Raw genomic sequence first — 70712 nt, 5'->3', positions numbered from 1 at the left:
TCCCAGGGCTGGGGTTCAAGGACCCCACTAGGAGAAGACAGTATGTGTTTTTTGAGACAGGCTCTTAAGTAATCCAACCTGGCCTCAAATTCAACTTCCTCTTGCCTCAGCCTCCCAAGTGCTGGGATTACAGGGGTACACAACCACGCCCAACCAGCATGTGCACTTTTGCAACAAAAAATATGTGCTTGTGTGTTTGCAGACAGAAACTTTCCTAGACTGAAGTGAAAGGTTGTCATCTTTAAATGGGAGATCGTGTTCTTTCCCTCTCTTTATTAAACCATTCTATCTTTCTCAAAGATTCAATACTTAACAAGTAAGGAAAACACTTTAAACACAATACACTTTATTGACATGGGGAAGAGAGAGAACAGTCTGAGAGCCGCTACAGGCAGTCAGGTGTCAGTGCACTGTGCTGAATGTTGCCCTAGGAGGCCAGGAATGGAATGTGCGAGAACCGTGAGACTGGGTCTGCTCAACTGAGATGGTCAAATGCTTCTCTCCTGTGTGACCTCTGACACCTGGGAAGCCCTACCTACTTGAGGGAGGAGTGGGCCCCAGAGCCGCAGGCCTGGCCATTGGACTTTAGGTGGACCACTGGTGTCTTAGGAGAAGGCACTGTCCCAGAGGTCAGAGTCATTTCCTATGGATGAAATTCTGTTACAGTGAAGCTAGCTGCCTGAGCAAGTTCTTCTTTTAAAATTGATTTAATCAGAAAGTGGAGCTATAGATAGGTATGGTGGCTCACACATCTGCAATCCCAGCTAGTCAGGAGGTAGAGCTCAGAGGACAGTGGTTTAAAGCCAACCGGAGCAAAAAGTTAGCGAGACCTCATATCAACCAACAAACTGGACACGGTGGTCATGTCTGTGGCCCCAGCTATGTGGGAGGCGTAGGTAGGGGGATCTCTCTCTGAGAAGACCCACCCTCTCTCCCTCTTCGCAGGGTGTATTCCTACTTCTCTATAATCCCGCTTCTCTGAATAAGCACTGATATTGCTTTTGTTCTTGCTAAGGGAAAAAAAAAAAAAAAACAGGGGCCTGGCAAGTTTCAACTGGTACAGTGGGAAGCCCTGAGTTCAAATCTCAGAACCACAGAAAAAGTGGTGTTAAGGACAAGTTTTCTAAATCTGTACCTTCCAAACTAGCTTCCTACGATAGTGTGTTATCACTTGACCTGACCTTGTACCAGTAAGCATCCACCACTGTAACAAAATCCCTGAGATAACTAATTTTAAAAAGGTGGTTTTGGTCCATGATTAGATGGCCCCATGGCTTTGGGCCTCTGATGAAGCCACAGATCATAGGGAGGGAAGAGTCTGGGAGCAAGGGAGGGAGCTGAAGAATAGACTGGGGTCCTACGATGCCCTTCAATGGCACACCCCCTAAGTGAACTAAGGTCTTCCTGCTAAGCTCCTTCCCCTAGCGGTTCCACCATCTCCTAGTTCTCCTCCCTGGGACCCTTGAACATGTGGAGCATGGGGGGGCGCTCATCCAAACCATAGCTGAACTGTAGTAATTTTCTTCAGGCATATCTAATACCATAAACTTCTCTAGAAACTTCTCTGGCATTTGCAGACCCACTAGGTCTCAGAGCAGGAAGAGAGATGTGACTTACCCAAAACTGGCTCTCTGAAACCTTTTACTAATTCTGAACTTTGAATAGAAGCATTTTCAAATAGCCAGAAAGTTGAAACAGACAGACACACAGAAGTTGGAAGGAAAGCTTCCAGCTGTCCCAGACACTAGTACCTAAGGCTCTCCACAGCTCTCCTTATGTAGGTGGACTTGCAGAGAGCCTAGGTTTCATTTTCTTATCATTCCAGAAAAGACTTTTGTGATCAGGCTGGTTTTCTTCTTAGGGAAACCCGGTATCCACTGTGAAGCATTTGTTAGGACAAGGTCAGTGACAGTAGTAATGGCCTTGTGGCGGGGGGATCACCCTCTCCTGCTCCCTACAGACAACAAGTGCTCTGAGCCAGGGGTTGAAGGGGGCAGAGGTGCCAGGGTGCACCCAGCATTGAGCAGCCACTAGCCTCCTTCTCCCTGGTGGTGGCTGATTAAGGACAGGGAAAGCTCAGATGGGTCCAGATGGAAAGTGGTGGTAGACATCAGGGTCCCCGTGTGTCACCACAAAACCTGTGCACAAACCTGCCACCATAGAGTTTCGGGAGCATGGTACTGTGAGGAGAGAGGGGATATGGGGAGATGAGGGTACTCCATCGGTCACTGACGGAATCAACGTTGACTGTCAGGTGCACAGCACGGTCCAAAGCAGCAATGAGGGCAGCAGTGTGTGCTGTCACCGTTGTCCCTTCTCCCTGGTGTCTCCTGCCCATGTGGGATAGCCTGCCTTTGCAGGCCTCCTGTTTTCCCCAGGAAGCCAAGGTGGGACCCCGAATAGGCAGGACATGAGAGCCACAGGTCACCGTTTCTCCTTTTGCAGAGCAACCATGGGAAACTGGCTGGCACCTCTCACTCCGCTAAAGGACAGGCCAGCTTCCTGGACACCTGCTGCGGACATCAGGGTCCTTCAGCACAGGGCAGGCCCGAGGAGCCTAGCCTCTCCTTCACTCCCATGACTCACTCCTCACCCTGACCTCCCTGCCTAGCCACTGTCTGGGACCATGACCTTGGTGACCTTGAACCCTTGGCACAGTCAGGATGCAGCCAGTGGTGGAGCTAATTTTAGGGGGCAGGTGAGCCAAAGCCGCCTTCATTGCAGAAGAAAACCCAGGAGAAAGGTGTCTGCGACGGGAGGACCAGGAGGACAGCGGTGTTAGAGGAACCAGCTTGTCCATTATTTATTTGACATAATCGAAACTGAAAAATTGTCCTTCCTTATAAGAGGCAGAGAGGCTTGTATCACCCAATTTTCTCTTCCTATTCAAGAAATCAAAGGAGTTCATTCAGGAATTTCGCTTCGTAGCCAAAAGAAAAGAGTTGGCTCTCCCTGGTGAGTGGCCTGGGAAGGTACCTCCATTCCCAGGCCTGTGCTTGGCATGTCAAATCTCAGACACAATGCAGACTTTTCTGTCAGTACTTGAGGTCAGCGACATTCTGTTTCTGTTACCCAGACAGGAGGATGGATGTGGAGAAGGAAGAGTGTCCCTTTTCTCGTTTCTGACAATTCTGAAAGTGCTCTCCAGGGAAAATCTTACAAGTGCTGAATGGAATTTTTTTGCTAGGTGTTAATTTTTAATGTGTTAATTAAGTTCAAAAACGGTGTCTTTACTTCATCTGTAATTATATACTTGAGTTTTCAAAAGTTGCATCGTAGATAAGTGGGGATAGGAAGGGTTACCCATACAGGCAAAAACCAAAGCAGCATCCCTACCTCACACCAAACACAAAATTGGGTTCTAGATGGTTAATTGCAACCCTGGGAGAAATGTCATCAAATTAAACTTTAAGCCCAGATGACCTTACAGGTGAATTCTACCAAACATTTTTAAAACTAGCCATTCTTTATTATTATTATTATTATTATTATTTTGAAGGTTTGTTTTGCTTTGTTTACTGTGCTAGAGACAGAGTCCAGGGTTTTACACATGCAGAACAAGTGTGCTACCACTGAGCTTTACCCTTAACCTCACCACCATTCTTAAAATAGTATAAATTATAGCTTTTGAATATAATTCTAATGTGTCTGTCTCTGTGTGAATTGTTCTTGGTAGAAAATGTTTCTGAACAAAGAAATGATCAATGTTTGAGGTGACAGATAATGGCGTCTACCTTGATCTCATTACACGTTGTATACATGTGTAATAAATAAATATGTATAATCACTGTGTCAGTTAACAATGAGATATATGCTGGGTGTGGCAGGGTACAGCTATAATCTCAACACTCAGGAGGCTGAGACAGGAAGAAAGGAAAGAAAGGAAGGAAGGAAAGAGAGAGAGAGAGAAAGAAAGAGAGAAAGAAAAGATTGGGGAGGGAGGAAGGGGAAAAGGAGGGAGGGAGGGAGGGGAAAGGGGGAGGAAGAGAAAGAGAGAGAAGGAGGACTCCCGAGAAAACCCTTCAAGGTGTTTTAAGATGCTACTTACTTTACATTGTTTTGGGAAAATTAATTATCCTAATACACAAGTGAAAACAAGTTGTCATGATAAAATCGAGCTTTGCTATACTAGATATTAATTTTTTTCAGGTTTTTCTGTGTGAAGTAGGTTCACCCGAACCTATAAATTGAGAAAGGAGCTTTGTGAATGAGGCCTAGAATTAAATTTGAGTCATTTCACTTTCAGATGTCATGTTTCCTCAGGCCGGGCATGTTTGAGTGTGTGCATTGAATCACTGCAAAGCTTCTGAGAATTGGTGCATTTTTACTATTCCAGGACTGAGTTCTAGGGAACATTCCCGATGCAAAATCTCTGTCTTATCCTGTTTTGTGTGGCTGTAATGGAAGAGCTGACACTGAGGAATTGATAATGAGCAGATGTTGGCTCACAGCCCTGCAGGCTGGTAAGTCCAAGGTCAAGGTGTAGCCTTGGCAAGGGCCTTCTGACGGCGGCATTGTCACTTGAGGGGGAGGACTTGCCCTTTATAACTGTCCCAATAGAGAATAATCGCTTTTCTTTATTTCCTGCAAGTTTGTGTAAAATAAGTGATAGTTTGGGAGAACTTACCTGCACAGTTATCTGCGTCTCAGGTTTAATTTGACAAAGATTTTTTACCTCTGTGTCAATTTCCCTGATAATCTTAGGAATAGTCACACATTTCCTTTCTTCCTAGGATCCTTTCTGCACCTCATGCTTGTGTGGGGCAGGTGGCCATTTTGTCTGTCTCACATTTATTGGCAGAAACTTGCTCATAGCAATCAGGTTTCATTGGACCTACCAAGAGGAACTTGAATTTGAAGCCGGCTGGGGGACTGCTGCTGTGATTATCGAGGCAAGAAACAACGTAGGCATGAAGTGGTGATGGTGAAAGAGGGCAAAGCTGAAAGATAATGTGTTTCCTGACTTGGGGGAGGGTGGGAAGAGCTGTTTATGGAGGAAGAGGGTGTTATTTGGCGAAAATCACCATTCACTGTGAAGCCCCACAGCTCTGGCACCGAACTGCTTTCTACATTCTCATTTGATTATCACAAAATACCTGAGATTCAGGTGTTAGTGTCTTCATTTTACAAATAGAGGAACAGACTTGGAGAGGTGAGGGAGCTACTTGGCCATCACGTGGGGATGAACTCTTTTATATATTTATTTATTTTTGGTGGCACTGGGGTTTGAACTCAGGGCCTCATGCTTGCAAAGCAGGTACTTTACCACTTGAACCACACCTCCAGCCCAAAGAGGATAAAGTCTTGACTAGACTGGAGCCTCCTGACCTTAAGGGGCCTGTGGGTTGGCTCTGCAGATAACTGAACACCTGAGTCGGAGCCATGGGGACATAGCTGTGGGGAAAGTCTCAGGCAGAAGGAGCACCAAACAAATGTCCCATAGCAGGTCTGGGTTCAAAGAACAAAAAGGAAGCCAGTGATGCTGGAGGGGAGTCAGAGAGAGGGAGAGGGGATGGAGGCAGTGGGACAGGGAGGTCACAGTTGAGCACAGGGCCAGCTTGGTGCTGATGACAACAGGTTGGGGTGAAGGCCGTGGGGCTCGGACCACCCCCCCCCCAGGGTAGAGAGGACTGAGTGGGCTGCAGTCCTCCGCCAGGTCTTACAGCAGTGTGAAGGCCAGGCAGAGCCTGTGGCCTTGGCTCATCCACCTGGGGACTGTCCTGACCTGGCTCCTCCATGTGGCACTTGCCCCCTGTGACAGTTAGAGGTGACCGGGCCTCTCGGGTTATGAGCAAGGCGCCATCTCCTCGAGGGCCCAGCCAGTGGCTGTCCTAGAAAGTGGATCGTTCTCTGGTGACTCAGGGTAAGTGCCGAGAATTTGCCATTTTGTTCAAAACCAAAAGTTGTTTCCGCTAACATTAAGTCATATGGACTTAAAAATTGCCTTGGTTGTTAGTGCTGGTTTTCTCACTTTTATCTGCTGCCCAGATCACATATCTTCTTTTGGGGCATCGTGCAGGGTGGGTGGACACTGGACAAAGGCATCCCCAGCAAGGTTCCTCCTGTTCCATTGTCTGTCCTTTCAGGCACATCAACCTGTGAGGATAACGGACTGTAGGCCATGACCATGACTTCAGGTCAGTTCCGACTGGCTGTTTCCCTGCCCATCCCTGAAAGGAGAGGCTGGAGGGAGGCCTCCCCGGGCTCCCTTCCCACCCGGATCCCTCAGCACACACAAGTGGTGCTTAGCGCCCTCTTGTGGTGGAAGGATTTTGTTGCTGTGGTTCTTTCCAGATCTTTGACAAAAGTGCCCAAAGTTTACAAGTGTTAACAAAATAAATGCATGTCTGGGCATAGTGGTGCACACCTGTAATGCCAGCACTCATGAGACAGAGGCAGGAGGATTGCAAGTTTAAGCCCAGCCTGGGTTACATAGCAAGACCCTATTTCATAAACCAAAATAAAAGAGAGGAGAGAAGAGGGGAGGGGAGGGGAAAGAAGGGGAAGGAAGGGGAGATGAGAGAAAGGGATTATGGTATAATCCAATGAGCAGACAGTGTATCTTACAAAATAAGCATTATCAACACAGTTAAACACCTGTGAGGTGGCCCCTCCCCAATTGGTTTGAGTGGCTGCTGTGGGGTGGGAGGCATGCACCTTTGATCCCCCCTGCCTCTCCCATTTAATCCTTTTGCCTTTCCGGATTTGACCTTGTTATGGGGAGTGGGCTCCCTAGGATACAGTACCATTACGTCACCACTCGCCCAGGTATGTGCTGTTTCTTAATCGTAGGTGCAGGTGCGGGCCAGCAGGGTGTTACAAGTCTACCTCTCTGAAGTTGGAGTCATTTCTTCCTTCCTCCATGTCTACCTAGCTGCCTGCGCTGACAGTGGGGCTCTTATCAGGCATGCAGGAGGCTTGTCCATCTGCTGGGCATCCTGTTGAGTAACCAGGCCCACGCATGTGGTGCTGGCTTCCCCTGACCGCTCCTTCTGGGACATGTGTCACCGGAAGGTAAGTTGCAGATAATACTGAAGAGGGTATTGTTAACTTTCCAAACGCTCCCTTCCATGTTCCTGCGAAGATGCTTTAACAGTCTGCACCTGAAGCACTCACCTGTCCTGTGTCATACAGACAGAGGTCTCCAGGGCAGGAAGGGACCTTATTGCCTGCACATCTCACTTCACAATACAGTGGGAAAAAAAGATGGAGAGATACTTGTAAGATCACTGCATATTTGCTTCATGACTTTCCTCCCTACCACCCCTGTGAACTTGGCACATAGAAACTCATCAAACCTCTCTGTCTTGAACACAGTTTTGACAATAAATAAATAAACAAACCTAAATAATACATTGTTACCAACCAAACACAGTCTCAAAACCAATGTCAACCCCATACCAGCATCATGTGCCCAACACCAGCATCCATGAAGACAACAGCAATACCAATTAAACAACAACTGAATCCCAACACCACCACCCAACACCACCACCAACACCACCAACCCAACACCACCAACCCAACACCACCAACCCAACACCACCACCCAACACCACCAAACCAACACCACCACCCAACACCACCACCCAATACCACCACCCAACACTACCAACCCAACACCACCAACCCAACACCACCACCCAACACCACCAAACCAACACCACCACCCAACACCACCAAACCAACACCACCACCCAACACCACCACCCAATACCACCACCCAACACTACCAACCCAACACCACCAACCCAACACCACCACCCAACACCACCAAACCAACACCACCACCCAACACCACCAAACCAACACCACCACCCAACACCACCACCCAATACCACCACCCAACACTACCAACCCAACACCACCAACCCAACACCACCACCCAACACCACCAAACCAACACCACCACCCAACACTACCAACCCAATAGCAATGCCATGAACCCACACCAACATGCATGCCAATATCCACCCGTGCTATCAATACCAGTACCGACCCAATACCAGAACCATAAAGCCAGCACTAATGTTAGTATCAACACCAACACGATGATCCAGTACCAACATCTGTACCAATACCAACCCAAGGCCACCATGATTGTCAGCAGAGGGATGTCGAGGGTGGATATTCAACACAGGTGATACCAGTTCACTTACGGTGCCACAGAGCTGCTATACAGCCTGGTCAAGGAACACACGTGTCCAGGATCTATAAATATCCCGTGATTACCACCAGAGTGTCATACATGGCCGAGATTAGCCTTTGTGAGAGAAGCTGAATAATCACTGCAAAGGTGGCAGGGTTCTGACTATTTTCTGAGTCTCAAGAAAGAATAAAGAAATGGGCAAGTGAACTAAACAGAACTTTCTCAAAAGAAGAAATTCAAATGGCCAGAAAACACATGAAAAAATGCTCACCATCTCTAGCAATAAAGGAAATGCAAATTAAAACCACACTAAGATTCCATCTCACCCCTGTTAGAACAGCCATCATCAGCAACACCACCAACAACAGGTGTTGGCGAGGATGCGGGGAAAAAGGAACCCTCTTACACTGTTGGTGGGAATGTAAACTAGTACAACCACTCTGGAAAAAAATTTGGAGGCTACTTAAAAAGCTGGACATCGATCTACCATTTGATCCAGCAATACCACTCTTGGGGATATACCCAAAAGACTGTTACTCCAGAGGCACCTGCACATCCATGTTTATTGCGGCACTTTTCACAATAGCCAAGTTATGGAAACAGCCAAGATGCCCCACCACTGACGAATGGATTAAGAAAATGTGGTATCTATACACAATGGAATTTTATGCAGCCATGAAGAAGAACGAAATGTTATCATTCGCTGGTAAATGGATGGAATTGGAGAACATCATTCTGAGTGAGGTTAGCCTGGCTCAAAAGACCAAAAATCGTATGTTCTCCCTCATATGTGGACATTAGATCAAGGGCAAACACAACAAGGGGATTGGACTTTGAGCACATGATAAAAGCGAGAGCACACAGGGAGGGGTGAGGATAGGTAAGACACCTAAAAAATTAGCTAGCATTTGTTGCCCTTAACGCAGAGAAACTAAAGCAGATACCTTAAAAGCAACTGAGGCCAATAGGAAAAGGGGACCAGGAACTAGAGAAAAGGTTAGATCAAAAAGAATTAACCTAGAAGGTAACACACACGCACAGGAAATCAATGTGAGTCAATGCCCTGTATAGTTATCCTTATCTCAACCAGCAAAAACCCTTGTTCCTTCCTATTATTGCTTATACTCTCTCTACAACAAAATTAGAAGTAAGGGCAAAATAGTTTCTGCTGGGTATTGAGGGGGGGAGCGGGAGGGGGTGGAGTGGGTGGTAAGGGAGGGGGTGGGGGCAGGGGGAAGAAATGAACCAAGCCTTGTATGCACATATGAATAATAAAAGAAAAATGAAAAAAAAAAAAAAAGAAAGAAAAGTATACATAAGACCCAATTCTGGGGCTGGTGGAGTGGCTCAAGGGGTAAGAACGCCTGCCTAGCAAGTACAAGTCCCTGAGTTCAAACACCAGTACCACCAAAAAATCAGCTTCAACTCTTAACCAAATGCCTCCCTGGGTTGAATATAATTTACCTGGACTCTCACAGTTTTCTGCTCATTTCTTTAGGTAGACAGTTAGGAATGAATTAATTCCACAGCAGACAACTACCAGCAATTTTCCAAAACAACTCAGAATTTTATCTGGGAAATAAACCCTTTTTCCCCTACAGTGTTGCTTAACACAAAGTGTAAGGTGTTTGTCTCTGTTTCAAATTCGGAATACTAGGAAGCACTTATGAGGCACCACTGGATACCAGGCCTGAGTAAGCCACGGTTCTGGTCTCAAGGGCTTTATGGTAGGTGAGGAGAGTGCACACAGACACACATGCAGACAATGGGGGACCCTGAAGCAGGGTCCCAGGGCCTCAGGACACACGCAGGAGGGGCAGATTGTCCTGTTGAGGGCAGTCAGAGTCACAGGGTGAAGGAAGAGCAAGGTTTTGTCAAATGACTTCTCATCTTTCTTACTGTGTATGACTAGTAACCTGTCTTTTCCACACTGGGGACGATGGTTTATTTCACAGTGGTGTTAGTCAGGCTTTTGCATCACTGTTACCAAATACCTAAGAAAAGCAACTTAAAGGAGGAAAGATTTGTTTTGCCTTACAGTTTGAAAAGATTCAGCCCATCACGGTGGGGAGGGCATGGAGAACAGAGCAGTTCACACCAGGGTGGACAGGGAGCACAGTAAAGCCATATGGGAAAGGGCGAGGGGAAGGTACAGCCCCCAGGGACACGACCCCAGAGACCTACTTCCTCCAACCCAGCTCTTCCTGCCACAGTTCTATCACCTCCCAAATTCTATTCAAATTTTGAATCCATCAATGGATAAAACTAGTCGCTGGGTCAGAAACTTCATGATCTAATTGCAGATACACCAGAGACTTGCTGTGCTAATCTCCTAGGAATTTCTTAATCCTATCAAGGTGACAAGATTGACCATTACATGGCCAGGTGCAGTGGCTCAAACCTGTAATCCCAGCTACTCCAGAGGCAGCGATGGGGAGGATTTCAGTTTGAGGCCAGCCCTGGCAAAAAGTTCTTGAAACCCTCCAACTCGACCAATGGCTGGACAAGGTAGTGTACACCTGTCACCCCAGCTATTCCGGGAAGCACGAGCAGGAGGGTCACAGTCCAAGCCCCTGCACAAAGCAAGGCCCTCTCTCAACAATAACTAATGTAAAAAGGGCTGGAGGTGTGGCTCAGATGGCAGAGTGTGCTTACCTAGCAAGCGTGAAGAGACCCTGAGTTCAAACCCCAGTACTGCCAAAAACCCCATCACAGCACTAAACTGCCAACACCAAGAGCAGAAACTGAAATTCCATCCACTTGTCAGAGGTGCTAAGCAGAAGCAAAGTAGAAACAAGAAAGTAGCAGTGTGCTTCCCAAATGAAAGATAAAATCCCCCACCCCAAAGAAACCCAAAGCGGAAAATAACACTTAGATTGTGCCCGGCCTCCTTATCAGTCCCTCTCCCCAGTGTGACCAGCAATCATCCTCGAAGCTAGAAGTGTTCCTGGAAGCCCGAGCCAGAGAGATCTGACTCTGGGGCTCTCAGTGGGCCACACTGGGCTACTTGCCATAATTCCAAACAGCAGAGCTGAGAACGGTGAAATAAGAAAGGAAGGAACAGGAGACGAGAGTCCTAGCCCCTGCCAGAGTCACTGACAACAGCTCCAAGATTACTGGTCAGCCTGAGGGCTGGTTGACCACTACCTGGCGTGTGGCTCTGCCAGGTCCTGCTGGCACCAGGGAGATTGTTATTGCTTAAGGATACAATTTAGGTTCCCACCTTGGGATGATTTGCCTGCAAGGCTTGCTGTTCCTGGGACTTGTGATAAGCTGAAGAGAAATAACTCAAAAAGAGAGAACAGGTTAGAGGAACAAAATGGAGCCTTCCTTCCCACATAAATAAACACTATCAAGCTTAAGGCTGACTGAGTGACCAGCTCAACCCACCTGTCTTCACTAGATGATGGGGGCAGGGGAAGGGATAGGCAGAAGAAAGCCTGGTGGCATTTTAGCATCATAAGTGAAAAGATCCCTGAAATCCTAGCTACTTAGGAGGCAGAGATCAGGAGGATCATGGTTCAAAGTCAGACCAGGCAAATAGTTCATGAGACCCTCATTCAAAAAAATCCAACACAAATAAAGGGCTGGTGGAGTGGCTCAAGTGGTAGAACACCTGCCTAGAAGCACAAGGCTCTGAGTTCACACCCCAGTATTGCCAGAAAACATATATATTTATATAATACATATTTATGTGTGTGAAGAGATTGCAGAAATATTTTCTTGTCACCAGTGTGTGCCATAAACGGGGTAGGTCTCAGATACCTTCCTGATCCCATCAGTTCATTCAGCTCTTGGTTCCTGGTATTTTCCAAGGGTAGAGAAGACAGCAAAGAATCAGACAAGAGGCCTGCTCAGGGCTGCGGCCTAGTCAGAGAGGCAGACAACAAACATACACACACATACACAATGCCATGCCGGGCGGTGCTGAGGTGTCTGGTTTTGGTGTCTTCTCTCCAGATTAAAATACCACAGCCCGGCCTTTGTTAGGGTCAGACCACTCTCTGGTGTGAGAGGCTCTGTCTGTGGCTCCTTGTGCTGTTGTGGAGCTGGAGGCTGGGTGGGAGGTGAGGCGAGGATGGCACCAGGTGAGTGAGGAAGCAGCTTCTGCTGACATCTTCCCCTTCCTGCAACAGAAGCCAGCGATGTCACTGTTTCCTCCTTGGACTGCTGTCCACTAAAGGAGGCCATTTGCAGTGTGCTTTGCTAGCACCCAGTCCCCTCCCCCAGGCCTATTTTTGTTAAGTATTTTTTTGAACCAATGACCTTTGTCTTCAGAAAAAGTCTTTGATTCTTTCTAAGTAACGTAAAATCTGTGCTTAGAGTTCTATTGCATCTTTCTTGCCAATAGTGTCAATTTCCTTGTCCCAAGACCTTTTGTCCCACCCTGGAAAAACCCCAGCCCCAGGCCCAGTCTGCTAGACCTCTGATGAGCCTTCTGGGAAACTCAGTGTGTGGATCTGAAGCCTCCCCAAACCTCCTCCCAGCTGGTTCTCTTCCCAAAAGCCCCTATGCCAGCAGAGGACCCCAGAGAACCCCTGACAGGCCCCAACCCTCCATCCCTCCACCAAACCCAGGAGCCCACCTGCACCCGCACTTTCTGGCCTCCTGTGAACTAGACACTGCGTCCTCACTCCCTGCCTGAGCCCCCGTCCTCTCTGCCCCTCAGGTAGGGGCTCCCTTGATCCCATCCTGGGCTCTTGTGACCCTGGCATTCAGCCTTGCTCAATCAAGCCTCCCCACTAAGACAGAAACAAAGACCCCCTTAGCTAGGCTGGCTACACTCAGCAAATAAAAATGTAGAGCATCCATTTTTGTAAATAAATCGACGATTTTTAATAAAAGCCTGTCTCAAATATGGCACATTTACACTGAGAAGTCATTCTTTGTTTACCTGAAGTTCAAATTTACCTGGACAACCTGTACTTGTCGACGACTTTGCCCTGAGGCCCCATGTGGTCTCCTAGTTCCTGTCCCCATCTTCTTTCGTTCATAAACTTCTAGAAAGTTTGAGAAGACTTGCTGTTATTATTTTGTCACTTCCCATGGTCTCCTGGGTCCCCCACAGTCTGGCTCAAGGTCAGCTCTGTTAGGGGACACCCTATTGCTAAACTCAGTCACTGCCCTGGCCTCCTGGCGTCCTGCACTGTCCTGCCTCTGTTCTCATCTGTTGGAATCCAGGGTCCCTGCAATGTCCCTCTCTGCTGGCCCCATCCTGTCCCGCTGCTCAGCTGTCCCTCTGGCTCTGCCCATGACCTCACATGCCCTCCACTTAGGCACCTTACAGAGTCCAGAACCGTCACTGGCTGGCTTCTCCACTGTCCTCCCCACTGCTGGAGCCAGAGCCAGGGTCTTGTCCCCCAGGCCAGCCCCTGCCGACTCTCTTGTCCATTCCCCGGCTAGGCTCTTGCCTGATCATGAGGAAACTCCCTCCTTGGCTTTGGAGCCTGACTCGCTTCTCTTTAATCCACTTTTGTCACTGGGTCAGGGAGATCATTCAAATCCCTTCGGCTCCCTCACCGGCTTCCCAGTGCCCATCGGGTAAAATCCAAGCTGCTTAATGTAGCTTGGAAAAATCTATGCATCTCCCTGCTCGTGGGGCAGCTTCCTGCCTCTCTCTTCAAACCCCCACCCTCTGGCCTGGTCCCTGGCTCCTCTGGGACCCCCTCCCCAGCAGGTCTTCTCCCCACCTTGCTAGAGAGAGCTGCCCTGCCAGGCACACAGATGCCTGGAACAGCCTGGAAGCCCCAGGACGGCGACTACCATGGCCTCCTTGCCCACTGTCATCTTCCTAGCACAGTAGATCCTCAGTGCCATTCAGTCCAAAACTCCTCTTGGAGAACTGTCTGTACCCTGATGTGTACGGAACAGGTAGCCCTTGCCAGTCACCTGGATTTGAAGTCCTCGAGTGGGTCTTTTAGCTTTGGGCCTTTCTATCCTAGCGTGGGGCCTGGTACAGAGCAGATGCCCCAGTGGACGCCAGTTCAAGGCAGGGTCATCTGTACTTCGTGGTCAGCTCCTTCAATGAATTTGTCAGAATCAACCTCTTCCACGAATTTGGAAAAGACAGGTTATTTAAAAGGCTTTGATGGTTTCGTTAAAACAGTTATCTGCACCAATACCAATATAAAACAGTGTATTTATTCTTCTTATGTGGCTAAGAAGTCAATGGGGGGGGGGCAAAAGAAATCCCAAACTCTAAGTCTTTTTTTTCTCTCTTTTTTTTGAAGGGGGTAGGGTTTGAACTCCGGGCCTCATGCTTGCTAATCAGGCACTACCACTTGAGCATTTCCACCAGCCTATTTATGTTTTAGGTATTTTCAAGATAGGGTCTCATGAACTATTTGCCGGAGCTGTCTTCGAACTGAGATCCTCCTGAGTAGCTAGGATTACAGGCGTGAGCCACTGGTGCCCGGCTCTCTCTCTCACTTTTTTAAGCGTGGTTTTGCTGTGTAGTTCAAGATGGCCTCATGGTCCTCATGCCTTAGCCTCCCAACTGCTGTGGCCACAGGCACATGGCCTTTTCCACACACTGGCACTAAGTTTCCATGGTTTACAGAGCATGGCGCGGTTTTCCATTACTAGCCTTTACGATCTGATGTTGCAGTAGTAATATGAAGGTTTTTAAAATAAGCTAGCTTTTCTTTTAGTCTTTTTTTCTCTGAAGATGACAGACTTCTGTTTTATTATAGAGTGTCTTTTAAAAAGCATTGTACAGATGGCTGTGATGGTACATGCTTGCAATCTCGGCTACTCAGGATGTAAAGGCAGGAGGATCTCAAGTTCAATAGCCCTGGCAAAGGCAGTGGAGAGACCCTGTCTCAAAACAAGAAAAAAGGGCTGGGGGCTGGAGCTCAAGTGGTAGTGTGCTTGGCTAGCCAAGTGCAAAGCCCTGGGTTCAATCCCCAGCACTGCAAAAAAAAACAATCAACGGTAATGATCCCGCTCCTGCCCACCGCACACAGAGCACACTGAGCTGCTCTTGCTTCTTGCTGTGGTCTGTGGCACATTCTACCCACACATGGAAACATCTGCCCTGTGAGGGGAAGATACCCACTTGAGTAGCCAGACGCCCCTCAGTATCAGAAGTTTCCATCAGAATGACACCTCCCACTGAAAACAAAATCAGAGTGTTTCAGAAATAACCTAGGCTTGTCTTTAAGCACTTTGAAAATTATTTTCAATTTATATCCCTAATTGTGTTCATTTATTTTGATCATAGGTATTTATACACTATTAAAGTGAATTATTGGATATCCTAAATTAAGCCCCCAGAAAGGGATTGCTGTATCTCCTCTTGATTTTCTTGTTTTTTGTTGTTAACTGTCACTTAAGGGGAAAAATGACTCACATTCCAAGTTCCTGTGTTTTTTATTGATAACTTTTACACATTATACCAAGATATACTATGACGAGGTTATCACACAGTCTATGTAATGAATTGTCTCCATCAGATAAACATACTGTGGATTTTTGGGACCCCATCTCAATAGAATAAAGCTGGGCATGGTGGCACACACCTGTCATTCCAGGAACAATGTTCTGTCCAGGCCGGCCTGGGCACAAAGCAAGACCCGATCTCCAAAATAAGCAGAGCAAAAAGGGCTGAAGGTGTGGCTCAAGTGGTAGAGTGCCTGCCTAACAAGCTCAAAGTCCTGGATTCAAACTCAGTGCCACACATACACACACACACACACAGTAGGAATAACCCAATTATTACATCTCTGCACTCAACAACAAACCATTTTAAAAGCAACAACAAACAAAAGTACCTAGAAATAATCTAACAAAAGACATGATGAGACAGGTTAGAAAGACTGAGCTCTCCCTGAGCATTTAGTTGGGAGTTCAGTTGGTTAAGTACCATTAAGAGTGTTAGTTTAGGGGCTGGGGATGTAGCTCAGTGGTAGAGCACTTACCTACTTCCCCTAGGTTGATCCCTGGCACCTCAAAAAATAGTATTATTTCATTTATTTACTCCTTGATTGTTTTCCCCTTCAAATGAGTTGAATTGTTGGGAACAAGCTGTTCAACCACTTGAGTGGCAGTTGTCAGATCCCCTCTCACACCTTGTAGCAGGGAAGAGGACCAGAAAAGAAACAGACAAGTTTGTGTTCTGATGATGTAGCAGGGGATGGGATGGCAAAGCAGACAGATAAAACTTAAAGAGCTGAAACATGAAGAAGGTCACCTAGCACTGGGAAAATTAAATAGCCAATGAAGTCACATGCAGCCATATGTGGGTTGACCTTTGCTTTTTGCTTCTGTAACCTGCTTGCAAGGGTATATAAGGTGAGACTCCTTTGTCCTCAGGGCTCAGCCTTTGGACAGGAATCGCCCACTGGGTCTGTTTCGGCACAGTAAACATTGCTTCCTGCTAATCTGCCTCAGTGTCCCCTATCTCAGCTTGAGATTCCCACAACATTTCTTGGTGGCTCATCCAGGATTACAGAGATGGTGATTTGTCACCTCCCTTGTCACCAGGGTGCATCCTTCACCAATGGGAGAAGTGATCCTGCCAGGAGAAGTGATTCTCCCAGGAGCCAATGGACAGCTTGATCTGGAAAAGGGACTCATCCTCCTGGTGAGTAGGGATGAAGACCTTGTACACACAATGGAACCCAGTGAGGCACAGGAGCCAGTGAGGGGAGGGAGCACTGCTCATCAGACTGTTAAGAACCCGGATTCGAATAATAGGCCTGCCTTTAGGAAGTGGAAGAGGAGACTGGTCATCTTCCAGAGACCCCCAAGTACCCAGAATAGGGTGAAACCAGGTCTCTCAGGTTTAGGGAATGGGGCAAAAGTGTGTGAGATACCTCCAGGAATTGGGAGTTTGAGCACTTACCAGGTTTTCTCACCAGTAAGATAGACCAAGGTGAGAAAAAGCACAAGTAAAAAGAAAGCACTTTGGATAAAATGCAAAAAACATCCAGTACTGGAGTGTGTGTAGGGAGAGTGAGCTCTTCCCTGAAAATAGCCACAACTGAGGTTAAGGGATGGGGAACAAAAATTCAGTCCCAAAGAGGGAGACTCCACAAGAGAATAGATGCATTCTCCACCATTCTACTGGTTAGCCCTCTGGTTATGGTTTAAAAAAAGAATTTTTCTGATAGTGTACTCTAATTTTGTGTGTGTTAATTTGTTTACAACATTGGGCAAATTTTAATTTATTCCTGGAATTCCAGCTCATTTATGTGCATCGAAGTTGACATTTTTCTGACATGCTCAATTTATAAAATGTGTGTGTGTGTAAACATTTTCAAAATGGTTCTTAACCTGCTGTTATGAGGTTAATGTGATATTCAAGGTAACAAAAAACCAGGGTGTTTATGTTAAAGATGTCTGTAATAAACTGCTTAAACTTTTTACGTATGAATATGTAAACATCTAGAGGATGGTTCTTATTATAGAGTCAATGTAAAAAATTGTTACTCTGTTCTACTACTACTTTTAAGAAAATCAGTTTTCAAACTCATTTCAATCAGGCCTCACTAGGATACAAGCATTCAGGAGTTAACACTCTGGCTCAGACCAGAGGAGAAAAGAAAGAAAAAGAAAGAAATAAAAGAATAAAGGCTACATCCTACAACAGGACTCTTAAAATTTGGGTAGTTAAAAAAATGACCTTAGTTCCGTTCTGTCATAAATAAAATCTGGGATTCAATTCTCTCTTATAATATATTGGTCTACTTACAAATGGGCTTTCTATAAATTGTTTTTATACAAAAAATAATTTTAAGGTTGCTTTCTTTCTGTTTTTTTCATACAAATATAAGGCTCTAAGTTAAAAGGGTTTATGAATTATTTTCAACAAGTAACATATATATATATATGGTTTCTAAAAATAAAAGGTTAAAAAACTACTTTAAAAAAAGGGATAAAAACAAGCTGCCCCAGAGGAAACAAAATAAGTTGTCATAAAAAGATGGAGCTTATAAATGCTTATGTAAGTGATTGAGTTGACTAAAATCTAAGAGTTACATTAAAGGTTTTGTAAGGTCAAAATTTAATGTACTGATGTTAAACTAAAACTTAATTCTCTAAGCTCATGTCAACCAGCCTATCTTAAAAATACTGTATCATTCTTGATAACATTTACAAAAAACTGTCTTAAAAATGGTTTTTGTTTTGTCAAGTTAACTATCAGGAGTTTTGGTGTTACAGGTTAATCCATAAACTTATCAAGACAACAAGAGTTTATTAAAACACAGAGGCAAGAGACAGCTGAGCACAGGAAGTGCTGCTGCACTGATATGAGGGTTGAGACAGATTTACTTATGTAAAGCAAAGTTAAAAAAAAAAAGCCAAAGTGCACCCTTCAGATAGGATAAAGTCAAAAAAAAACTCCTCAAAAAGGAACACTACACTGGAGGTCAAGACCTCCAGTTTTTATTAGAGTGGAGATATTAGTCTTATTCCTTCCACATGTCAGGCAGAGGGAAATTTTGCCCTGGGATGGCCAGATTGGGCCTGTTATTTTAAGGGGCTCCATTGACTACAGGTTGGTGGGATCCTGCTGTATGAGCCATCTGTTAATGTCAGCAATCTGAGATGTGATCCCTTATCAACATCTGAGCCATGATTGTTGACCATTAGGTTTCCTAACTCCACACTTAGTCCCCATAAATATTTCTCTGGTGATTTTTGTCAGGGTTTTGACTACTAAGGTAACTGAGTCATAACTAAATAAAAGTTTATTTAAGAGTTGGTTTATGTAAAATTTTCTAGATGACCTCATGGTTAAACAACTGTCGTCTTGGGTGATCTTAATGCAGTCGGTACCCTATATGTGTCTGTGACTGGGCTACTTGGGGTCACTGACACTGTTCTTCCCCCCCACACACACAACGGATGAGAAAATCTAAGATTTTACTTTAAGAACAACAACTAAACTAATATGTATATATAACCTCTATAGAGCTATGATGCTATTGCTGGTTCCTTATACTAAATATGTTTATGTTTTTCAAATATATCAAGCTTCTAACATACAAAGTTTAAATAAGCATGGGTAACAAAAGTTAATGGTACTGATTTACTGTTCTGTTAGTTGCTAAATTGTCATCAGAATTTTAACCATGACTCTTAAGTTTTTGTCATTACAGTTCTGATCCTTCTGGGGCATTTGCAATCAGTCCATAAAAAATGACTCTAATAAGTGCTTATGTGTTGTCAACTAAGTTAGCTTTTTAGACATCTGCTTTTGTTAGATTGTGTTTTGTATCATCCTTGTCTAGAAGCCCACTGCCTAAGAGCCACCCCTTCTAAGCCTCTTTGTGGCTTAAATTTGGCCAAAAGGGTCTAGTTGGCACTGACTCCCACCTGATCTGCTCGTTACTACCCTGCCTGACATGGGACCAAAACCAACCAAACAAATAAAATCCAGGTAAAAACAAATCCTCACAACAAAGGGAAAAAAATGACCAATCGAGAAAGATCTTCAGTCTACGGCCACACCACCCTGAACACACCCAATCTCATCTGGTCTCAGAAGCTAAGCAGAGTCGGTCCTGGTTAGTAATTGGATGGGAGACAGACCTTCAGAGGAGACTGCTCAGAGACAAACGGTTTGGGGACAATGGGGGAATACTACCCAAATTCAAATGGAGTCACTCATGCCAGACCGCTGAAAAATAACCAAGGCCAAGAGGATTGAAGAAATTGTTCTTATACACATGTGGCCACCTGGCATTAAAGCCCTTCTAGACACAAACTCGTATGTTTTAGACAGGGTCTTCTACTTAAATAGAGACAAAATAACTATTTTTACTGGTTCTAAACATGTCCTTTGATACTTAAAGGTGCTGGTTTTAACTTTTTTAAAACAATGCATTTTCTTGGACATATATACTGATAATATATTTTTACCATGGTAATCCTACTCAGTTAAAAAAAAAGAAGAAGACACCATCTGGGTAAAAGAAGAAAATGTCCAAACGTTAAAACCCCTTTGGAGGGGACCTTTTGTTATCTCGATCAGGGGACGCACCCCTGATCTCCTCTACACACTTGGACTCTTACCTTTTGGGTTGGGCCTTGCAAGGTTCCCGCATGTGCTGGATGTTATAAGACAGCTGTTGTTGGGACCTCCGCACAGCCATACTTTGTGTCATGCACCCACCGACAGGTCCCGTTTACATCGGCTCGTATACTCCCAGGTTAGCGAGGTTGCAGTAAGTGATACGAAAAGTCCCAGAGTAAAAAAAAAAAAAAACAATACACACTACATTTGTTGTAAAAAGCGGGGCGATGGGTCTTACCTAGGAGCATGTTTATATCACCCTGCCTGGTCCCCCTGGTATTGCGGTCTATCAGGACCATTATGGAGGCCACTATAGAAAGAAAAATAGCCGCCCATGTAATAATGCTATAAGAATACAAACCCCTAAATTAAGATGATGTTCTTTGACCCTAGGTGGGTCTGAGCATCAAAGAGGGGAATGATGTAGCAGGGAAAAGGCCAGAAAAGAAACAGACAGGCTGTGTTCTGATAATAAGGCAGGGGAAGGGATGACAAAGCAGAGAGATAAAACTTAAAGAATTGAAACATGAAGGTCACATAGTACTGGGGGGGGAATGAAATAACCAATGAAGTCACATGCAGCCATATGTGGGTTAAGCTTGGTTTTTGCTTCTGTAACCTGCTTGCAAGGGTATATAAGGTGAGACCCTTTTGTTCTCAGGGCTCAGTCTTTGGACATGAGCCCACTGGATCTGTGCCAGCACAATAAAATGTTGCCTCCTGCTAAACTGCCTCAGTGTCCCGTATCTCAGTTTGAGATTCCTGCAACAACTTGACTGCCTAAAATGAGAATAGCCAACCAAACAGTTCCTTGGCTCCAAGACAGCCAGGTTGTTTTAAATCCTCACTACCACTACAACTGAAGCCATGACTCCTGCTCCAGTGGCCTTGCTCAGTCACAACCACTCCAGACAACCTGTCCGGGGCTCGGAACCATCCCTGTAAGACACGGCTCAGTGAACTGCTTATTCACAAGTTGTTCTCACTCAGGCTTGGTGGGGTTGGGGGGTAAGCACTTCCCCCAGTGGCTCAACAGAAAAATTATGATTGGTGCAAAGTGAGGCTTGCATCTGGTCCTTACGTAAGGCCTGTGATTGGTGGAATTAAGCTGTGCTGTGATTGGTGCAAATTACAATGCCATATTTGCATGCCATCCCCATACCATGCTCCTTTCCAGGCTATTTAACCAGGCTGTGTGGCTTCCTTTTCAAGTCAGCCTGGAGTCAGCCTCCTGTGCAGCCCCCTGGTGTTGCAGCATTAGGCCCAATAAAAAGTCTTCTCCAGAATGGTCTGATCTTCTTTCTTGTGATCTTTATCACAGGTACATTTATGTACTTGTACAGCTGTGTACAGCTGCTTGGTAACATGAAGAGGAGACGGAGGTGGTGTCAGTTGCTGTCTCAGTGACAGCAGTGACAAGTAGCAGTAGTGATGCAGGAGGCAGCCATAACAGCGAGAAGGCAGCCAAGAGTTCCTGAGAGTGGTGGGGGGCACCAGAGACAATGAAGGACAGAAGCACTGAGATGGCAGAAGTTCATGCAGAGCCAAAGATGAGGGACTGTTGGCCCCAGTCATTGGAAGAGTTCCAGAGAACTGTGACACCAGTCACTGTTAGGGATGAGGGTCCTGACGCTATAACACTAGCTGATGCTGACCACTGCTGTTGCCAGCTGCTGCTAACAACTGAGGACTACGCTACCTGCTGATCATCAGGCCAGTAAAGCCCGGATGATAGGCCTCCAGCCTAAGCACCTACGTAAATCGCTGGCTTCCAGAGCCGCCAGACAGAAGCCTCTGTTTCTCTGGAGTTGGAGCCGGGAGCTATCAGTCTCTGAGTCTGTCCTTCCAGCCCAAAGCACTTGGCACTCAAGGGCCAACACTAGAAGAGCTAACTCCCCGTCTACTTGTAATTTCTCTCTGAGCACAGCAAAAGCACCCCAGCCAGCTGCTTCGTAACAAATGTACGGTTTTCTGGAGAAATTTTATGGAACTTTCTTGAGGGACATTAAAGAAGACTTAAGTAGGCCATGCGTGGTGGTGCTTGCCTATAATCCCAGCTGCTCAGGAGGCAAAGATCAGGAGGATCATGGTTCAAGGTTAGCCTGAACAAAAATGAAACCCTATCTGAAAAATAATTAAAGCAAAAAAGTACGGGGGGCACGGCTCAAATGATAGAGTGCCTGCCTAACAGGTGCAAAGCCCCAAGTTCAAATGCCAGTACTGCAAATCAATAACTCAATGAATCAAACAGTCTTAGCTAAGTGGAGGAAAGTAGTGTTATCATCCTCACGAGCAGGAAAGGCCAACACCTGCACAGCGCTTGTGCGCATCAGCTACATTCTCAGCATTTATGTAAATTACCGCAATTTGGTAAAAAAACAAAAAAACAAAAAAACCAGCTCTCCCTAATGTGATCTAAAGGTTAATGAACTTTCAATAACGGATTGGGGGTGAGGGTCAGCAGTGGAGCACTTGCCTGGCACATGGGAAACTCTGGGTTCAAAGAAGAGAGAGAGAAAAAAAAAGGGGAGAGGGAAAAAGACAGAGAAGAGAGAAGGAGAGGGAGAGAGAGAAAGACAAGGAAAAGAGAGGGGAGGGGAGGGAAAGGAAGGGAAATTCCAATAAAAAATTCTTTTGAAATTCAGATTCTAAAATTTATATAAATGAATGAAGGTCCAAGAATAGACAAGGTATTCATAAAGCAGAAAAAGAAGGCAAGGGAATGAATGCCCTCTCAGATATCAAGAGCGATTTCAAAGCTATTGTAATAAAGACAGCTTGCTATTGGCACAGGATAGGTGAATTGACCATCTATGGAAGAGAGAGCCCAGAAGCAGCCCTGTGGCTGTTAGCAATTGATGGATGATGGAGGGAGTGTTCAAAATCCACAGGGAGAAGATGGAGTGTTGAATGAGTGGTGTGGGGACTTGCTGGTCCAATAGTCAGTCATCCACCAAATTCCATCATTGCCTCCCAACAAGCCTAAAAAATCAGTCCCTAATCAAGTAGACTTAAATATAAAACACAAAACTTAACACTTTTGGAATAAAATGTGAGTGAATATCTCCATGCTATTGTACAGAAAAGGACTTCTTTAATTAAGCAACAGAAGATGTCAACCATATAAGAAAAGAATTTTAGGTTTTGCCAAATTAAATGAAGAACTTTCTTTGTTTGTTAACAGGAAGACAAAGAAAGATGCCATTAAGAAGAGAAAAAAATTACAAAGGATATATTTATAACACATATAACTAACCAATAACTATAATCTAAAATATAAGTAATTTCTATGAATTGAGAAGAAAAAGACAAACAACCAAAATTTTAAAAAATGGGACAAAAGGGGTGGGAGGTGTGGCTCAAGCAGTAGAGCACCTGCCTAGCAAGTGCAAAGTCCTGAGTTCAAATCTCAGTACCACCCCCGCCCCCAAAAAAAGCATAAAGATGGGGTAAAAATCATGGGCAAAGAAACACAAATGGTATAGAAATGTAAGAAGGTCCTCACTAGTGATGAAATGCAAACCAAGACCACAGTGAAATGCCGTTTTACACTGGCAAAATTAAGGAACTCTGATAATACCAAAGGGTGAGTAAGTAGAACACTTTATGACACTGAGAAGGCTGACAGCTCTTCAAAAAGCAACATGGCACCACAACTCTGCAGAAATCTTCTGTGCCCCTCCCTGTTATATTTTGTGCCCTATTGACACCTTCTTGAGCTGTGTGACTCTCCATTAAGCTTAGCATCTGATCAAACAATTTGAGGCAGGCGCTGATGGCTCGTGTCTGTAATCCCAGCCACTTGGGAGACTGAGATCAGGAGGATGTCAGTTCAAGCCCAGCCAGGGAAAATAGTTCAAAAGACTCCATCTCCAAAATAACTAGGGCAAAATAGACTGGAGGTGTGTGCTTTGCAAGCATGAAGCCTTAAGTTCAAATCCTAGTCCCAAGAAAAGGACAAGTCAATATGGGCCAAAGTGACAAATATCCCTTTTCCCAAAAGGTGGCCAGTGTCCCAACTAGAAGCTCCTCCCTCCACCTGAATCCCAGAATGAAGTCAGATGGGCTACAGCCACAGTCGGGGGGGTGTGGCATGACAGTAAGAAATGTGGCTTTGCTGTTCTGCTGCACTCCATGAAGATCTGGGGGTCACTTGTTATCTCTGCATAACCTAACATGTCCTGACTGATACATGAAGTTGAGTGGCCATGAGCCCTAAGATCCGGAAATTCCAGATTTCAGGAAGTTATCTGCACACTCCTGCACAGGAGACATGTAAAAGAACACTCATGGCAGCATTGTGACTGTGAAAATCCTGGAAACCATGCAAAGTTCCCTGGGAAAGGATGGATCGACAAAGTAGGGCATACAGTCTTTGCAAAATGAATGCACTCCACCTGCAAACAACACGAATGAGGCTTATATAAATATAATTGCAAGTGATTAAAGCAAGTCACAGAATTCTCCACACAGTACAGTATCATTTTCATAAAGTCCCCAAACAAGCAAAACTAACAACAGTTTTAGGGTACATAATTATTTTTGAAGCAATAAAAATATAGACTCACAATTTCTAACAGAGGTTGCCTGGGGGTGGATAAAAGATGAGGAACGGAAGCTGCACACTGATAGGTGCGCTGACCTTGATCTTGACCATGTAAAGGGTCACACAGGAAGTATTTTAGGCTTTGTGGGCTCAACTCTGCCTCTGTGGTGCAAAGGTACCTTAGCTAATGCATAGATAAATGACGATAGCTGTGTGCTACACACTGTGACATTTGAGTTTCATTTAATTTTATGTGCCATGAGATGTTATTCTTTTGGTTTTGGTTTGAATTTTTTGTTGGTGGTGGTGGTACGGGAGTTTGAACTCAAGGCCTCACGCTTGCAAGGCAGGTGCTCTACCACTTGAGCCACTCTGCCAGTCTCTTCTTTTAATTTTTAAAAGCCATTTTAAAGTGCAAAAACCATTCTCAGCTCATAAGCCAGGCAAAGGCAAGCGGCAGCCAGATTTGGCCACAGGATTTGGCAACCCCTGCTTTAGCACCTGGTTGGGCTGTGAGGGCACAGGTGTCTGTCTGTTTTCTGATTGTACTCTTCTGTTTATGAATGTGACCTGGCTCAGAGGGACAAGGCAGAAGGTGTAGGGACAGAGAGGACCACAGGACAAGCAGACACTTGCGGTATTTCCATAACTCTTCCTCAAGGTCCAAGATGTCTTGTTCCCCAGCTGCGGACTCTCATCCTTCTCCCTGACGAGGAGGAGGTCGTGTTAAACGACAGACCAGTGGGAAGCTGCGTTGGGACATTTACTGCCGCTTATGGCTTATTGTCATATGTCATATTTGCACACACACAAAAACTGGCATCGATTTCTTTTGGATAATTTTAGCTGGACCATTGGCCTGTGTGATTGCATTGAAACTAATATTTTCTTTGAGCTTCAAAAAAACTAGCCCAAGCCCTTTAAGTAGTATCTAGAAAATTCCTTTCATCACCCACTCTGTCCCACGCTTCTATAAAAAGTGGTACATTTTTAAAGGCCAACTCATTTGCAGGGAAAAAGCTTGTTGGTCGTAATCCTTGATGTTATCTATGGCAGTGTTTTTGACCTCAGAAGGACAAGACAGCAACATCACTCGTGTTGCTTCTTTGATTCATTTTGGGGCAGCCTTGAGGTCTCCAGATTCCATTTCACAGCTCACATCCTCCTTCTTCTTCTTCAGGAAATCGGCAGCTACAGTCATCTTCCTCTTGGGCAATTTGCACTGGTGTCATAAATGCTAGAAATCAATTTAAAACTTACTTATACAAATCACACAACCGTTGTTTTCTTAGTCACAGATGCAGACATTCTTTGAGCAGCAAACATTCTCAACTCTTACCCACAAGGTGGTACTAGCATGTGTTTTCTAAGGATTATTAACTTTCACCAAAGCTTTTATTGGACTTTTTTTTTTTTGGTGGACTGGGCTTTGAACTCAGAGCCATGCAACTGCAAAAGCAACAGGTGCTCTACCACTTGAGCCACACCTCCAGTCCATTTTTCTCTGGTTATTTTGGAGATGGGGGGGGTCTCTTGAACTCTTTTCCTGGGCTGGCCTTGAACTGTGATCCTCCCAATCTCAGCTTCCCAAGTAGCTAGGATTACAGGCATGAACCACTTGTGCCCAGCTTTTATTGGTCTTTAAAAACTTTTCTCTCTGTCAAAATATCCCTATTTGCAGACGACATGATCCTATACCTTAAGACCCAAAAAACTCTACTCAGAAGCTTCTAGACATCATCAATAGCTATAGCAAGGTAGCAGGATATAAAATCAACATAGAAAAATCATTAGCGTTTCTATACACTAACAATGAGCAAACTGAAAAAGAATGTATGAAAACAATTCCATTTACAATAGCCTCAAAAAAAATCAAATACCTAGGTGTAAACCTAACAAAAGATGTGAACGACCTCTACAAGGAAAACTATACACTTCTGAAGAAAGAGATTGAGGAAGACTACAGAAAGTGGAGAGATCTCCCATGCTCATGGATTGGTAGAATCAACATAGTAAAAATGTCTATACTCCCAAAAGTAATCTACATGTTTAATGCAATTCCCATCAAAATTCCAATGACATTCATTAAAGAGACCGAAAAATCTACCGTGAAATTTATATGGAAACACAGGAAGCCACGAATAGCCAAGGCAATATTCAGTCAAAAGAATAATGCAGGAGGTATCACAATACCTGACTTCAAACTATATTACAAAGCAATAACGATAAAAACAGCATGGTACTGGCACAAAAAACAGACATGAAGACCAGTGGAACAGAATAGAGGACCCAGAAATGAAGCCACACAACTATAACCAACTTGTCTTTGACAAAGGAGCTAAAAATATACAATGGAGAAAAAGCAGCCTCTTCAACAAAAACTGCTGGGAAAACTGGTTAGCAGTCTGCAAAAAACTGAAACTAGATCCATGTATATCACCCTATACCAAGATTAACTCAAAATGGATCAAGGATCTTAATATCAGACCCCAAAATCTAAAGTTGATACAGGAAGAGTAGGAACTACTCTGGAGTTAGTAGGTATAGGTAAGAACTTTCTCAATGGAACCCCAGCAGCACAGCAACTAAGAGATAGCATAGATAAATGGGACCTCATAAAACTAAAAACCTTCTGTTCATCAAAAGAAATGGTCTCTAAACTGAAGAGAACACCCACAGAGTGGGAGAAAATATTTGCCAGCTACACATCAGACAAAGGATTGATAACCAGAATATACAGGGAACTTAAAAAACTAAATTCTCCCAAAACTAATGAACCAATAAAGAAATGGGCAAGGGAACTAAACAGAACTTTCTCAAAAGAAGAAATTCAAATGGCCAAAAAACACATGAAAAAATGCTCACCATCTCTAGCAATAAAGGAAATGCAAATTAAAACCACACTAAGATTCCACCTCACCCCTGTTAGAATAGCCATCATCAGCAACACCACCAAAAACAGGTGTTGGCGAGGATGCGGGGAAAAAGGAACCCTCTTACACTGTTGGTGGGAATGCAAACTAGTACAACCATTCTGGAAAAAATTTGGAGGCTACTTAAAAATCTACACATCGATCTACCATTTGATCCAGCAATACCACTCTTGGGGATATACCCAAAAGACTGTTAACTCCAGAGGCACCTGCACATCCATGCTTATTGCAGCACTATTCCCAATAGCCAAGTTATGGAAACAGCCAAGATGCCCCACCACTGACGAATGGATTAAGAAAATGTGGTATCTATACGCAATGGAATTCTATGCAGCCATGAAGAAGAACGAAATGTTATCATTCGCTGGTAAATGGATGGAATTGGAGAACATCATTCTGAGTGAGGTTAGCCTGGCCCAAAAGACCAAAAATCGTATGTTCTCCCTCATATGTGGACATTAGATCAAGGGCAAACACAGCAAGGGGATTGGACTTTGAGCACATGAAAAAAGCGAGAGCACATAAGGGAGGGGTGAGGATAGGTAAGACACCTAAAAAATTAGCTAGCATTTGTTGCCCTCAACACAGAGAAACTAAAGCAGATACCTTAAAAGCAACTGAGGCCAATAGGAAAAGGGGAACAGGTACTAGAGAAAAGGTGAGATCAAAAAGAATTAACCTAGAAGGTAACACCCACGCACAGGAAATCAATGTGAGTCAATGCCCTGTATAGCTATCCTTATCTCAACCAGCAAAAACCCTTGTTCCTTCCTATTATTGCTTATACTCTCTCTACAACAAAATTAGAGATAAGGGCAAAATAGTTTCTGCTGAGTATTGGGGGGGGAGAAGGAGGGGGTGGAGTGGGTGATAAGGGAGGGGGTGGGGGCAGGGGGGAGAAATGAACCAAGCCTTGTATGCACATATGAATAATAAAAGAAAAAGGGGGAAAAAAAAAGAAAATGTGGTATCTATAAACAATGGAATTTTATGCAGCCATGAAGAAGAATGAAATGTTATCATTCGCTGGTAAATGGATGGAATTGGAGAACATCATTCTGAGTGAGGTTAGCCTGGCCCAAAAGACCAAAAATCGTATGTTCTCCCTCATATGTGGACATTAGATCAAGGGCAAACACAGCAAGGGGATTGGACTATGAGCACATGATAAAAGCGAGAGCACACAAGGGAGGGGTGAGGATAGGTAAGACACCTAAAAAATTAGCTAGCATTTGTTGCCCTCAACGCAGAGAAACTAAAGCAGATACCTTAAAAGCAACCGAGGCCAATAGGAAAAGGGGAACAGGAACTAGAGAAAAGATTAGATCAAAAAGAATTAACCTAGAAGGTAACACACATGTACAGGAAATTAATGTGAGTCAACTCCCTGTATTGCTATCCTTACCTCAACCAGCAAAAACCCTTGTTCCTTCCTATTATTGCTTATACTCTCCCTTCAACAAAATTAGAGATAAGGGCAAAATAGTTTCTGCTGGGTATTGAGGGGGTAGGGAGGAGAGGGAGGGGACGAGGGTAAGGGAAGGGGTGAGGAAAGGGGGGAGAAATGACCCAAAAAATATAAATATAAATATAATAAATATATTTATTTATATATATGCCAAGCCAGCAGCTTGGCTCAAGTGATAGAGGGCTTGCCTAGAAAGCACAAGGCCCTGAGCTCAAATCCCAGTACCAAAAAAAGAGCACTTTCATTTTAGCTGGGTAGAATGCTTGCCTAGCATGTGAAACACCCCAGGTTTCACCTCTAGCATCTGCAAAAATAAGTGAATAAATAAAACAGCTAAAAAATATTGCAATACAAATGCTGGCAGTGAGGTGGATGACACGGATTTCTCATAAATTGCTCGTGAAGATGTGAAATGGAAAGCTTCCCTCTGGTAAATAGTTTGACAGTTTCTTAAAAACAAACACTGCGAATTTGACCCTGCACTTGCAGATAGGAAGGACACGCACATCAAAACTGACCATAACGATCCGCAGCAGCTTTCTATGTAGGAGTCGAAGCCAGAAACTACCAGATGCTGCTGAATGGGCCACAGTGAGACCAAGTGGGGTACAGGGTGCTGTGGAAACCCCCAGCACATACACCTGCGCTGCTGGGACGCAGCCCCCAGCCTGGACGGGTCTCAAGGGCATTATGCTGGGTGGAGAAGCCTGTCTCAAGAGGCCCCATGGTGTGACTCCACTCACAGAACATCCCTGAAGTAACAAAATCACCGCATGGAAAAGCCATCAGGGTTGCCAGGAGTTAGGGATGGAGGGGAGCAGGTGGACAAGGCTGGAAAGGCACAGAGCAGCAGCCTTGTGGTGGCCGGCAGTTCTGTGTTTTCACTCTGCTGGTGGCTGCATGAATCCACGCGTGACATGACACACAGCAGCCCCCGCCACGCGCCAATGTCCTGGACTTGACATTGGCCAGCAGACGGGACCCCACGAACGCACATTATACTATTCTGTTCTGTGTTTGCAACTTTCTGTGAATTTATAATTATTTAAAATGAAAGGGTTTTTTTTAAACAGCCTAAACTTTTGAAAAAATGTATTACAGTTTCATTACTCATCAATACTTTAGAAAAGCATCTTATGAAGAACCTTGCGGTCAAGTTGCCTGTAATTCCAGCTATTTGGGAGACATAGCTAGGAGGACTAAGTCTAAGGTCAACCCAGGCAAAAAGCGTGAGACCCTCTCTGAAAGATTACTGAAGTGAAAATGCTGAGGGTGGCTTGAGTGGTAGAGCACCTGCCTAGCAAGTGCGAGGCCCTGAGTTCAAACCCCAGTACTGCCAGATAGGTGAGGGAGGGGGGAGACATGATGGGGAGGAGGAAAAGGAAGAAGGAGGAGAAGGAGGAAGAGGAGGAGGAAGAGGAGGAGGAAGAGGAGGAGGAGAGAGGTTGTCATCCTGGACAGGGGATAGGTAAGTCAGACCTAGGTGGCAGCTCAGAGGCTTCCTGAGAAGAAGAATGAAGAGCAGAGCACAGAGAAGGAAAAACACCTGCCACATGTTCACACAGACTAAAGCATTCTCTAAAATGGTCCGAAGAGGGCAGGTGGCCTATGGGATAGTGCCCAAGACTCACAAGAGGAAGTCCAAATGGCTGACCGAACACGAAAAGGTAATCTCAGTAGTAATCAAGGAGATGCAAATTAAAACCACAACAAGATATTATTCTCCACCACCAGATAAGAGTCTGATGATACCCAGTGTTGGCAGGGATGTGGAGTGGAAGGAAAGTGCCTATGCTGCTGGGAGGTGGGGGTAGCTGGGGTCCCACCATTTTGGAAGATGCTTTGGTCTGTCTATTCTGGGGTAAGACTCCTGTTCTCATGTCCCAGCAATTTCATTCCTAGGTTAAAAATCCACAAAACAGACACACATGTTTATGGTACTGAACTCGGTCAACACAACCTCCAGCTATTAACAGCAATAGCCCCAAACCAGAGACAACCCCAGTGTCCATCAACGTCAGAATGGACAAACTGACACCGTCCCTTAAGGGAAGAGTGGACAAATCCAAAGAGGAAGTGAACATGTGAGTGAATCTCAGGCCCAACGCCATGGTGTGATGACTTGGATCAAGTTCACAGGCAGCCAGATGAAACTGGTTACATAGCAAAACTACAGAAGGACGAGGAAGAACAGATGTGAAAATCCTGATGTGGTTCGTGGGAGGGAGGCCGGGACCCAGAGGGGGTCAGGTCGGGTTTCCTGAAGCTAATTTCGTCCCATCTCCTGACCTGGGTACGACTGGTTTAGTGTACGACTGGTCAACTTTCTATACAGCCCCCTGCATATCTCACAATGTAAAAAGGCTTTATGTGATTTTTAAAGGCATCTTTCAACAAGTCAGTGTGGCCTCGCTTTACATCCACTTTGCTGATATGCATACTCAAGTATTTTAACAACTTCCACACAGACACTCTCCTGCCTCCTGGCATTTGGGGTCACGGTTTTGCCCTCTTGCCAAGTCTAGGCTGCTGTCTCTCATCCTGTCCTCCATGGAGGCCACTCGGGTCGCCTCATCTATAAACTGTAAACTGAATATAAATGCCAACAGCTTTTACTTGGCAGGTTCTATGCCAGGATTAGAGAAAGGGTTGTTTCATGAGTTAATGGATGAAATCTGTCATTGAAACTTGTCACCGCATCTAGATTGGTTTTGAACACCTGTGTGGTTAAGAGCACTTCGGCCTCCTCCCGGCCCTCCACACCTTCCTCTGGTGCAGCTCTAACCCAAGCTGAGGCCACCACCAGCCAGAGGAGCACACTGCATGAGCCAGAGCCATGCTCATTCCTCTCTGCCAGGGTCCTGTGTACACAGCCGACACACACATGCACACACACACATGTGTACACTTGTGTCACGCACTCACACTCAGACCACACACTCACACTCACACACCAACGCACATGCTCATATGCACTTGTTCACACTCTTACACACTTACAATGCTGTTGCACGCGTGTACACACACTTGTACATACACATTACACACTCACGTCACGCACTCACACACAGAACTCACTTGCTTTCTGAATGCATGCACACACTCATACTCACTCATTTACACCCTCACACACACACCCTCACACACACTCACACTCACACACACCCACACACACCCTCACACACTCACACACTCACATTCACACACACTCACACTCACGCACACTCACACCCTCACACACCCACACTCACACTCACACACACACTCACACACTCACATTCACACACACTCACACCCTCACACACCCACACACACCCTCACACACTCACACACTCACACTCACACACACCCTCACACACTCACATTCACACACACTCACACTCACGCACCCTCACACACCCACACTCACACTCACACACGCGCGCACACACACACACTCACACACACACACACTCACACTCACACTCATCCAAGGCTGCTACACACTTAAACTGCCATTTTTCTAGAGTTCTGGGACGTGTTTTGTCATGGTCCGGCTTTCTCCACCACAGCACTGGCGACACTTGGGCTGCATCATTCTGGACTGGGGACCACCTTGTGCATTGCAGGAGTCTAGCAGCATCCCCGGCCTCCACTCACCTGATGCCAACAGCCCCTCCCCCACAAAGTCATGATCGCCTCTGCCTCCCCCATGTTGGGATTACAGGCACGTACCACCATACTTGGCCTGACCTTGTTTCCATAATTTCCCTCTTTTTCCTTCTACCGTAGAACACCTTGTCCTGCAAAAGCTCATAGCTAATACTGTTATGCTGGCCTTACGCTGCTTGAATATGTACAGGAACTTCTTTCTGCTCCATTTGACCACAGAGAGCCAGAGTACAAGGAAGAAGAGCAGGAACAACACTGCTGCTGACATCAGTGCCACAAAGAAGGTGAGGATCTGCGGAGAGTGTCCTGTACCAAAGAGCAGAGGAGACAGTGGCAGGAATGTTTTTATGTTTACACTGCAAACTTCCAAGCCCCGAAAGCCATGCCTGGGGAGCCTCTTAGAGCACCTGCCTAGCAAGTGTGAGGCCCCGAGTTCAAACCCCAGTACTGCCAAAAACCAAAATCCAATTTTCTTAGACCTAGCAGCATGGCCTTTCCAGTGTAAAGAAAATATGGGCCTCATCATCCACTTTTTGGCGTTCATCAAAGCACAGAACTTGTTTGGGGTGACTCTCATCACACAGTGCTCACTAGTGCTCATCTCAGACTAGATCACAAAGGCTGGACACCTTGCCTTTCTTCCTTCCTTCATTCTTTCCTTCCTTCCTTCCTTCCTTCCTTCCTTCCTTCCTTCCTTCCTTTCCTCCCCTCCTCCCTCCCTTCTTTCTTTCTTTCTTTTTTTCTCACTGAGGCAGGATCTCACCATATAGCCCAGGCTGACCTTAAACTGGAGATCATCCCACCTTCACTTCCTGAGAGCTGGGATTATAGGCAAGAACCACCATACCCAGGCTTCACTTGATTTAACAGCAATAAACCAATTACTTGGCTCTCTCTCAGGGGCAGGCATGGGAGTAGGGGAGGTACCTGGAGAGAAGGAGGCCAAATGTGGTCCACAGAGCACATCATTCTCCTTTGTCCCATTCCTAAGTACAGACTTTCCATCCCAAGAACAGCTTCGACAGTTCAAAGAAAAGAAAAGTTCAAGTAATTAATTCAGGTACAGAGGATCCCAAAGACAAACTTTGACATCTGCCACCCAATGAAACAGCCTAGTGACAGATAGGTGGATCCACAGGCAGCGGCAGAGACAGTGGAGAAGCTCCCATTGACTGGCTTCCTTCAGCTTTCACCGTGTGAGGCTGCACCCACTTCCCAAGCTGAGCTCTTCTTTCTCCCCAGGCTGGGGCACGCAGGCTGGTCTTGTTCCATGCCCCAGAGGCCCAGTGTGCATTGCCTGGGTGGTCCCTCGCCATCTCCACCTTCTTCCTCACATTGATCATCTCTGGCATGGGTAAGGATAAGATGGGGGTGGGGCTCCAGCACTGCTGCCAGACAAAGCAGGAGGAGCCCTGGGTCTGCCATGTCACAGAGTGACCCGTGCCAGGCTATGGCAGCTGTCCAAACCTCAGGGTTCTCAAATGGGAATTAGCCCCTATGCTCCAGCACTGTGGGGGAAAGCAAATGAAGGAGCCTCTGTGACACAATTCTGCATGCCTAGTGCACTCAAAAAATGGTGGCTATGGTCACCACTGTAACCCCGCCACCATCATCGCTGTTGCTGGCATGCTGTTTGCCTTTCTCCAGAGCCCTCTTCACACCACTTTTCTGTGCAGACTCACTGGAACACTCTGATCAATTTGTGTTGAAAGACCTTTTAAAAAAAGACATTCTAGAGCTGGGTGCAGTGGCTCACACCTGTAATCCTAGCTACTCAGGAGGCGGAGATCAGGAGGATCAGGTTCCAGGCCAGCCCAGGCAAAAAGTTGTCAAGACCTCATCTCAAGTAATGACTGGGCACAGTGGCACACATCTGTCATCCCAATAGGAGGGTCGTGGTCCAGGCCAGCCCAGGCACCAAGGGAGACCATATTTCAAAAATAACCAGTGCAAAAGCTGACAAAAAAATTAAAAAATAAAAAAGGGACATTCTAAGACTGGGGCATGACTCAACAGGTAGAGTGTTTGTCTCGCAAACATGAGGCTCTGAGTTCAAATCCCAGTACCACCAAAAAAAAAAAAAACCAAACCAAAACACACAACAAAAATCTAGTACTGACAAAAGGCAAATGGAAAAAGGACAAAGATGTACAAAATGTGAGGCCAGATTTTCAGATTGTCATTCTCAGAGTTGACAGACCTCATTACTCTGCTGGCATCTCTTAAGTGCAGGCTCCCCTGCCTGGCCCGTGTTATCTGGACTCCAAGCCCCATGTGGACCAGTGCCTGTCCACAGAGCACTGTCTGAATAACCCTGGTTCTGATCTCACAAGCCACAGTCACCTTTTGCCCTATGCTGTTTGACGTCACCCCTCCCAGGTGGCCCACGCACACCAGTGCCCCTGACATTCTGAGGAAAGGAGAATTGTCTGTCCTCTCTCACTCTCAGTTCGGGCACTGGATACTTGAGACGGCCAGTCCACGGGGGAATTCAAAAGAAGCAGAGAGCAGACAAGCTGAGGAGGACGGTGACAAAGTTCCTGGGGTAACCTGGGCTCCAGGTCCCAGGCAGGATTTCTGGAGAAAATGCCCACTTTTCATATGAAGTCGCTGTGACCTCACAGCGTTCCCATGCTGCCTGTAAGTCTGTCACTATGGTCTAGACTCAGTACCGGGTCAAAACACCTCAGTCACTTCAAACAGTTTCCTGCAGATTCTCCATTTCAGAAAAGCAAAATGAAATTATACATACTTTGTCCAGTGTCGACAGGTGCCACCTTCCTGGTCATTAAACATCCCAGGGCCACAGTCTTTACAACCTTGAAGTTAAAGCGACAATGAAAGGAGACATTTCATCCTGTCATAACATTCCCTGTTCTGAGCCTAGCATTCATTAGCTTAATATAATCTGTGCAAGTCGCTTAACTATTCTTGCAAGGAAACCCTAAGGTTGCTGGCTTCACGCCGATGGCACCTAGAGAGCTGTAGATGTCTAAAATGTGTGAAAAGGCATGGTTCTGGTGGTTAACCAATGTCCTGATTTCACATTATTTCCACTGATGGAAATAATTAATTTAATTCATTAATTGATTTAATTCATTAATTAAGATATATTATTAGTTAAAACATGCTAACAGTATTGCAAACTTGGCCGGTCGGTTCACTGCTTGTTCTTCGAAGGTCCTGTGCTTTCTTGGACATATCTACATCACAAACCCAGGCTGGATGGAGGAACAGCAAACCTACCGTCTTTGGTTAATTCTTGACCTTGCTTACAGTCCGGTTCGCACTTGGTGCATTCTGACCCCAGGCAGTGGAACCCTGATATGCACTCACACTCTGCATCATGGGTTGGGGAGCAGGCCTTCTTGATCCTGAAATGACCTGCAAAGCCCCAGTGTTATGTTACACTTGACCTCCACACCCAGGAAGCAAACATGCTCTTGTGGTAAAAATCGTGCCCACTCTACTTATGATGGTCTTTCTTCTTCTTTTTTTTTCTCTTGGTACTGAGATTTGAACTCAGGGCCTTGCACTTGCTAGGCAGGCGCTCTACTGCTTGAACCACTCCCTCAGCCCTTTTTGCACCGGTTATCTTTGAGACAGAGCCTTGCTTTATGTTCAGGCCAAACTGGATGTGATCCCCACATAGCAGGGATGACAGGCTCATGCCACCACACCCAGAGATTGGTTGAGACGGGGGTCTTAAGAACTTTTTGCTTTGTCTAGCCTCAAACCTTGGTCCTCCCAATTCTACCTCTATAACGTTCTTGGTAACTTTAGTGTGTAATGTTTACTTTTTTTTTTGAGACTGTATGTATCTTGCTATGTAGCCCAGACTGGCCTTGAAGTCAAGATCTTCCTGCCTCAGGTTCCCAGGTGCTGGGATTAGATTACAGGTGTGTACCACTATACTTGTCTTGTAATGTTTACTTTTTAAATCTCCATAAGGACATTTTTACACTCTGCTAATGAAAAAACTTTTCTCTTAGAGGCATTTCCTCTAAAATTTAAAAAGCTCAGCAACAACAAAAAATAATTGCTAGTACATAAAATAACGTCCCTAGACCTACCGGTTGACAGAGGAATCAGTGTCTTTGGTCCAAAGATAGTCAATAGAGATCAGTTAGCTAATGGGGAGTAACAGCTTCGGATAAAGGGACAGTCTCCACTCATACCTTCGCATCTTGTGCATATGTTGCAGGCCCTTTGTCCGCCTGAGCTGGAGTAGCTGCTTGGAGGACAGGGGCTGCAGAGATGGCTCTTGTCTGTCCCACAGAAAGTACCTGAGAGGCAGAAGGCAGGTGTATGCGTTCAACAAACACAATCATTATAAGAAGAACTGTGAAGTTTATAAAAGAATGAGAACACAAAAGCATGGTTTGTTTTCTAGACGCCACAGTGATAGACATTATTTTGTTGGTTTACTTTTTTAAATTATCCATTTGTAAGATGACCTTCAGCATAATCCAAGAAGTAGAAACGCCAAAATACCAATACTGTAACAAAGAAATCTAGAGAAGGAAAAATCTTTATCTACCCAATAAGACAGTGATTTCTCCTGGTTGATTCAGATCAATAGAACTGAGCTAGTAGACCAGACGTCCTTCACTGGCATATGAAAAGTGGAATGCAACTGACTTTCCCTCTGTGTCTCTGTCAAGCCAGCTGCCACCTGCTTACTCCCTACTGTGCCCCAGGCTGAGCCCAGGGCCTCACACACAAAATTGACATTTACTGAGGTCTTTCCATGTGCCATGTACTATTCCAAGCCTGTCATGAGACCCTTCCCACCAAGACGGCCTCTCTTATTTTCCCCAGATGAAAAAAGTTAGGACCGGAGGTTAATGGCTGGCTGTGTTCACACAGCTAGTTTGTAGCATCTCATAAACATTTGCAAGTGAATGAATCCAAAGTCATCATCAGGGAGCCAGCCCTGACCACTAGGCTAGCTGAGTCCCAACCTCAACAGGACAGATCATGTCTGTCTTAATTTGCTACTCACCAGCCTCACAGTGGCCACAGGATGCCCTCATGGAACCGGTCCTCTCAAGATTCATGACCAGCAGTACAGCTGTTACAACACTGTAATAGCCTCTTCCCATGATGAAACCTTGCATAGATACGGTATTAGAAAAGGAGAGTCCAAAAGAATCCTAATCAAACGAGCTGATCTCACAAATGTCACTCTGCAAAATGTCAACATTTCCCAGGATGGCTGTGTTCCTCCTTCCAGAATGCTCTACATTCCAACCATTACTTTAAACAATTCCAAAGGACCATAACTCAGGGGTTTTAAGGAAAAATAATAGTGGAATTTTATGGAAAAGTAGCAAATTCATAGAAACTTCTACAGCAAGACAAGCACTTTTAAAGGCACAGTTTTGTGTGTGTTCGCCAAAGGCCAAGAGTGAAATTGCCAACATGCTCTGTACAAATGCAGAAATAACAGCAGCAAGAACTTCTGGGGACTTTCTGGCGTCCAGCAGGCTGGTTTAGTGAAAGGATGTCACTATTGTCCCGTCTTTGGTTGAACATCTAATTGCTAGCATTTGGAGAGTCCTCTCTGCTCAATTCTTAAATAGAATAGATGTGGACTTGCCTATTTTGAGATCTGAGCTTGTAAAGTAACAAAACCAGGGAGTAAAAAACATTTCATCATTCTTGGTCATTCTGTAGTGAGTTGTTGGCTAGAAGACATTAGCAATTAGAATTAAAGAACGTCTAGAATATGCCATGAGAACAAAGCATACCCTTACCCTCTCTCAGGTCCCCCATCGGCTCCAAGTAGACAAACCTCCAGCTCTTGGGACAGCTAAGCAAGTTCCCTCCTCAGTGGCCCAGAGACATTTGCCAGCTCTGCTCAGAGGCCACAGATCAAACACATGCACCGTGACTCAACCAGGCGGGGCCTCCTGGGAAATCCCCACCACAGCTGTGTAAGGTAGTTCACTTACTGGGTGACCTCAAAATCCCCAGAGGCCCAGTCCCCTCTTCATTATGGCACTTTAGTTTCTTGGAAGCAGCTACGTTTCCCAGAGGATTCAGGAAAAAGGATTTGGTTGATTTAACATGGTTCTCCATGTCAAAGCTTTCAGTGGGTCCTTAAAGCATTTGAGATTTGAGGAAAGAAACCTCCTTCTAAATAATGATCTGTTTGTGCCACACAGTATCCCCTAAGTCCACAAGAAGGACAAAGACACTGTTACAATTATTATTATTACCATTATTACTGACTTGTTATCAAGCATAGCAGATGCACCGGGCACCAATAGCAGGCATGATCCTTGATCCTCCTAGGGACCCCAGGGCTGAGTCTTTTTGCTGTTGTTACTGTGGTGACACTATGCAAATGAGACAGCTGATCAGCAGGACAGGGAGCCAGGATGGAGCCCAGAACAGCCGGGCTGCCTTTTGTGTGTCTTCTGTGTGAGTGAGGTTGGGGAAGAAGGAAGAAGTGGAAACATGGAGACAAAGGAATTGCAGTTGTCATGGGCAATAGTGACTTTTCAGGCAAAGTGGAGATCCACAAGCAACTTCTAGAAAACCACGGCTTTATTTATTTATTTATTTTTAAGAAAGGAAGAAAATAAGAGAAGGAAGAAATGGACAGGAAGGAGGAGGAGTAGGAGGAAGAAAGAGGAGGACAGTAGGATGAGGAGGAGGAGGGGAAGGGTCGCTCTGGAGACAGTAAGATGAACTTGACCAGCACTGAGTGGCCAGAGACCCTTAGGAAGATGAGCAGGAGAATGGCGGCCAGAGCTGGGGAAGGGGCAGGACGAGGGGAGGAGGGGAGGAGGGGAGGAGGGAAGGAGGGGAGGAGGGGAGGAGGGCTGTGTCATAGATTAGTTTTCCTTTAGGATTCAGGCAGAAAAGTATTTTTCCGCAGGAGGCCTTGAGTTGGGGGATGAAGGGAAGGGAGAAGGGAGTAGATTTTTATTAAATACTTCCCACGTGCTTCACACAGTTACTCGTCTCCAATCAGATCCCTGTTCCTCTTAGGAACTTTCGGTGGCTCCCTACTACCCACAAATAAAACCAGCACTAAAGGACCTCTTTAGTCCACCCAATGAGTGCCTTGTTTAAAAATTAAGATAAGAGCTCACATAACATAAAGTTTACCATTATAAAGTATACACGGTTCAGTGAGGGGGTTAGTATATTCACTGTGCTGTGCAAGCCCCACCACTACCTAATTTCAGAACATTTCCATCAGTCAAAAAAGAAATCCCACACCACCTGGGATTTCAGAGATATCATTCCCATCCCCCTCCCCCAGTCCCTGGCACTACTAACCTACTTTTTATCGCTATGATTTTGTCTATTTTGGACATTGCATATAAATTCAAGCACATAAAATATAGTCATCTATGACTGGCTTCTTTCACTTTGTATAATGTTTTCAGCGTTTGTTTTCATTTTTAGCATACATCAGAACTCCGTTCCTTTTCGTGGCTGAATAATATTCCACCCTGTGCTCATATCACTTTTGTTTATCCATTTATCAGTTCATGGCACGTGGGTTATTTCTGCTTTGGGGCTCTTACAGATGGGGCTGCTATGAACACTCACTGTGGGTTTTGGCACATACCGTTTTCAGTTCTTTTGGGTGGACCCATAGGAGTGGAACTGCTGTGCCAAATGGCAGTCACCTTTCACTTTTGAGAAGTTGCAGAGCTTTCCACAGTGGCTGCACCACTTCACTTCCCACTCCCACCAGCAGCAAGTGAGGATTTCAGTTTTTCGGCGTCCCCATGAACACTCGTAATTTTCCCATCAAAAAAGTTCTAGCCATCCTGGTGAGTGTGAAGTGGCATCTCTGCAATTTTGACTTGCTCTCCTCATCACCATCTGTCCCTCACCCACACTCGTGTACACATGCACACACGCGCACGTGTTTGCAGTGGGGCAGTGGAGTGTGGCAGTGGTTGAAAGCTCACACTTTGCTGTCGTGCTTGGTGGAAGTGAGGCTCTGTCATTTATGGTTGGGTGACCTTGGACAGATTCCATAACCTCCTTGAGTCCCAGCTTTTCCAACTGTGCTTTCATCCTGCTCATTGGTGAGGATTCAGTGAAACAGAGAGCATCATGTAAGCTCAACAGCTGGTACGTATTTCCCAAGAAATCACTATTACGTGACAGCTTTGAAATGTTCTGTCCCCAGCTTCCCACACTGACCGTCAATAAAGCAACCACAGGACAAATGGCAACAGAGAAGGAGGGAGAAAAAAAGCACAGGCTGTCTACAAAATGTCTTCCCAGATTCTGAGAGCAGAGAGACCTGTGATATTTGTGGGATCACCCTGCCCTGATACTGGCAGAATCAGCTGAATGTAAGAGCGTTACACCATTAAAAATCAGACTCAAAGTCACCTCCTAACCAAGCCCCTCCTCATTTACATGTGTCCGTATGTGCACTGTGTTTAATGCTGCCGCGTGACCTTTAACTGGGCTGTACTCTCATTTAACTAAGTGCTACCTACTCATCTACGTTCTGGGTGGTCTGTGGGCAGAGCAGTCGCCTCCCCTGAAGTGACGTGGCTTCTTTTCCAGTACAGTGATTAGCTCACTGTCTCAGGCTTCTGTGCCAGTGACACAGTCTTTACTGAGCTCAAAGATTCTTGAGATTAGTTTGTCATCCTACAGTTAAACCAAAGCAACCACTTCAGCGGAAGGCACCACCCGACTTTCTTCATGTGTGTTATTTTCATTTGCTTAACCATGTGTCACATCACTTTAGTCCTTTTAGTCTTCCAATCTCCCAGATGCAATTTACAGATTACAAAGCCTTCCCAAATTAAGTCAGTGATGAGTCCAGAAAAATCAACACTTTCTAAATGTCTCATTTTAAGCCATGGAATACTTTTTGTTTTATTTTGATTGATTATAGACATAACAGTGAAATCTCCAGTGGGTGCAACTTTCAGTGCAACACTGCAACAGCATGAAGTCTCATCTGCAGGAGAAAAAGAAAAATAGTCCCCCTCAAAGCACATAAAATATGCTTCCTATAAAATCCAATAAAGTGTGCTTCTGACCTACCTCCTGGCGCACATATTAGAGGCAAAGTTAATCCATGGAAAAGCCACACTCTACACTTGTGACCCTCCTGGAAGATCTATTCTTCCAACATTCTACCCCAAGCATCTGTCCAGTCAAGGTAATAGTCACTATTGGAAATATATGGTGCTCTGAGGCTGAAAAGGAGAAAATCAAACAGAACTTGCAAAAAGAAAAATGAGCGGAAAAGTGGAGAAGGGGGAGGGAGAGAATGATGTGACATTGTCAGGAAAGGTGGAGTGGTAGCATTTGTCAAATTCTCTGGCTGTTCCTCCTCATTCTGCACTTCCCTGTGTCACGTCCACTGATATGTGCATGGCTTATAAGTATTGACTTCCAACTTCTGACCAGCTTCGGTGTCCATCACTGTGCAACGGCCAGGACAGAGTGTCAGTGAAGACCTGTGGGGCATGAAGATATCTGGAAGTTACAAAACAAGCGAAATACACAGCTAAGGAAAATATGTGCTATCCAGCACAGGGCTCCAGAATCTCACACACACACACACACTATGCACACAGCACTTAGGTATATCTGTGACTGGGGACCTGGCAGATGATGGTGACATACAGGACATTCCCTTCTAAATATGACACCATCTGTGCTTGGGAGGCTCAAACAGCTGGGCCACCAACAAATACATCAACAACTTGCTCAGGAACCCTTAGATGACGTGAGCAGAACTGGGCAGAGGGAAAGCAGTTTCCCATGGTACCATCCTGCCATAGTTAGGGAGGGAGAAGCCAAGGATGGAACCCAGGACTTCTCATTCCAAAGCGACCTAACGTGGGAGCAAGAGTGATGACTACTAGCTCATGAGCTGCTTGTAATGTTTCATTCCTATGAATGAGAGAAAAAAAAAAACCAGGAAGTGTTGACTCAGCAGCCAAAAATGAAATTGCAAATTCAGAGGCTTGAGCGCCGAGTCAGAAACCACAGTAGACCTCACTTACATGAATGACTACCAAGAAACGGAGGGATAACTTTAACCTTGAGAAATACAATGAAAAGCAGGATTGATTTTGGAGGGAGCCAGACTAACTGGAAACGATCCTTTTGGCTAGAGGGTGAAGCTCAGTGGTAAAGCATGTGCTTAGCAAGGACCTGGGTAGAAAGCTCAGCACCAAAACTATTCAATAGACAAACATTCTGTATTTTAAATTAAAATAGAGATCGTTGCCAAATGTCACTAAGAGGAAAAATATTCTTTGGGCTGTGAGAGTTGTGATCAAAGAAGGATCAGCTGGGTGTGGTGGTACATTCCTATAATCTCAGCACTTGGGAGGCAGAGGCAGGAGGATCATGAGTTTGAGACCAACCTGGTTACATGGTGAGACCCTGTTTCAAAAAAAAAAAGTATCACCCCAAAAGCAACATTATCCTGAAGTCCCAGGCTTTGTGCTGAAGGCTGTGGACTGCTGGTTCTCCATCCTCCCATCTTCCATGGTCCCAGGGAAGGGAAATACTACCCAAATTAATTTCAACTTCTGTCAACTAAACGTTCAAAGATTTTTTTTCCTTCAAATGAAAAGTAAGAAAACACCAGAAGACAAATTTTGTTTCCTCCTGATCTTTTTAATGGTGATATATTATCTACCAAATAATTCTACTCACAAGTCATCTTACTTCTTCCCCCCAAGTCTCTCCTGCTCTGAGTTCCTATTATGATGGGAAGATTATTGTATAAACCATCAGTTCTCATTAATGTTTAAATTTTTATATATTACATTATATATACAATATATTTTCTAGAGGGTCAAGCATTTCCAAGATTCACATTAGCATCACTAAGTTTTCTTGGCACTACGGATGTAGCTTAGTAGCCAAGCATGTGCTTAGCACATGTGAGGCCCTGGGCCCTGGGCCCTGGGGTTTGGCCCAGCACCAAAAATAAATGAATAATTAAAAAATAATAAACAATTCTCTATCCCTTATCAATCCAATGAGTTCAATTCAACCAGCATGTCGAATTCCTGATGTGCATGTGCACATTATCTTGATCTCTGTTTATTTCTCCTTTGCACTCTGCCATGGCTCCCCTCTAACCTGACCTCCCTGCTGTCTTGTGTGCCACACACTCTCCTGCTGCAGGCTAGCCTACTTTGTTGTTCTCTTATCTAAAATGCTCTTCCTCCCCCTCTCTGTGTGACTTGTTCTCTCATCTCATGCAGGCTTCCTCCTCAGAAAAAAGCATTCCTTGTCCATGCTGTAGAGCACACACACATGCATGTGCACATGTGCACACACACACACACACACACACACACACACGTTGTTCTCTCTTTTCCCTTCTTTACTGTCCTACATAATACATACACCATCTGGCACACGCACAGTTGTGTGTCCCATAAAAACATTTCAGTCAATGACTGACCACTGTGGCCTCATAAGACTGTATCTTTAAGGACATTGTAGACATCTTAGTGTGCGTAAGTACCTCAGTGAAATTACCTAATGATGAATTTCTCAGAACATGCCTCCATCAATAGGTGACACATAACTGTCTGTGCTGTTGTTTATTGTCTGTCTTCTCCCATTGAGCAAAAACTCCTTGAGAGGAGGCATCATTTTTTTCACCTTTACGTCTCTGGCACCTGGATCAGCGCTGCGAGCACAATACACACTTCTCAAATGAGTTTTACTGTCTTTTAAAGCATATAAAGATAAGGTACCATCCCAACGACTTCCACAGCCTTAGGAGGAAGAAGGAAGTTACACAAATAAGGCCACCCGGCCTTTCAGATGCTATAATGGGACAAAGTGCTGTGGAATACAGGGGAACTTCCTGGAGGGATTGGCCTTGTCACGAGGTTTTGCAGGATGGAGTGTGTACACTGAAAGGGGGTATTTGGGGACAGCAGGAATGCTTCTGCCATGGCATGGAGGCCCTGCAGGGTGTATTCCAGGAACGGAGGAAATGAGGGAGGGAGGGTAAGATGTAGGAATGTGAAACAAGAAATGTTCGAGCCGCATTGTGGCAGGATTCAAATGTGGTTGGCATAGCCACTCTTGATTTTAATGTGGTACGTAGAAGTCATTGCCAAAACCAGCAGATCCACAGAACTACAGAAATGCAACAGGTCACCACCAGGTTAAGCCACTGCTTAGCAATCTCAGGAGCAGGTGGGCCTGGAGATAAGGAAGGGACTTCCAGGATCCAGTTGCTGGCAGTGATGGGTCGATAGGGAGTTTTGCGAGTCCAATGCCTACTACGTCTAGATGGAAAAGCCATGATTTCGCACAGGGAGAAGGGCTGGTGCAGCTCCAGGACCACTGAATGTTCCCAAAAGCATCCTGGAAGCAGAATTGGAATGAAGAACCACAGTAGGAAATAATGGGAGGGGACCCCACTAAGGTCCTCGCCATCCTCTGGACACGCATCACTAGTCACATTTATTGAAACCCTAACTGACCACATCTGACTCTCACTTCCACAACTAAGACCTCAATAACCTTCCCGCAAGGGTTTTCCGCAAACAACCTGAGCCCAAAGACAAGCCTCGTTCCCACACTGGGCACCCCAGATTTTCCAAAGCCGCCAACGAGGTGATTAACACGCCGGAGCCTGAGGGATTCCTCAAGACACCCAAAGTCCCCGTACTGGGAACAAGTTATCTGGCCAGGCGGTTCGCTGCGGTCACCAGGACGCACCTGGGACCCGTAGGCGGCCGGGGGCAGGCCACACTTTTTCCCCCGGAAATCCGCGGGGTCGCCACGCACGGCTACCCCAGGGCAGCGGGGACCCTCCGAAGGAGGTGACCTTCCCGGGGTGGGGGTGTTCCTGACACGCTACCAGGCAGGTGCACCGAGTCCCGCAGCCGCAGGTTCCCGCGCGGACGCCCCGCCCCCAACCCCGCCCACCGCGGGCAGGGTCGGCCAATCCCGGGCGTCGCTGGGGGGCCCCCCCCCCGCGAGCTGCGGCCGGCGGAAGTGGGTCTTACGTCACTGCAGGTCAGCCGGCCATTTCCGGCGGGAGCTGTGCGCGGTGGCCCACGCCCTGGGGCCGCTTCACACCGGGTCGGGGCAGAGGCGAAGCCGTTGTCGGGCCCCTCACAGACCTGGACGTCAGAATTTCCCCCTGGCGCGAGCACAGCCTCAAATGTCAGGGCTCGCCCACTCTTCTCCGTTGTCGCCGACCTAACCTTTCGGGGTCTCCGCAAGGGAAATTCGCCTTGTCTGCCGGACCTCTCGAGAGTGCCCGAACCCAGTCTCCACTGGGTGTTCAGAAAATACAGTGATCGAATGCCCCAGAGCGCGCCCTTATGCCCGGTATCTCCAGTTTAAATTCCTCCGCATCAGTGAAGCTAGAAACCAGGCGACAGTGACGCCAACTTACCGCGGCAGGTGAAATGTCACCTCTCACGTGCATCGTCTGGTCAAAGGACTCTGACGGGAGAAATTAGATTAAAACAGGAATCGGAACCGGTTGAAATCTCATTGTGACCTGGAGATGTAAAAGTATTTATCTGCAGTGATAAATAAAGCTCAAACAGTACCGGGTGAAGTCAGGGTAACCCAGCTGGCCAGTGCCGGGGACTGACTATAGATGCTGAGACCTCAGCAGCGTGGGCCTGCGATGGAGCTCACAGGTGCAGACAATGAACAAGTGGACAGGAGACAAGAAAAGGCCGGAATGATGAGTGCTCTGGATGAAATAAAAATAGGATGTTTTCTGAGTAAGATGAGATGCCAGATGTAAGAGTGGTCCACAAAAAAAACAGCAAATCACGCAGCAGCAGTTTGTTTGGTATGGTGATGAGGATAATTCTGGGCGAGGAGTTGGGTTTCAAAACCAGGATCAGAAGGGCCAGGGGCTGTTGCTGACATGTCAACACCGTTTCTTTGCCATTACTGGATTGTGAGCGCCACAAAACAGAGCAGTGTCTCTTGCTTAAATGTGGCAGTGGCTGTAAGAAACCTCAGTTCCTTGAAACCAGGGAGAATTTTGGTTTGTACTTCCCACCAATGTTGAGTAAAACAGATAGTGGATAGGATGGGTTGTTCTGCCTGGAAATAGGGGACTGAACCAAGAGGTGTCTTCACTGTCAGTCCTAGAGCAATATTTTTTAGTAAATGATTGAATTTTTTTTTTGGCTTTGTTCTATAAATGTATGATGGGAAATATGTGTGTCATGAGTGTTACTGGTATTACTGAGACAGAGTGTGAAATTTGGCATCAGAATATCTGAGTTTGACCAAGTCTGCAGGACGTTTTATAGTCATTTTACTCTTTTGGACCTCAGTTTTCATATCTATAAAATGAAAACTATAATTCTTCCAGAAGTCAAGATATGCTGTCTAAAGCCAATTAATGAGAAAGAAAATACCAGTGTATCGCTTTAAAATGCTGAGCTAATTGCCAGAAGAAGTTATTTAAAGAGCTGAAAATGCTCTTTAAGTAATAAAGAACAGGGCAGAGGGGTGTAGGACTGAGTCCTAGGGCTACTGTTGTAGGAGTTCCCCATAGTAGTTCTACAGCAAAACCTGATCACAACAGTCAGCAGTGTGGCTATTGTGACCCTGTTTTCAAGTTACTCATTGTGCAGGTTAGCTGGGGCAGCTCTGCTCCGTGCATTTCCATCCTGGAACCAGGTTGAGGGGCAGTGGCAGTGGCCCGGGTGGGGGGAAGCTCTTCCTTAAGCAATTCAAAAGTGCAGGAGCACAGGCCTGCTCATCAGAGCAGTACTTTCCAAGACTTTGGTCAGTCATCTGTTAACATTCCATTGGTCAAAACAAGCCCAAACTCCAAAGTCAAGGGACAGGAAGTACACTCGTGCATGCAGGTAGAAGGAGAGTGAATACTTACGAAAAAAATCCAGTCTACCACAGGCAACATTTGAGTTTCAAAAAACTGTGTGCAAATTATTAATTTGATAAAAATATTGACTCAGATCATTTCAGATGGTGATGGCGATGTGAAAATCTCAGGAGTGTTGACTTCTCTCTCTCACGGCTGAACCATTTGTCTTACCATTTTTGCTCTGGTGAGGCTGTCCTTCTACAGCAGATCACCAGCACACCCTTTTAAGAGGCTACTATGGGAACTGGAACCAAGCAGCTTGTTTTCTGGTTTTCCTTCCATCTAAAGCCCTCCTTGGTTCTTGAAGCACAAATCTGACCTCTTGCCTTCCTTTCTCTGTCACTCCTATTTTCCACTCCCCTTTGAAGCTGAAGAGGGATGGCTTTTGCTCTGCTTCCTTTGCACATAGTCAGAGGTGAAGTCATTCTAGAATCACCCAAAGATTCTTCTTAAAATATCACATAATGGAAGATATTTCAAACATTTGCACAAGTCTAAGTAAAAAGCACTCTCCCCACCATTGTAAGGATAGCATGAAGTACCTGAAAGTACTTTGTAAACTAGGAAAGAAAAATAAAATTTATTTATTGAAAATAATGTGATTTTAATTTCTAAAGAGAAACCTTAAAAGCACAGGCATATTTAAAATAGTGTCTGATCTCACATATTACTGGTGAAAGTGCTAAGCAGTTCAACTTGAATGGAGTTGCTGAAGTGAACTTCCCATTTTGGGGAATTTACCCTTGTCCAGTTATACTTGCACAAGTAGGTCATATATATATGTCAATCTGTAGAGAAAATTATCAGAAATAACATTATCAATGAGCACTGGTAAATAAACTATGGAACATGTCCACAATGGTATATGATGGGAAGGTTCTTTGTGATATAGAAAGATTTCCAAGTCAGGCACCAGTACTCACACCTGTAATCCTAGCTACTTGGGGAAGATTGTGGTTTGAGGCCATCCCAGGTAAATAGTCATGGAGACCCCATCTCCAAAATAACCAGAGTAAAATGAACTCTGTGGTGTGGCTAAAATGGTAAAGTGTCTGGTATACAAGTGAGAACCCCTAAATATAAACTCCAGTCCCTCAAAAAAAAAAAAAAAGAATTTCCAAGATGTTCATATAATCAGTGTGTATGGGTGTGAGTGTAGGGAAGTAGAAGAAAGTATCTGGTCTACTACATTTTTTTTATGTGAGAAAGCAGGTAGATAAAGAGTATTTGTGCACACTTGCTTGTGTTTCCATAAAGAAATACTGGAAGGATGCACAGGAAATTAACATTGTTACCTATGGCAGGCAGGCATGGTGCTGAATAAGGACAGGTGAAGGAATCAGTTCAATGTAGCTATCATCATCTTGGTTTTTGAAACTGGTAAAAGTATTGTAAGGGGAGCAATGACTGGGTGACCTCATTTTGGATGGGAGAGGCAAGTCAAAAGCAGACATCTAAAGAGGCGTGGGAAACCACGGGGCTTCTCAGAGAAATAAGGCCTGCACCAAAATAACAAGATGCAGTTGCACAATGTGGGGAGTGGGCCCGAAGGTCAGCTAGAGCTGACCAGACTTGGAATGTCCAGTTCCATAAGGAAAGGAACGGACAGGTGGTCGGATTTAATGAGAAGTTGACTAGGTGCCAACCAAACACAAATACACAATAGTTGGACCTAAGCCAGTTAAATCCCTGTATCATCTTTTGGACTTCAGCCTTTCTTTGACTTAGCTCTTTTACTAAGTCCCACCCGCCAGGGTGCTTTGCTATCCTTTCAATAAACTTTGTGCTTGCTTTAACTCTTAACTCCTGGTCCAGCGTCTTCAACCATCCACTACGCACTTGGGAACAGCATTCCAGCATCACTATTAACATTGGAAAACCTAAGAAATAAAATCAGGTAACGTAAATAAGTGGAGCCCATTACATGCTTATTAGACGTGCTCTCAGCATTGCTCTAGTCCTGTAGATGCAGCAGCAGCAGCAGCAGCAGCAGGGCCTTTAGAGAACAACACTCAGCAACTAAAACCCATGAAATAACGGTGTGTGAACAGGTGCCCGGCAGGAGCGCCCAGGGCCCGGCGACCAAGCGTGGGGAAAGCGTTTCCAGCAGATCTGGGGCGAGACGAGACTGAGTTCGGGGAAAGAGGGCAAAGGGAAACAGGGCAGCAGAGAAGAAATGTGAGGGCCGATCTTTATGAAAATGCACAGCCCACATAAATCACAGCTGCCCTGTAGGCTGGCATCCTCGTTCTGCACGGCGGCGGACAGCTGGTTAACCCCAGCGGCCTTGGAGCAGGCAGGGCTGTGCCATTCGCGGGGAGAGATGTAAAGGCGGTCCTCCCCCGCTACAGTCCGGGATGGGCTCGGCCGGATGTGACGCACCGCGACCCGGAAGCGCCGCGAGTCTGCGCAGTGCGGGACCGAGGCCGGGAGGGAGGTGTGCGTACGTGGTGGGTTGCGGCCCCTTTAGGCTGTCGTGGTGAGTGGTCTCTGCGCAGCGTGGGCGGCCGGCCGAGGCGCCTGGTGGGCAGGAAGAGGCGTGGGGTGCAGGTCAGCCCCCGAGGGGCGCGCGGCACACGGTTAGGCTGAGGGCTGCTGGGCCGCCGGGCCGTAGCGGCTCCCCGCTCCCACGGGCCGAGGGAGGTTCCTGGGTCAGCGGCCCGCAGTGCCTGGCGCGCTTGCGGGGCGCTCGGCGTCCGGCACCGGCGGTTAGTGGCCCTTGGCCGTCGGCGTAGTCGCCGCGCAGCCGCGTAACACATCCCCGTTTTGGAGCTTGTGGTAAAGGCCGAAAATGATGCCGAGCTCCGTTCAGCTGCTCTTGTCTGCAGTGAGGACTGTGTGCGTAGTTTGTAGGGTCGACTTCAGTAAGGGAAAGTTCCATCTTTCGATCATTTAAAAAAAAAAGTGTTTAACGTTGTTAACCTCCCCCGCCTTCGAATTTTTAGTAGTTAGTGGAATTTTAGAAAAAATCCCCTTCAGGGCTTGCGGAGTGGCTCCAATGGCAAGAGTGCCTGCCTAGCAAGCGTGAGACCCTGAGTTCAAACCCCAGTGCTGCCAAAGAAAAAAAATCCCCTTCAAAACTCTTGTAGGCACATTGTCGCAGTATATTTATATTTTTCCCCTTGAAATTCACTTGTTTTTCTATGAAACAGTATTTTAAGATAAAGATGAAGTACAAGACACCCCCCCCCCCGCCGCCATGCTTATGCCTTAGAAAATTTCTATGATCAGAAATTGGATTTTAAAAAGCATAGCAATGGGAAAGCAAAACAATACTAACACATGTTAGCAGCCTGTGTTTTTATCTCAAAAATAGCAGTTGAAACTCTATTTTGTAAACCAATAGTAACCTAGGATGCTTTTTTTCATATTTATTATGACTTCCCTAGGAGGTACTTAATTAAACTCTGCTTTAAAAGGTTTCTAAACTTAAAATTTTAGATATTATGGTATTGCAATGGAAACTTTTGAAATTTTTTTCTTTCTTTTTTTTAAAGTCTTTAAAAAAATACAACACAAAATGGGTTCAAAAAGAGCCCTGGTCATCCTGGCCCAAGGAGCAGAGGAAATGGAGTTGGTAATCCCTGTGGATATCATGAGGCGAGCTGGGGTAAGTCCCCGGTTGGTTCCCAGCCCTCCCTGTTTGAAAAATGTGGGGATTTTTAAGTCATTTTGAATAAAATGTTTAAAGTACTTGACAAACTATCTCAGATAATACAAAGCTATTTCTTTCAGACCCTTCCCCCTTTTTTTCTGAACTAGGGCCCTGAGCCATCCTCCTGCCTCAGCCTCTGTAGTAGCTGGGACTACTAGCATGGGCCAGCACCCCATGGGACCTCCTTCTTAAAGAGCAAATGCTTTAAAGAAATATACTTGAAATCCCTTTCGTAAATTTCCCCAGTCCAGTGCCCTTACCTCCTTCCCTAGACATAAACTGCTTTCCTCACATTGGTGTGTGTCGGCTTACTTTACACATTGTCATTCTATGTTTGAATGTAGCATATGTCCATATGTAATATAGTGAACCCTTTAGCACCACTAACTGCCAGCGTTCGTGCTAGCACTTAACACAGACCTCATAGCAAGTCTAAGTTAGATGCTGCCTCCCTCATTTTACAGCTCGTGAAACTGAGGCACAGACATGCTAAATAATGTGCCAAAGCCACAGAGTTTGTAAGTAGAAGAACCAGAACTCACCCTTGGGCATTCTGGTCCCAGAGTCTTTCTATACTTGGTTCTCAGACATGAAAATCCAGTTTATTCACTCAACTGTTTAGTACTGCACTGTATGAATGTGCCACAATCTACCCATTCTTCTACTTACACCCTTATATTACTTAATGTAATAAGCATTCTTTTTATAAGTTTCTTTGTGTAAATGTGTGGATTTTTTTTCAGGCTCTGTACCTAAAAGTGGAGTTGCTAGGTCCAAGGCCAGCCTGTAGTCGGTGTCACTAGATTGTGCCATGTTGCACTAGATTGTGCCATGTTGCTCTGCGATGTCCCAATCTGTAGTCCCTCTAGCAGCAGAGGAAAACTCCCATTTTTCTAGTACTATTGGAATTGTTGGCTTTTTCAGCCTTTGAAGGATGACGTCGTACTTTATTGTTTGAACTTGCATTTGCACCTTAGGAAAGTACCATGAGGTTTAAATGGCAACAGTAACCTTGCAAGATGGGTTATTAATAGGATGGTCATGTGTCTCCCAGACAAGAACACTTGTGGGAGAATGGGTGTTCTAGCCAGACAAGGGGCCAGAACAGCAGCTACAAATTGATTTGTCCCAGACGGACCAGAACAGACTTAGTTATTAAATGTATTTAGCCAGGGTGTTAGCTTAAATTCTGCATGGTTTGTTGTAGTATTTCCTGCCAAGTTATTTTAAAACTCAGGGTAGCTGTGAAAATGTTATTCTAAATTTATGTTTCACCGTTCTTAAATATCATGTCTTTCTCTTAGATCAAAGTCACTGTTGCAGGTTTGACTGGGAAAGACCCAGTACAGTGTAGCCGTGATGTTGTCATTTGTCCTGATGCTAGTCTTGAAGATGCAAAAAAACAGGTTTGTTCTCCATACATGGATTCTTCATTAGTTCATAAAATGTCTTTTGACTGTATCCACGACTAAGGTTAGAGCAGACTTATTCTGAGAAAATTGTTTTGCTTGGAAGTCTTCCCTCCTGAACTGGGAAGGCAAGACTTCACCTTTCTACTCCATGATAGTAGAACTTGGCAATTCTCCTGGACACTGAATTTGCTCAGTAAGTGGGTGGGTGGGTGCACGGGTTGGTGCATGGTGGGGAGAGGGTAAGAGGCTAGATGTGAGCATTGTTCTGTCATTGGAATTCTTCTGGTCTACAAAGGCATCCTTGTACCATGATAATGTTTTTTCCTGATATAAGAGAATCAACTGCCACATTCCCATTTTTTCTCACTTCTTTTTTTTACCTTTTCTTTATAGTGACAGAGATGTAGTTGTATGATTCATTTTACACCAAACATTAAGGGAGTGGTAAGAGTTCTACTTAAATTGTGTCACTTTTTCAATAGCTTTAGAATGATGGTCCTTATGTCTCTGAGTGCTGGACACTTCTGGTTATCTTTGAGAAAGCTGGAATCCCTTTGTCAGAAATATGCCCACCCACTCACCCTAATGCACACCCTGTAATGGGTCAGATATCACAGGCCAAGGTGATATCTGACTGTGCCTTCCTGGAGCAGAGACGTGGCAGGAAGGGAGGCAAAGGCAGGTCACGAATGGCTGTTTGTGCCCTACCAGAACCCAGAGGCAGATTCTTCATGCTGAGTTGTGCTCACATGCACAGAAAGAAGTGTGTTCCCTTCCAATTAAAGATTTCATTCTAGATTGCGGAGAATTTGAATATTGGTATTTACGCATCAATTTTTGGGGAGAGAGGTGCCGGGGTTTGAACTCAAGGCTTCACACTTGGTAGGCAGGCACTCTACTGCTTCAGCCACACTTCCAGCCCTTTCTGCTCTGGTTATTTTGGAGATAGGGTCTTGCTTTTTGCCCAGGCCTGCCTGGATCTCAGTCCTTCTGTTTATGCTTCCTATCGCAGTTAGGATGACAAACACTCGCCACTGTGCCCAGCCATTGATTGAGATGGGGTCTTGTTAACCCTTTGCCTGGGCTGGCCTCAAACTATGATCTGCCTGATGTCAGCATCCCAAGTAGCTAAGATTACAGGCATGAGCCACTGGTGTCTGGCTGGTATTTACATATAAATTATTGAAGTTTCTAAATGATATGTTAAAAGGAAGAATATTTCTTTTTTTTCCCCTCAAATACTGGAGATTGAACCTAGGGTTCATGCTAGGCAAGTCTCTACCCCTTGAGCCAAGCCCCCAGCCCCTTTTTGTTTTGTTTGTTGTTGTTTCGATGGGACTGAGGTTTGAACTCAGGGATTTACCCTCATGAGGCAGATGCTGCACTGCTTGAGCCACACCTTCGGTCCATTTTGCTCTGGTTATTTTGGAGATGGAGGGGGTCTCACGAACTATTTGCTGGGGCTGGTCTCGAACTTTGATCTTTCAGATCTCAGCCTCCCAGGTAGCTAGGATTAGCTCACAGGCGTGAGCTGCTGGTACCTGGCCCTTTTGTTTTTACTTTGTTTTTGAGACAGGGTCTTTTAACTTTTGCTGGACTGGGCTGGCCTCCAGCTCCCAAGCAGCTGGGATTATAGGCTGTGTTGCCACATCTGGTTTCCATTGTTCTCTTTTTGTCCTGTGATGTCTCGGTATTTTAGATCAGTGGTTTCCTTTTGCATATGTTTATTGTTCATCCAGTTCTAAAAGGAGTGAGAGAGTGGTGGTGTGGTAGAGCTTGCCTAGCATGTGCGAGGCCCTGAGATGTAGCACTGCAAAAATAAATGCACTGAAAGAAATTCTAGACTTCACATATTTTCTGTTTAGTTTTGAGTTTTGCATGATTTTAAACAGATGTTTATGATCTTAGAGTAATTTTATTTTTAATGAAAAAAGACATTCTAAAAAGTAGAGAACCAAACATATACTAAGTTTTATTGAAGACATTTTTAACATCTTAAGTGTTAAGACAGTTGTCATTTTATAATGTCAGCAAGCTTGAGATTAGTTAGATTTCTAGGATGTTTGAGATGCTAAAATATCGTGTCATTTTATTCTCCCTCATCATTTTTCATGAAGTTAAAAATATTTCTCTATGCCTTTTACTCTGCATTTGATCTTTGTCTCTGAGTATCTGTACATACACGTGTGTGATGTTTATTACACATACTTATATACATCTCCACACATACACTATTCATGTGTGAGATGGGATCTTGATATGTTGCCCATACCTGAGGCACCAAGCTTGACATATTTTTGTCTTTTTACAAGAGTTCAGTTGTACTGTACCGATGACTGTGTTTTGAATGTCCTTCATGTTACTATACCCAGATTTTCTGCATTTTTTGCTAGTTACAACACTAGAATCTATCATAGAGACACACCTTAATTTATTTAGCTATTCTTTTTTTGTATTTGCTTTTGTGCTGGGGTCAAACACAGGGCCTCGTGCATGCTAAGCCCTCACTCTGCCACTGAGCTGCATCCCCAGCCCTTAATTGTGCTTTTGACAGATAAGCAGATTTTTTCCTGTATTTTGTGTCCTACATTAAAAATATGAGTGTTATTGGACTGTCACTTTAACACAAGTTTGAAATGAAATATTCTTTTTCTTTTTGAAATTGTCACAGGGGCCATATGATGCAGTTGTTCTACCTGGAGGTAACCTGGGGGCGAAGAATTTATGTGAGGTAAAAACTACTCAGACCTCAGTATAGCGTGGGGGAGTGTAACATAAGGATTTCGGCCTCTGCTTGTTCTGTTGACTTCATTATTCAGATAGTTCAAGGATGCTGTGAATAAAAGAGAAATAACTAAAATTAACCAAATGGTATTCCAATCTTACTTAAAAACAGTTCTGACAGCATTTACTATAGAAATAAGCTGATGTGGCGCACGACTGTTATGAACAGTCCAGTGGACACAGTCCAAAGTGTGACTATTCATTTTTCCCCACCAGCAGAATGGTAGATTTCTGAGTAAACCTCGAAAGAGAAGAGACCTGCTGCTACTCAGCAATCAGGGTTGTGGCAGGCTTCGGGGCTGAAGATGCCACTGTGAACGAAAATCAAGAGGCAGTAGTCTACCTCTGGGTAGTTAGTCTTCATGGGAGAGTCACCTTGTTAAAAGAGAGAGGCGAGTTGGCAGGAGCAGGGCCAGCAGGCGGTGTTTTCCGCTCTACCATCTGCAGACACCCAGACTCCACATTCCTGCACCTCTCTTCCTCCCTGAAACTCAGAATGGCAGGTCCAGTGCTCAGGGGAAATTACTTTTTTTCTTCCTGTCTTTGGGATGCCTTTTAGGATAAATGCCTGAACTGGGCTTAAGAATATAGACTCATTATGAGCATGGTCACTTTTATATTGATGATTTACAGGTAGTTTTGAGAAATAGAAGGTCTTGTGGTTTAAGCTAAACTAGATTCTACCAGTTTCCTAGCAAGAGACTAGGTTGTGTCTTGATGCTAACTGTGTGTTTGGTTTTCCCTGATTAGTCAAAGGCTGTGAAAGAGATCCTGAAGGAGCAGGAGAGCAGGAAGGGGCTCATCGCCGCCATCTGTGCAGGTGAGGTTCTGCCGTGGCTGGGCAGAGCACAGCGCAGACTGGTCTAGCCAGGGCTACAACGGGCTCCTCACAGTTCTTGGTGTGAGGCATTTGTTCTTGGTGTGTTTAGCTTGGGCAGTATGAAGAGATGTCATTTCAGCACTGAGCCCGATTGCTCCGCCTCCTGCCTCTGTACCTTTGGTCTCCACTCTGTGAAACTTACTGTTTTCTGTATTTGGTTCCTCAGAGGGAAATGAGGCCCTCTGGAATTCAGTAAACAGCTTAGTACAGCAGAACTCTGAGCCAGAATGTATTTCTGCCAGTACACAGTCAGCAGGAATCTGCCCGACACAAACACAACAGCCCTGCCCTGTGCTCACCCTGTAGACCTCAAAACCTGGTCCACTGGCTTCGGTGCTTTAAGGGTCTGGACCCTTATTATCTGTCACATAACTTAAAATAAGGTTCTTTGGCGCTTCATGGATGTCCCCACATCTTTCAAACTTGGTAACATTTTGTTTTCTGGTCTCTTGTTGCTTTAGTATTTAGTTGTCACAGTATAACTTTTGTTGGTGCCATGAGAGTGAGTGAATGAGCTTGATAGAATGTCATGCTGACATTCGGCTCATTGCTTCTTTAAAAGGAGTGCGGGGCCTAGGACACCAGGGTCTCTGCATCTGAGCAGCAGTGCTCAAAGTTAGGGTTTGGAAAGTCAAAGCACACACTGCTGGTATGGTGTGTTCCTGTTTCCTTCTGGTCCTCACAGGAGTGATATCAGAGTGTCACTCCGATGTGAAGCCACATTCAGGCAGGGCATTGTGCTTGTGCATTTTAAATATTTCTCAGTTTTGAGCCAGAGTGTTGGCATACACCTGTTATCCCAGTATTTGGAAGGCCAAGGCAGGAGGATCAAGAATTTGAGGCAAGCCTGAGTACATAATGAAACCTTGTCTCAAAAAAAAAAGAAAAGAAAAGAAAAAGGAAAAATAGTTTTCTGGTTTTGGAGGTGACAGTGCAGCTCAGTGGTAGAGCACAGGCACATCCTTAGCATCCATGAGGCCCTGGGTTCCGTCCTCCATTTTTAATCTCTAATGTGTCAGGTAGTGCTGGATGTACCTACATAAAAGCCACAGAGACCCCAAGACTACATGCTTGAACTTGGGAACTATTCTCTTAGAGACCAGGAGGAGATGCCTGGCCTTGCTCTTGTCTCTGCTACGGGGTCCTCCAGGGATGGGGGAGGGTCCTGTTAGGCTCAGCGTCTTTGCTGCTGCTGGGAGACCAGCCTCGTTCTCAGGCTGTCTCAGCCTTCGACCAAAGGCTTTGCCTAGATCTGTTCCCTTGTGACTGCTGAAAGTACAAAGTGCATGTGAGTTGGTCTTTCGGTGTCACTGAGGTAGAAAATTACCAGGTCTATTGGCTCACTGTCTTGTGTTCAGACAAGCTTGAATGCCACACCACAGTTGAGGCCCTTACTGTGATTTGTGATTTCTTTCACCGTTAACTGAGTAGCAGGAGCAGTTGCAGGTATCCTGAGAGCGTCCTGTGCCATGGGCCTGTGTACCCAGGGGACCCGGAGAAGGGGGATCAGGAGCCCAGTACAGTGCGGTGACTGGTGTGGGGTGCAGGCGATGAACCGAGCAGGGGCAGAAGACATTCTAATGTTTCAGTCAGCAGAAAAATATGCTGAGTCCTCGCAAAGGCTGCCCTTAGAAACTGGGAACTGGTTTTGAACTGAAGAAATGTTCCTGACATTGAGTTGGAAGAGAAAGACAGAAACCAAAAGGGAGGCTTTCTTGAGAGGCAAATGAAATGAGCTTGGAGAGGAGGAGAGAGAAAGAAGGAAGCTTGAGGGTGGAGGAGTCTTGGTTGTCAGATGCTGGGTCTCCAGAGACCTGGGTCGCCTGGAGGAGCCTGGGAATTGGCAGGGGTGGTGTTTTTGTAAGCCTCCACGAGGTGGCGCTGTGGAAGAGGATTCTGCCAATTCTGCTCTCAGCTCCTCATCCATCAGAACCTCAAGTAATAGAATACTAAATATTTCTTGTCTAATTTTCCAAACTGTTTTAAGCCCCAGAAAGCATCAGTTGTGAGCTTAACACAACTAGTAAGGCAGCAGTAAATCCCTCATCCATCCGGTCCATACGTTTTCAACACTGCTGCAGGCAGCCATCTTGCAGGGAGCATTCTGGAAGCCCCTGCCTCGCTGTGACCACTGTCCTCATGGAGATCATCTACTGGAGTCTACTGTCAAGTAGAAGAGACTATAGGGTTTCCTAGAGCTTGAGATCTTACCAAGTGAGCATTAGGTAACTCGGGAATCTTCACGTACGTCGAGTGGCGATCGTTCAGTTCTTCCAGACTTCTGACATTCGCTTCCATCCATAGCTGTCTGGTATGAAGAGCAGAAGTAAGATGGAGAGGGATGTATGTTTGAGGCTTTGGATTTAAGAGGCAAATCAGGACTTGGTCTGAAAACTGACACTTGATATGAGGCAGAAGGCTTATGTAATTAGGTATCTTTGTTCGGTCTTCCTGTTTGTGGCAGCTGTGATCTAAGCATCCTGGAGGAATATATCTCTTCTTTTCAAGGACTCGTGAAAGGCGAAAGTTCAGTGAGACCACATCAGGTTTGTTGAAGCTGAAAATGCACAGACTATAAGCGCTGAGAAGGTCAAGGTGCTATTTTAGTCTGGGTGTAACTTGGGGCCTCAGAAAGAACTCTGCGTGTGGCTTAGGGAAAAGGGTACAGTGAAAGCTTTCTTTTAACTTCTTTGGTGACAATGAAAAGTATAAAGCTTTTTCTACTACAGTCTTTATTTGAGGACCTTTCCATACAGTTTATGCGGGGATTATCACTAAATTTGCACTAGATAGGCATCTCTGGCTAGTTCCTACATATTTTCAAAGCCTTCCTCTTGAGAGGCCAGGTGTTGGGTATCATGAGCTGACATTTCTGTGTCGTTCTTTGCAGAAATAGCTGCAACTCGGGGGCCTTTGTATCTCAGATTTAAGCGCAGGTATCACCTTCGGGGAGGGCACTGTGGTGTAGATCTTCCAAATCCCACCCGGAGTGTTAACTTTCCATTCTTCACTTTCCAGTCAAAGAATAAAATTGTGCAACAGCTCCAAAGTCCAGAAGTTCAGAGGTTATGGTTGCCAGTGACCTGTATAAATTTTTGTTTCGCTAAGAGTGAGGCAAGAAGTCTACCCCAGAGTGGTATGCCCACTTCCTACTCTTGTTCCTTAGGGGGCACATCCTGTGTATCCCCATGCTCTGTGCGGGTCCAGATCAGTTTTAAGGAACCCAACAAATGCTTTGTTAGAAACATACTACCTCTCCTACTGAGAAGGGTTTAATTGCACAACCATAACCCTATTTTAAATAAGAACATTTTGGTTTTGAAGAACACTTTTGCTGTTGCAGTTTTTAAAATACGGTTCTTTTCTGTAACTGCAATTAGATTTTTTTTTCATATTTTAGTTGTATAGGGGGTATATTGTGACCTTAACATAGTGCTTACAGTATATCTTAATTAGATTCACCAACTCAAGATCTTTTTTATTAATTTTATTTTTAGGTCCTACGGCTCTGTTGGCTCATGAAATAGGTTTTGGAAGCAAAGTTACATCACACCCACTTGCTAAAGAAAACATGATGAATGGGAGTAAGTATATGTTTATATTTTCTTGTTTGTTTGTTTGTTTTTGAGACATAGCCTCACTGTGTAACCCAGGCTGACCTTGAATTCATGATTCTTTGCCTCAGCCCCCTGAATGCTGGGATTACGTGTATGCATTACCATGCCTGGCTCTGCTTAGATTTTCATGTGAAAAAGACCGCAGAAAACAGCACTGTTCTCCAGCCAGTGTAATGTAGCAGCAAACTTTATTCTTTCCACAGCAGTTTGAGGTTCGCAGCAGAATTGAGCGGGAAATGCAGAGTTTCTCATGCAAAGCCTTTCAACTGCCAGCTCCCTATACCAGAGTGACACCCTCACTGTGTCAGTGAGCCCCTCGACACCTCCAAGACCCTCGTTTCCTTTAGAGTTCACTCATAGTGGTGTATATTCTGCAGGTTCCTATGTTTGACTGAAAGTACTATTTTACTTCCGTAAAAACCTATCACTTTATTTTGGTTGTTAGATAGTAGGTTGTCAGTAAAACTGTGAAAATTGGCACTTTTTAAAAGCTCTGGCTTCTGGAATTTTAAGTATTGGAGCTGACTTTCCACTGAGCTAGCAGAGTGGTTCTAGAGGAGTGGCGAGAACTGAAGTTAGCTGCGTGGTGGCTCCTTTGCATCCAGGAGGAGACATGGAGAGCCAGGCTTGCACCCCCACACCTCTTGCCTGCGTCAGAAACAGGTTGAGTTGGAGTTGAAGAGCAAATTGTGAGACTCACCACCTAGAGTTTACAGAGTGTGGACCCAGTGCCTGGTCCTCACACTGTTCAGATAAGGAAACTGAGGCTTGGAGGCCAGGAAGCTAGGCTAGAGCCCTGCCCAAACCTTGTCTTTGGTCTGGTTTTGCCTTGCTGCTCTCCCCTCCCCTTAGAGCAGCAAGGCTCCTACACACATGTGAATTACACTGAAGGCAGTAAGTGCTGTTATAAAAAAAAGCAGTACGTAACATTTTTGCAGAGCATTCTGGGAGGTGTGTTTTAGTCATCACCAGGATCTCTGCTCTAGGTGAGGCCTTCCTGCTTGGCCTCATCATGCACTTGATAAATCAGTCTGGAATTTTCCCTCAGATAAGCAATCCAATCCAAGGAGCAAAGGCTTCTCACCTCCCAGTTTCTGAACAAATAAGTTTTATACCGTAAATGTTCCAGTTTCATCCCCATCTCTGTGTGGGCATCTGAATGCCAGGGCAAATGCTGGCAGGTGCTCACTGCAGGACTGTGGGCAGTTTCCTTACTGTCTGCCTTCAGTACCTTGTCTTGTCACACGAGGGTTGCAGCAGCCCCTGCCTAGGATCTTTGATGGGCTCAGTGAGTCATTGTGTAATGTGCCAGGACACTAGTTGACCTGAGCCTCAGCTCTTGTCATTGTTCCTGCTACTTCTCAGGCCTAGTGCTGTGTGCCAGGCACAGTGAACAGGACACAGCAGTGTACAGGCTGCCTTGCCTGGCCACCGACTATAGACCTTACTGTGCTCTTCAACCTGTTTTGTTGACTTTGTTCCCATATTACAGAAGATTTGAAGAGTGAGGCTCATGGAGGTCAGTCACACGGCTACAAGAATTTGAACCTGGGCTTTTTCTTGGAGGGCCAGGTAGCAAGTGTTGGAGCTGTATTGTTGCAGCTGCAAAGTAGCTACAAACAATAGGGAAAGAATAGGTATGGCCTTGTGCCAATGAAATGATTTATAAAAAGTAGGCAGTAGCAGAACCTCTGATCCCAGCCCTCAGGAGGCAGGAGCAGGATTATGAGGTAGTCGAGGCCACCCTGGGCTATGTAGTGAGGCCCTGTCTCGGAAAACAAAACAAAAATTAAAAAAAAAAACAGCCAGCAACCTTTGGTTGCTGGCCCTGTGGTGCTGAGCCTCTCCTCTCCCCTTTTTTCTAGAGAGACTTCTGGCTTTTAGATTTTTGCCTAAAGCTTTAAAAAAAAAATGTTTTGAACATTGAGATATGAAATATGTAAATTTATGCTAAATTCACAAATCCTAGCCTGCAGGTTTTCAATTGCCCACCCCCCTGCGTTGCTGTTCTAGTCATTGCCAGTAGGTGGGGTCACTGACAACAGTAAAGCTGGTGCTTTTCCTCATTGAGATTTGGAAAAGAGCTGAAAAACCTTGAAACCTATTGAGCCAGTTTCAGCCCTGTCTGAACCACAGTTGTGCTTCCCATGGTCCCAGTCCAGGCCACTCACCTCTGAGCTCTGGAAGGCCTGCCCAGACAGTTTTCTAGGTTAGCATTGAAAATGATCTTGGCCGGCCTCAGCCATCAGTAAGTGTGGTTTGAATTATGAAACCTTTTCTCTTCAAATGAGGGACCGTGTTTTCTCTATAGTAACGAAAGAGGAAGTTTCTCGTGTATGCTGGTTGTTTCTGTGGGTGACTTAATTTTTAATGAGCGAGTAAGACAGCAACTCCTGTAGGAACCTGTTCACGTGTGATTTCTAAAGCTCACTGGTGTGGCGGAAGCCCGTAGCTCTTTTTAAGGGGTTGCTAGCTAGATCTGTGTGTTAAAGAAGCACCTCCCAGGCTGAGGTCGTGGCTCAGGTGGAAGAGCGCCTGCCAAGGACATGATCGAACCCCAGAACCACAAAACACAAAACAGCATCTCCCGTGCTCCCTTCTCATGCCGGGTACCAGGAACAGAAGCAGGAGCCAGGTGAAGCTGCACCCAGCATCTTGACAGGTGGCATGGGTGAGGCCAGGGACAGGGGTCAGAGCATGCTGCCTGCATGTGAAGGTCCTCTTCCCTCACTGGCTGCCCTTGTGTCTGCATGTCACTGAGTAGGGTCCCTGTCATGCAGTGCAGACAGCTGGATTGTCCTTAGCACCTCCCCGTGTCTAGCTGCTTCACTAAGACCTGGGCATGGTGTCTTGCAGATCCATCTCACACTTTCATCCCTCCACACATCTCCACTGTCCCCTGCCTTGTCAGGCCACCAGCTCTCACTGGACACAGGTTCTTTCCCTCGAAATCTAGGATCTGTAGGGAGGCGCCAGACTCCTGTGGACTTTAGGAGCTGAAAAACGGAGTTCGGGGTCTCCTGTCAGTGCTGAAGCCAGGGCTCCCTGTGGGCGGGTTGCTGGCTTTGCTGAACAAAGCTCTGGACAGTGGCCTTTTGGATCCTGAGCAGGGGTGGGGGTACAGAACTGGCGCAGGGGATGGGGGCTGTTGCAGTGCAGAGAGCAGTACCTCACTTGTGGATGGAGGAAGGGGAGACTGAGTCAAGGGACAGTCACTTCCTTGCCTACTATGACACTGGTGCTTCATGGGTGCCAGCAGTGCTCTGGTGACAGGGACGGGGAAGGCTTTGAAGAGCAGCCTCAGTGTTTGTGGAAACACAGAACAGCCTAAGTGCTGGGAGGGAATGAGGAGATGCTCAGCCAGGCTCAGGACTGAGGGAGCAGCTCTGGCAGCTCTGCCATTGGCTCTGCAGGCAGTGTGGGGAGATCTGCTGGCTGCCTGGCCTGAGCAGTGGGCAGAGCGCAGGGAGCCCTTGCGGAGGAACCCAGTGTTGCCCTAGTTGCCAAAAGGTAGCCAGTTGGGGCAGGGAGTGTTGAGTGGCTTCTGTCTCCCCAGCATGGAGACACTGCCCTCATCTAGTGATTAGCTGGTTTCTGCTTTTTGTCTGCTTCCCTGCTCCAGCACCACAAGCCTGACGCTGAGCGGGTGTTGTGCGGTAGGAAAGGGAAGGGTCAGCCTCCACTCGGCACCTCCCAGCGCCATCTGCGTGGCCTCGGCACTGGGCTTGTGTGTGACTCTTGGTTCACAGTGCTCCTTGGCACAGTGGCTTTAACATCTCCTTGTGCCTGTGGTGGCTCGCTGGACCTACCACAAGGCTTTGAGTGGCTGGCTGTAGCACTGGTGTTTGTTTTTCTGTTTATCTGAGACCTGCGGTGTACTGTGACAGTGAGCTGAGCCTGTGTGACAGACACGAACTGTTCTGTTCCTACCCTGCAGGTCATTACAGCTATTCAGAGAGCCGTGTGGAAAAGGATGGTCACATCCTCACCAGCCGTGGGCCGGGGACCTCCTTTGAGTTTGCTCTGGCCATTGTGGAGGAACTCAGTGGCAAGGAGGTGGCCGACCAAACGAAGGCGCCACTTGTCCTTAAAGACTAGAGCAGAAGCCCTGGCCTGAGAAGAGAAGGGGCCCAGGCACCCGTTCCTGCCTCCAGCCAGCCAAGTGGGAAACCATGGCCTCTCTGAAACATCTGTAGCTGTGAAGTGGTCCACACAGGGCCCCCATCTGCAAGTGTCTGTCCATTTCTGAACCCTGTTTGCAGAATAAACAGGGCGTTTAGCAAGCCACTGATGGCTTCACCTCATCATTTGTCTGCAGTTCTTTTGCAAAACCAAACTCATAATCAGCATCCTTTGCGGCCCAGAACTGTTGCTGCCCACTGGCCTTTTGGATCCTGAGCAGGGGTGGGGGTGCAGAACTGGGGGGTGGGGGGAGACTGTTGCAGTGCAGAGAGCAGTGCCTCAACTGTGGATGGAGGAAAGGGAGACTGAGTCAGGGGACAGTCACTTCCTTGCCTACTATGACAGAGGTGCTTTCTGGGTGCCAGCAGTGCTCTGGTGACAGGGACGGGGAAGGCTTTGAAGAGCAGTTGCTGGAAGAAACCCAGGGCCCACCCACAGCAGCATTTCGTGTGGCTTGTTACTTTCTCCTATGCATAAACTGGGGTTTTTTACTTCTTATTTATTTTTTTGGCAGTACTAGGGCCTGCTCTCAGGGCCTCATGTTTCCCAAGCAGCCACTCTACCACTTGAACCACTCTACCAGTCTTGTTTTGCAGTGGGTTTTTTCAAAATAGAGTCTCTAGAACTGTCTGCCTGTTGCTGGCTTCGAACCGCTATCCTCCTGATTGCTGCCTCCTGACTAGCTAGGATTACAGGCACGAGCCACCAGTGCCCAGCTTACTGTGCTTTTAATGTGCTCTTAAATATACCACTAATTTGGCGGTAATGAACTTTTTTTTTAAGTTTGTCTTTCTTTTTCGTGGGAAGAGTCCTCTGATGAAATTGAAAATTTGCTGGGTCCGCCTAGCCTTTGTGTCTCTCCTCAGTGCCCAGCATTCCTGGGAACCACTGAGCTCCTACCTACAGGCAAAATGTACACGGGGTGGGCATGTCGCCCAGGCCCTGCCAGCCAGAGCTTCGTAGGTCTCTGACCACAGGACCTGACCAAGATTGGTCAGTGGAGACTCAGGTCTGGGGCCTCCACTGGAGTGGCCAAGAGAATACACTATAAAGTTGGAGCACTGGCAACTGTATTGTGACTGTGAGGAAAGAACCACCTGCGGATGACCCTTAGGCTATAGTTGGCTAACTCCTGATTTAAAAGGTAAGGCAGATGTTAATTTTTAGAAATGCAAACATGCAATTGCTCATTTTGATAAGCAGTGTGAAAGATAAGAATGCCAAGGGAGAGAAAAGGAGAGACCTCGTGGTAGGTGTGAAGGTGGGCAGGCCTCTGAGGAAATGACATTTAATCTGACACCTGAAATAAAATTCTCATTCATACAGCTACTTGTTCTGATGGCTACTGTTGCCAAACCCTGTTACGGTGCTGGACTAAGCTGGTGAGAAATGCAGTCTGTCCTCACAGGACTATGTTGTGGGAGAGCAAGGGAGGTAAACAGAGTTCCCTTGTCCCATGAGAAGCGAGGCAGAGGAAGGGCTGCTTCCTGCCTGACAGAGAAGGCTGTCTGATAAGGGATCTCAGGAAATCTGAAGAAATTGGGGCATGAGGAGGCAGATGTCTGTTGAGAGCCTTCTGGGCAGAAGACAGGAAGTGCAAAGGCCCTGGGGCAGGAGTACACTGGGGGTGTAGAGGAACAGGGAGGGGCTGGGGTGAGGGGAGGCTGGAGAGGTGGCCAGAGGCCTGACTTGCCAGGACTCGATTGACTCAGGGATGGGAACCACTGAGACCTGATTGCCTGGCTCTGGAGAGGGGACCCCAGGGGAGCTAACACACTGCTGGCCCTGGGTGAGATGGCATGGCACGGTGGGGATAGAATGGAGGATGCCCATGTGGAGTGGGATAGAAGGAGGCGGGAAGGGCAGTTCCCACATTTCCAGTTTGAACCCAAGGCCACAAGTGAACCACATTCCTAAATGGTGAGGGACTGTTGGGGATGGTTGGGGGTGACTTAGCTCGGCTTGATGAATTTGAGCTCTAAAACTTAATGGGAAGGGAAAACAGACCTGTTACTCTGGAAGTCACAAATTACTGACAGTAACTTGGTAGTGAACAGTCCTCTCCCAAGCCTGGGAGCGTTTGCCCTGCGGCCCTCCTCGGGGCCCTGGACCTCCGGCCTACAGGATGGGAGGTGGGGAGATGAGCCCAGGGCGGGCAGGGGCGGCTTAGTGGCTTTAGGAGCGTATCAGAGCCTGCGCATCTGGACTGATGAGCGCCTACACCGGAGTCAGGGTGGGGGTCCCAGACCTGCATTCACAGCACCGTGGGGCTTTTCTGGGCACGGTGATAACAGGTAAAGGCCTCAGGCTCTGCCACCTGCTACTTTCCTGTGCTGGACGCCTGGTGGCTTTCTTCCAGCAGGCAGGCAGGGCCTTGGGACCTGAAGGGGAGTTGCTGCCTGCATTGGAAGGTGGCCTGGAGTTGGGACTTAAGAATGTGGCCAGTAACCTGGGGGCCCCCTATCCTACATCAAAACTCGCTTCACCTTATTCTTTACTTGCAGGAAGGGGCTCAGAGCCTCTAGAAGGCTCTAGGCTGTGGCTTCCACTAGCCAGATTCCAGAGGCAGACCAAAGCATCACTGGAGGGCAGGGATGGCTACCCCGCCTTCTGTAGGAGCCCCATGGCTCACTCCTGTTGGTTGTAGAGGTGTTTGTTTATTTCACACTTTGTCTTCTGTCATTTTTTCTTTCTGAGATAGGGTCTCACCATGTAGCCCAGGCTGTCCTCGATCTTCCTGCCTCCGCCTCCCAAGTGTTGAGATCACAGAGATGCGCACTATACGTCATAAAAAAGGAGTCATATTGTGCCACTCCCGTTGACCCCTCACTTTTCCCAGAGAGCCTTTCTGTGGTTGCAGGTGGAGGTTGTGTGCAGAGTGGTCATTTGTGTCATCCATGGTAAAAGAAGAGAAAAATCTAGTCTTACAGATGTCAGGAACTCAGAACCCATCTGTCCTGCGCCATGGGGTTGTCATAACCAAAGGGAAGTACACTTCTTAAACTGGGAGACAGAAGTGTGTAGCGACTGTAACACCCTGGAGTCTGGTCACGTGTTCCCTGTTGTAGGGTGTGGGTTCCCTAAGGAATGAGGAGAACGTTAACTCCTAGTGCTAATTCTGCAGAAGAATCTGGTCGTTTTTAGGACAGGCCCTGCCTTCACCCTTACTGAGGGACCCAGGGCCTCAGCACTGGAGAAGCAGTAGTGACGAGCCGACTAAGCCACCACCTGCCTTTGAGCCTCTTCCCTCAAGCATGAGTGGGATCTGTCAGTGAGGTGCGGAGGGAGGGGCACACTGTGCTGGGTCTGGGGGGCTCCTGGAGTTGGCCCATCCCAGTCTTCAGCCTGAGCCCTGAGGCATCCTGAACAACACTGAGGAAGGCTTTTAGCACTGGGAAGAAGGCAGGTGATGGATTTACCCTCACTGACGCCATTACCACTCCCACCACCATCATCACTATCCACCATCAATCAACACCATGACCATCACCACCTCCCACCATCACCGTCACCACCGTCATCACCATCACCACTGCAGTGACCATCACTACCCCACTATGACCATCACCACCCCACCATCAACACTGTAAACACCATCACCATCACCACCCCACCATCACCATCAACACTGTCAGCACCATGACCACCACCATCCTCACGATCACCATTAACACCATGACCATCACCACCCCACCATCACCATCACCATCAACACTGTCAACACCATCACCACTGCAGTCCCATCATCGCCATCAGTCAACACCATGACCATCAATATCGCCACTTTCCCCATCATCATCTTCTTCATCACTTCCTGCAGCTCACAAGGCATGGTTTCAGACTCCCAAATCAGCCCTGGACCAGCAGTGTTCACCGGATCAGCTACAGTCAGTGCCTGTTGGGCCTCAACAGCTCAGCTTCTGTGCAGAGCTGCTTCATTTTGCTTTTTAAGTTTACATGTAAGCACTTTCCTTTTTAAAAATTTTTGGACTGGTAGAGTGGCTTAAGCAGCAGAGTGCCTGCCTAGCAAGCCTAAGGCGTTGACTTCAACCTTCTGCACCACGAAAAAAAAAGAAGGTTTTTATCCAGCTACTTGGAAGGTAGAGATAGGAGGGTCACAGGCCAGCTCAGTTTTTTTTTTAAAAAGCTAGTAAGACCCTATCTCAAATAATAAACTGGGTGTGGTGGTATGCCATCTGTAATCCTAGCTATCTGGGAGGCAGGGTCTCACTGAAGCCAGCTCTGGGCAAAAATGCAAGACCCTGTCTGAAAAATAACTAAAGCAAAAGGGCTGGTTGTATGGTTCAAGTGGTAGAGTGCCTGCCTAGCAAGCACAAGGCCCCGAGTTCAAACCCCAGTAACCCCAAAACATAATAATGATAACTTTAGAGGGGCCGGGGGTATCCCTCACACAATAGAGCATCTGCTTAGTGTGCCTGACGCCCTGGGTTTGATTCCCGGCACCACGAAATTCAAAGTAATAGTAGAATGGAAAGTTCACTGTCTTAAAAAATAAAGTCAAGATTGTGGTATTGGAGGAGCACTTTGCAGACAAGCCTCAGGCTGGTGATGTGAAATCCGAGGACTAAGTGTAAGGGAGCAGCCAGGATGTGAGTGGGCCCCTCTGCACCCCCATCTTTGCTTTTCTTCAAGGGCGAGCGAAGGCAAGTAGGCTGCAGTTCCCTTCCTTCCGAAGAAGAAGAATATTTGAGTTTACTGAAGCAAAAGTTGTATTTTCTTTCTAGCCCCAGATGGAATGTGGCCGGTGGCAGAGCTGAGTCTGCCTGTCCAGAGGTGACAGGCCAGAATGAGGTCATCCTCTTGTCCAAAACTTGGTCATGCTTACACATCCTCATCCAGGACGGCAGCCGCTCAGCATACTATGTCAGAGACAATTATCTTGGGGTGATGATAATGTTATGTCATTAGTCCCTGAGCCCTCAGCTTGCCGCCACCTGGGTCTTAAAAACACTTTAAAAAATTTTAATTATACAACAGATACGTCAATGCCTGCTCCTTGGAGAAGACAGCACAAGGATGCATAGAGACGAGAAAGGTCGCCTCCCTCCCCTCCTCCACTCTGGGGACTTACAAAGGAGGGACCGTTTACTCCCATACTCACCGTTGCTCTGTTACGGACCCGTGCAGGTTAAAACTTAGTTTCAAAAGCTACTTTGAAATAATTAGGTTATGGGAGTTACGGTGTACCTTATTTTGCAAGATGAATTTTTTTGAAACTTAGGATGTCTTAAAAATCTGCCCGTGTCTGGTCGGCTTTCTTCCTGTGATAGTTGGACTCAGTTCCATAGCACAGCTGTATGGTAACTTATTTAACCATTCTCTACTAAACGATTTCCCTCCATTAAAAAAAAACAAAAACAGAAAAACACCTCAGCTGGTTGTGGTGGCGTGTCTGTTGCCCTAGCTACTTGGGAGACTGAGGCAGGAGGATTGCTCGGGAGTTGAAGGCCAGCCTGGGTAACAGAGAAACCTGTCTCTAAAAAATTGCATGAGGCCCAGGGTTTGATCTCCAGCATTGCAAAAAGTAAGTAAATAAATAAAACTTATCTTTTTTATTGTGGCAAAAATACACATAACATAAATATTGCCATCTCAGCTTTGAGTGTACAGTTCAGCACTATTAAACACACTCACCATGCTGTCCTGTCACTGCCGTCCAGCTCCAGGACTCTTCCTCTGGGAAAATAGGACCCTGTCCCCATTAAGCACTGTATTCCCCCTTCTCGCTCTGGCCACCAGCATTCCACATTCACCCTGTTGAGTCTGACTGTGAATCGTAGTGTTTGTCTGGTGTTACTGGCTTCTTTCTCTTGCAGTGTCCGTGCTGTGATGTGGCAGTCTCCTTCCTTGCTAAGGCTGGAAGACACTCATTTGTCTGTATGCAACACGCTTTGTGCCTCCACTTGCTGATGATACACTGTGTCACTTGTACCTTTTACCTCTGTGAATGACATTGCTCTGAAAGGGTGGGCAGGTGTGTGAGGTGCTGCCTTCAATCCTTTTGGGTCTATACCCACAAGTGGAATTGTTGGATCATGTGATTCTCATTGTGATGTTTTATTTTGGGGTTTTTTTAACTCCATTTTAGAATTTGGTTCCAGGTGGTAAGTGGTATTATTGGATTTTTTTTAATGTGGGTTTTTTATTTTTTACGGTTATTCAGTTTCTTTTTTCTTTTTAAGTGTTTTAAGGAGACAGGGCAATGGCACCATTGTACAGTGGCTGGTTACTCTTTGTAACACTCCTCGTGCCATCAGGAAGAATGGGGCTTTCTCACTCCCATCAGAATGGCCAAATAATGCCAGGCATTGAGGAGAGGAGCAACTGGAACTCTGCACAATGCTGGTGGGAACAGAAACTGCTACATTCACTTTGGAAGGCTTTCTAGCGATATCTAAAAAAAAAACCTAAGTGAAACATCACAACAGAAGTGTGCGCATGATCACCAGAAACTGTATTCAAGGACACTTATCATGGTACCACTTATTCCAGCCCCAGGGAGGAGAAACCAGAATGTCCGTCAGTGGAGGGA

The 70712-nt window shown here is 46.0% G+C and overlaps 2 protein-coding genes and 1 long non-coding RNA gene across 8 annotated transcripts; 1 reads left to right on the top strand and 2 right to left on the bottom strand.

Annotated features, from left to right (window-relative positions):
• Positions 1-24584: 24584 nt before the first annotated feature.
• Tnfrsf9 (TNF receptor superfamily member 9) lies at positions 24585-38703 on the bottom strand. Of its 3 annotated transcripts, XM_074081442.1 has the most exons (8): positions 38529-38687; positions 37775-37882; positions 36948-37055; positions 36016-36153; positions 35522-35588; positions 33697-33785; positions 32941-33075; positions 24585-25954 (listed from the first exon to the last, which is right to left on the bottom strand). In XM_074081442.1, the coding sequence occupies exons 1-8, from the start codon at positions 38545-38547 to the stop codon at positions 25866-25868; spliced, it is 753 nt and encodes a 250-aa protein (XP_073937543.1). In that variant the 5' UTR covers positions 38548-38687; the 3' UTR covers positions 24585-25865. The 3 variants fall into 3 exon arrangements, with proteins under 3 accessions (XP_073937543.1, XP_073937544.1, XP_073937545.1); XM_074081443.1 differs by lacking the exon at positions 37775-37882 and having other exon boundaries at positions 38529-38703; XM_074081444.1 differs by lacking the exon at positions 32941-33075 and having other exon boundaries at positions 38529-38694.
• A 2908-nt stretch (positions 38704-41611) lies between these two features.
• Positions 41612-48222, bottom strand: LOC141425047 (uncharacterized). 2 transcript variants are annotated; one of them, XR_012450134.1, is made up of 2 exons: positions 45771-48222; positions 41612-42230 (listed from the first exon to the last, which is right to left on the bottom strand). It is a non-coding gene; the product is annotated as an uncharacterized lncRNA (long non-coding RNA). The 2 variants fall into 2 exon arrangements; XR_012450135.1 differs by having other exon boundaries at positions 46166-48222.
• A 1147-nt stretch (positions 48223-49369) lies between these two features.
• Positions 49370-64281, top strand: Park7 (Parkinsonism associated deglycase). Of its 3 annotated transcripts, none has more exons than XM_074081440.1 (7): positions 49370-49526; positions 51127-51239; positions 52589-52690; positions 55368-55427; positions 56231-56300; positions 59858-59944; positions 63915-64281. In XM_074081440.1, the coding sequence occupies exons 2-7, from the start codon at positions 51150-51152 to the stop codon at positions 64073-64075; spliced, it is 570 nt and encodes a 189-aa protein (XP_073937541.1). In that variant the 5' UTR covers positions 49370-49526; positions 51127-51149; the 3' UTR covers positions 64076-64281. The 3 variants fall into 3 exon arrangements, with proteins under 3 accessions (XP_073937541.1, XP_020037414.1, XP_073937542.1); XM_020181825.2 differs by lacking the exon at positions 49370-49526 and adding an exon at positions 49966-50108; XM_074081441.1 differs by lacking the exon at positions 49370-49526 and adding an exon at positions 50039-50179.
• The last annotated feature ends 6431 nt before the right edge of the window (positions 64282-70712 follow it).

The sequence above is a fragment of the Castor canadensis genome, chromosome 7 (assembly GCF_047511655.1).
Source record: "Castor canadensis chromosome 7, mCasCan1.hap1v2, whole genome shotgun sequence".
Lineage (NCBI taxonomy): Eukaryota > Metazoa > Chordata > Mammalia > Rodentia > Castoridae > Castor > Castor canadensis.
This window is presented reverse-complemented; position numbering and strand designations above follow the sequence as displayed.

Bases quoted from the DNA above. Each gene is read 5' to 3' on its own strand.
- Tnfrsf9 (XM_074081442.1), bottom strand. The intron at 37,056-37,774 runs GTGAGTAGCAAA...TCTGCCTCTCAG, and splicing joins CTGTGGCCACTGTGAGGCTG to GTACTTTCTGTGGGACAGAC. The intron at 33,076-33,696 runs GTACCTCCCCTA...TCTTTGGTACAG, and splicing joins TTTGGCCTCCTTCTCTCCAG to GACACTCTCCGCAGATCCTC.
- Park7 (XM_074081440.1), top strand. From the start codon at position 51,150: ATGGGTTCAAAAAGAGCCCTGGTCATCCTGGCCCAAGGAGCAGAGGAA. The intron at 55,428-56,230 runs GTAAAAACTACT...TTCCCTGATTAG, and splicing joins GGGCGAAGAATTTATGTGAG to TCAAAGGCTGTGAAAGAGAT. The intron at 56,301-59,857 runs GTGAGGTTCTGC...TTTTATTTTTAG, and splicing joins CATCGCCGCCATCTGTGCAG to GTCCTACGGCTCTGTTGGCT.